This window comes from Cryptotermes secundus, unplaced genomic scaffold (assembly GCF_002891405.2).
Source record: "Cryptotermes secundus unplaced genomic scaffold, Csec_1.0 scaffold839, whole genome shotgun sequence".
NCBI lineage: Eukaryota > Metazoa > Arthropoda > Insecta > Blattodea > Kalotermitidae > Cryptotermes > Cryptotermes secundus.
In genome coordinates this window covers 1-57296 of record NW_019720576.1, presented here as the reverse complement: position 1 = coordinate 57296, position 57296 = coordinate 1, and the positions used below count along the sequence as shown (strand labels likewise).

General features: G+C 41.7%; 3 protein-coding genes across 3 annotated transcripts in view; 1 reads left to right on the top strand and 2 right to left on the bottom strand.

Moving 5' to 3' along the window:
• Positions 1 to 21148, bottom strand: part of LOC111869665 (synaptic vesicle glycoprotein 2B) — a 65258-nt gene extending 44110 nt beyond the window's left edge. Inside the window, exon 1 of the mRNA XM_023861353.2 lies at positions 20688 to 21148. The gene's annotated coding sequence lies outside the window, so the exon portion shown is untranslated. The remainder of the gene's footprint in view (positions 1 to 20687) is intronic.
• An 8622-nt stretch (positions 21149 to 29770) lies between these two features.
• On the bottom strand, positions 29771 to 43871 carry LOC111869670 (E3 ubiquitin-protein ligase RNF113A). Its single transcript, XM_023861365.2, has 7 exons — positions 43656 to 43871; positions 43322 to 43392; positions 40706 to 40906; positions 37169 to 37273; positions 34866 to 34977; positions 33755 to 33944; positions 29771 to 30063 (listed from the first exon to the last, which is right to left on the bottom strand). The coding sequence occupies exons 1-7, from the start codon at positions 43750 to 43752 to the stop codon at positions 29862 to 29864; spliced, it is 978 nt and encodes a 325-aa protein (XP_023717133.1). The 5' UTR covers positions 43753 to 43871; the 3' UTR covers positions 29771 to 29861.
• A 1293-nt stretch (positions 43872 to 45164) lies between these two features.
• On the top strand, positions 45165 to 55951 carry LOC111869661 (origin recognition complex subunit 4; the record flags this gene model as incomplete). The annotated part of the gene is given in 5 exon segments (XM_023861338.2): positions 45165 to 45739; positions 45819 to 45993; positions 49892 to 50043; positions 55123 to 55446; positions 55817 to 55951. Coding segments are annotated over 5 exon segments (987 nt in total), but the record flags the coding sequence as incomplete, so codon positions are not given.
• Positions 55952 to 57296: the final 1345 nt, after the last annotated feature.

Here is a 57296-nt window from a genome sequence, read left to right as displayed (position 1 = left end):
TCAGCTCGTCCAGAAATACCCTGCTTGTGGAGTTCCCTTCGTACTGTTTTGGTGCTGACATTCAGTTCAGCAGTCACTTTTGCAGCTGTAGTCTTCTTATTTTTCGTCACAATCCTATGCAATGTTCGTCTGTCTCGATCATTCAACACACATTTCCGTCCACGCTGGTGTTTATCGGATGCGGTTTTTCCAGTCCTCCTGTATGAGGTCATAATCTTGGATACTGTGCCTCGCGAAACACCAAAACCTTCGCTACCTTGGTTACGGAAGCACCCACCATATGGGCCCCAACAATTTGCCCGCGTTCGAGTTCTCTTAGCTCTGACGTGATGCACTAAAAAGTGCACAGAACACTGTCTCGACAACAAATGAAGCTTGCAACGTATTGCGGAGGTTGCACAGGTAGTGCTATTGCGCAGATAAGACAGCGTCACCTACAAACGTCGCTAAAATAAACACTTCAATTCGGGCATACATCTCACGAGGTGTTTCCATATTTTTGTCCCTCCCCTGTAGTTTCGTTGGGAATACCATTTCTATTGTCACGATTTATTTGGGTTGTGTATGACTTATAAGATGGGTTTGGGGTTGAACGATTGACCTTATACATTCACAACCAGGGACTACAGGCAATACAGCGCTATCGCTGATCTACACACCTTGCAGTTCACCGTTACTAGTCGTATCCCAGCAACGGATTTATCACAGTCTCACTGTAACTTCAAATAACACATAATTCCTATCTTTCCATTTCTTCAGAATCATCTTAAACTGTCATCTCCAGAACTCGACCAATTTCTTGACAACAACTCATTGCTGAGTCTGAGTCTGAGTCACGTTGCAACTGACGGTCAGTCAGTCTGTCTGTCTTGGTGTCGAGCCCCAGCTGGGGCTCATGACCAGATATTTCTTTTGAATGAAAGTTACTGCTTGTCCATGTGTAGCGTCCTCTCTGACGAGAGGTCGGGTCTGTCATTTGTCAGTCAGTCTGAAGTACTAAGTCCACTGTCTGTATTTACACATATTTATAATACACTTCAACTCATTGCTCCCTTGGAACTTCTTGTTATATAGCCTCGGGGCGGACTCCGAGGAAAACACCGTCTTCTATTGTCCCTTATTGTTTTAGGCGTGTGTACTGATCCGTTGCCTAGCAATAGACGTCCTATTGTTGTGCACGTTGGCTCCCGCTGTAATATGTTTACCGAGTCGTTGTCTAGCAATGGGTCTTTACGTCACACCATGATAGGCTATGTGTGTAATAATATTGCAACCCTACAGTCTGCACTCGCATTTGACTCTCCTCAGCCAGTGAAAGATCTTTTTCAGTATCCTCACTTCCCTCTTTCTTTTTTACTTGACGAAGTTGTTACCCAGCATTGTCGAAATTTACACTAATAATGCGCTTCTTCACTGTACTATAACAATCTACAACTGCACGTTGCATTCCTACAGCCAAATGTTGATCTGGGCGCCATCTTGCAGCAGGTTCTTACACTCAAATCAGTGTTGAGATGCTCTCATTATGGGGAAAGCTTTACTGACGTAACATGCATGATTCTTTATGCTTGAGGCACTCGTGGAGTAGCGATCTCGTGCCTGAGCTAACACAAGAGAATCGAAGGATAGGTCTGGGCCCGGAATTACGTGGTGTTTCTAACATGGCCGGAGAACGGTGATTTCCTGTTCAAGGCAATTACAGGCTGGACAGAAGGTAGTAACAGGACTGGAAGGTGAGGGAAGGGGTGTTGTGGACCGGAGATTAAAGTGTGGCTCCATCAACTGACAACAACAACTAAATGAAACAAGTTAATCACATCGGAAATGTCTCACTATATTGTTACTTGCGTGACACGTATTACACGTACTTCTTCGTCAGAATCCTTTCAAGTCTATCCAACGTATTACACGGTTAAGTTTCTAGAATTACTGGGTTGAATCACCCCAAGGTCCATCAGCATTCTCGCTCCTGATAACAAATTTCAGACCTGCCTGAGGCATTGTTCAGAAAACACAAGGTGTTCTTAAACAGATCATTAGACCATCAGTCTACCTGATCTCCCTTGCGGCGAGGGCTTTATATCGTTTTTGCACCTCCATCTACTTCATGAATATGTGGATCTGTACATGCACTCCCCCATACGTCTTCATGACGTAGAGCTTAATTGACTGAGCACAGGGATAGTTACACATTTACCGCCTCCCGGTAAGTAAGAATATGAGGTGACACGTTCCTTGAACGGACCATAAAAGCCCCGTACAAAGGATAATGCACCTAAAACCCGTTCCTCCAAATTGTGGTCCAGCGGTAACAACACGAAACCTGACCCTCCGGCACCAATCAGGCTATAGGACTCCTTATAAGGATCCTCACAACATGTCATCACGGTTTGCAGGCGTTCCTACAATTCCTGTCAGTCGGGTACTGGGACGGTGTCTGAGATAGTCACTTTGGCTCCTTCACGCAGAGGAAGCGGTGTTTTCTATGGCGTTCGTATATATCCACCGCTGGGCAACGGATGTGTTTTCTATGGTTCCGCCTCGAGACTACATAAGTAGTCCAAACTGACTGACTGACCGTCAGTCGCAATGTGACTTTGACTTTGAACAGAAGTCACGAGAACGAGAATGGAGGGTGTCCTCGCCAGTCAAGTAAGAAAGGTTCGGCTGAAGGCTGTTCGTGAGTTGCGGTAAATGAGTGTGATTATGAAAGATTGTACCAGAAAGTGTTAATAAATCCAATCATCCAATCCAAAATCCGTTATTATTGGTCACGAAGCCATGAACTCGCGGCAATGTAAAATTGAATTTGATAAAGTTTAACATTAAGGCGTCTATATTAAACTTTCTCTGGCTAAATTAACTTGGCGCGTTTCGGCTCAGAAAGTCGTTTCTTTATAAGAAGCTCAAGTCAGGGATACCGGTTTCTTTTCGGAACGATTCAACAAGNCACGGTGCCAAATCCCAGAAGACTGCTTTCTTCATAGTCACCGCCGTGAAAGCCTCAAATCTTACGATTCAACAAGATGTTAGTGCATCTGGGTTGTATTCTTTCTTTCTTTCGTCTTTATTTATCTTCGTATTTACTTCCTCTTCCATTTCTTCACTCATTTTTCTCTGTATCTCTCTGTTAAAACATTCTGAAAAATTTATCTCACAGCGTTCAGCTGTTGAATAATTTTGAGGCCTTCCATTTCATTCGCCTTATCCTAAACTTGACATGTACCAGTGTGTATCGTTACAAACCAAAATATATGGACACACGATGCTGGGCGCCGGTCGGCACTTGGAGGTACTAGCAACATGGCGCAGCAAAGGCCATGTCATGACGTCTCATAAGTATTCAAGTATTACAGCACTGAAACAATTGCGAAGCAAAGTCAGTGGTATTGATTAGTCCTTCAGTGTTGACGTGATGCAACACTCACTGCAGGCTCGACACGTCAGCAAGCTGCAATTCCGACATATAGATCCAGTTTTGATATACATTAAGGGTACTGCAAGCCGCGCCATAGCTGAGCGGTCAGTCGTTGGCTTCCCACCGAGGCGGCCCGGGTTCGATCCCGGGTCTGGTAAAGTGGGATTTGTGGTGGACAAAGTGGCGCTGGGGCAGGTTTTCTCCATGTACTTCGGTTTCCCCTGCCAATTTCATTCCACCAATTGCTCCACAATCACCCTCACCTATCATCTGGGGCTGGTACAATAGGCCAGAAGTGGTTGCAGTACAGGGGACTTAGTCCCACCCCACTAGCAATAACAAAAAGGGTACTGCAGTTCAAACAGTAATGTGACAGGATAGAGGGAAGGGGGATGTTGAACATAACTTTTATTCAAGTTAGACTCATTTTTCGGATTTATGTTTCTGCTTTCGGTCAGGATCAGCCCATATACCGGTAATGCATATTTGTTCCACACACAACTGTTGCCACAAACTGCATCTCATATGTTTATACTGCTCTGATAAATCTTAAGGCCGATCGCGGTGGCCGCGAGGTCCTGGGTTCAAATCGCACTCGAGGAATGAATGTCTATGTGCGTTTTGGCTGGAACACACACAGCGACATCGGTCGTACGACGTCCGAACGGTTCATGTCGCATCAAGCAGTAGAATATAAAGTGTAGTCTTAGCAGTCATACGTGACGACATACGGCATCTACCGTACGGCAGTCGGAGAGCAAAGAAATGTATTTGGTCGCTCTAGTGTGAAAAGGAGGTCCTTCATGTTTGGAGAGGTGAAGACTGGTTGTATCTTGTACAGCCTGCACTAGTTGCTGTTTCATTGTAAGAAATCTGATCGTGATGTTGGCATTGTACAATATATAATCATGAGTGCTATCGTGTATTGTGTCTCAAATATACGTTGTAACTTATATCTGTGGTGCACGCTTTATGGTTAGAACTGTAATGCACGTGGGTGTCTGTTTAAACCACGAAAATAGAATTAGATTTACTGCAACGTGTTTAAATTGTAGTTTCTCTGCCAATGTCAGCTTCGGAAGTTGTAAACATTTCTTGGGTTAAAATTTCATCTTGCGGAATCCTTCTAAGGAGGGATTTTTGTGCTGAAAATTTGTATGGGCACTTTGCATAAAATCCATAGAGGAAAACATGAGAAGTCGTGGCTCTCCTTCAGTTCGCATGTTTAAAGTCCGAAGTATTCTCGGATATTAAATAAATCCGCAAATTAGGGGGAAAAAATCTTGGGAAACTGATTTTTTTTTGCACCAAAGAGTGTAAGTTTGATTTGGGGTTCTCACGGGAGCCGGAATAGCTCAGTCGGTATAGTGACAGACTGGAGGACCGGAGTTCTGTTCCTGGTAGGGGAAAGAGATTTATTTCTACTCCACGTTGTCCGGAATGGTTCTGGACCCATCCAGCCCCATATCCAATTTTCACCGTGGACTCTTTCCCTGGAGTTAAAGCGGCTGGAGCGTGAAATGGTTATTCACATCCATCCAGAGCCCAGGTCAAGAATGTTGGGTTATACGTCTACCCTCCCATGTATTTTTATGATGTCGAGCTTAATTCATTGAGCACAGGAACAGATTTGCCTTTTCAGGAAAGGAGGTTCTGACAGCGTTTGCTATGAAGAGTTCTGGCTTGTGGGAAGTAACTCATTGATGATTTTCGCCCGACTACACGGCGTTACGTCCCAGAGGACAGTACTGTGCCTGTAACTCCGAGGTCCGCGGTTCATGCAGCACCTCAAATCGAACATCATTCATTTACTGAAAGTACTGAGCCAACATAAGGTACACATCTCAGTGTCACCTGTAACTGTCGTTTGAAACAATTTCCTGTTAAGCTAAGTATGTAGAAGTCTAATGTGTTGCGTTACAACTACACATTTGCCTATGCAGCAAGTGAATATCAAGGCCGTAGCTCAGGCGGTTAGTTGCCGGCTTCCCATCGCGGCGGCCCAGGTTCGAGCCTAGGTCAAGTCATATGGGATTTGTGGTGGACAAAGTGGCGCTGGAGGAGGTTTTCCCCGAGTACTTCGGTTTTCCCTACCAATGCATACCCACCGACTGCTCCACACTCATCATCATCATCCGGGGCTCGTACAATAGGCCGATTAGTGCCCGATGTACCAGGTGGACTCAGTCCCACCCCAAGAACGTAAAAACGTAAAGGTAAAGTTGTCCCTGTGTTTAACTAATTAAGCACTACGCCTAAAAGCGTATGGGGGGTGGATATATAGATCCACATTTCTTGACCTCGGCACTAGTTGGAGGTGGTCAGCTTCACACCCCGGCAGCTTTATCCCCGGAAAGAGCCCCCGGTACCCAATGGATAGGAAGCTGGGTGGGCCGCAGAGGAACTAAAAAAAGAAAACCCAGGCTAAAGATATGCAGAATCGAAATGAATTCATTTCGAAAACACGTGTACTCCATTGGAATACATGCCTTCCGTTGGACCTGCAATGCAGACAGACTGTCGTCAGGACGCTTGGTCTGCAACGAAGTCCAGACCTTCATTGCTAAGCGCCATTATTAGATCTACAGTTCTGTTTTATTGCGTGTGTCCCATCTGTTCTCTCATACCGCTGTTTATTCATCTGTTTGAACCGTGTGTGTGAACAGATGGCGGTGCTTGCGTAGTGGCATGCATGGTATTGAGCTGTACCCCCGGAAATGCAGAGTCAGAGGAGAGCATGGAACTGGCCCAATTCAGGCATAAAACGAACCTGCAAAGAGGGACAGTAGAGTCAAAGTAACTGCACACTACGGGTATATCGCTCAGCTATTGAGTGCAGGAGAGAGACTGCTGATGTTACAATGCTTGAAGGTATTGTCCCTGTGCTTAACTAGTTAAGCACTACGTCATGAAGGCGTATGGGGGAGTGGATGAATAGGTCCACATTTTCTTGACATCCGCACTTGTTGAAGGTGCGCGGTTAGCTTCACGCTCCGGCCGTTTTACCCGGGGGAACCCCGGTACCAATGGGAATAGGAGGTTAGGTGGACCACAGAACCGGTCGGGACGACTTGGAGAAAAGACAATTCTTGACCCAACCGGGACTCCAACTCCGACCCCTCGGCCGTCCAGCCTGTAGCCAGTCGCTACACCGACAGCGCTATCCCGGCTCTCGAGCAATATTTCCTTTATTCCACCCTAAATGGGCAGAGAGACACGGTATGGCGCACTACACCAATTTTTGTCGAGCTCTGTCTATTTTGATTGAGTTCGAACGAATTCAAGCCATTTGACCTATGGGCTCACACACTGTAATGCAACTTGAAAGCAGAACTGTTATTATATGAGAGCTCTCGTGTGTGTCATTGACCATAATTCATTTTACAGGCCACAAGAAAAGTATAAATGAACTTACATTTCAATAGGCCGCGCCATAGCTCAAGCGGTTAGTCGCTGGCTTCCCAGCGCGGCGGCCCGGGGTCGATCCCGGGTCTAGTAAAGTGGGATTTGTGGTGGACAAAGTGGCCCTGGGGCGGGTTTTCTCAGAATACTTCGATTTCCCCCCCCCCAATCTTCATTCCACCAAATTCTCCACCATAATCACCCAGGGCAGGCTACAATAGGCCAATCAGTGGCAGCCGTGCCGAGCGGACCCAGTTGGACTCCACCCCCCACTAAGCGAATTTAAAAAAAAATTACATTTATATATTTTAAATTCCATCACGGTGTTTGAAGAAACTTTTATCAGCTATACGAGTGGTGTGTTAAGGCATATAACGCTGATTCAAGTTAAAAGCATCTCGGGTGAAGGGTACAATAAAAATCGTCCGTGTACCATTTCGAATTATTTTGTAAATGTTTGCGAAACTCGACAAAAGGCATTTATTTTCTATGAGTGCTGCTCGTGTGTGCCACGTTATGCAGACCGCTTCTGGGGCCCAGCCAGTCTCCTTTCCGATGTATACCAGGAGCTATTTCCCCAAGGTTAGAGCGGCCGGCGTGTGAAGCTGACCACTCGCCTCCAACAAGCACCGAGGTTCAGAGAATGTGGGTCTGTACATCCATTCCTTTATGAAGTAGTGCTTAATTAGTTAAGCACAGAGAGAACTTTAACTTGACCTTCACTACTCTGTGTGCGTCTAATGTTCTGAAACTAGCAGCACCGGTAAAATTACTTGTATCGAATCTATGATTACTTATATGAGTGGTTCTGTGCCAAACAGTTCTCGCAATTCAGTTTGTTTTATAGATTCTGAAGGGTTCTGACGGTGATGGATGTCATACAGAATTACTGGGGTATTGGACTTTTCCCATCGTCCGGAATTTTAGGTACTAGGAAACACGACGTCCCGGAAACTGGATGTGCCTGCGTCTTCAGGTGAGAAAGGAAGACACCTACTCAGTTCTGCCCTTTAGAAAGAGATAATCTCAGTCACTGGACAACTCCTGTCAGATTTACCCAGCTATTTCAACATGTAGGACTAGGCTAGTTCAGTTCTATCCTAGTTCCACGCGCGTGCGTGCTCTATCACAATTTTTAATTTGTGGATTCTTGTTACGCCCGCTGAACTAGCCTAGTCCTACATGCTACTGCGCACACCGTCTCTCTTGATCAACGGATGTTTTCTAATTAATTTAGCAATTGACTGGTTCTTAGGTTGTACAGTGTCGATGCTTCAATAGGCGTGCTTGTATAATGTGGAAGGGGACCGCACAATCACAGAAGTTGCTAAGGATTTGGAAGGAGGTGGTCTTGTCCTATTGCAGTGGCCTCATACCTTGGCATTTGCTTTGAGAGACTCGGGAAATTTGATTTGGTTCTATTATAGTGCTCTATATTCTAAAGTTTATGTTCTAAATTTTGACAGAGTCTTTTTAAACCACACTTGTAAACAAACTAATTATAATAATTTATAAATATTTTAATGTATTCATGCACATCGCTGTAGTTAAAGGCTCAGATTGTACATTCATGGCATGCATGTACGTATTGATATTGACCAAACACATTGTAATAGTAGTTTCCGCCTGTATTGATATAGCCTCCTGAAGATGGTCTCTCAGACCGAAACATGTCAAGGATGAAAGATTAAAATACATTTCAGTCACACTGGACGGAGTTGATACCCTTTTATAATGACTCAGGAAAATTATCAAATATCCTCATTGATCCAGCCGAGATTCGAAGCAACTATCTCATGATATCAAATCCGTACTGTCATGGCTTCACCATCATACAGAGTCCATTCAAATGTAACTAATTCCACGGAACTCAGTTGTTTTTGAGAATCTAGCATTTCGTCAGCTAACCAAGACGCACCCATATTTTTTGGAGCCCGAAGTTTTATTACCATGTTCACAAGAACCCGTCACTAGTCCCTATTCTAAGCCAGATTAATCCAGCTCACAACCTCCCGTCCTATTTTCAAGATCCGTTTTAATATTATAGTTTCACCTACTCTCATGTCTTCCCAGCCGTATTTTTCCTTCAGGGTTTCCTACAAAAATTGACATGAACTTGAACTGTTCGGCCTTGTGCCTAATCTTCTTAGCCACTCGCCACTCGCCAGTTACAAGCCCTGCCACTTCCATCTCCCTTGGCGTGACCGCTCTAATAACATACGGCGAGCAGCACAAATTATGAAGCTGCTCGTATGCAATCTATTCCTTGCAGTGAAGCCCGTAAATGATTCCTCCCTAATGACGATGCAGATGATGGGCCATGTTGTGTCAAGATTAACGAGCAGAGCGGCAGAGCCAATTAATCTCCCACTCTCTTAGCTAGTCTCGTATTAATTGGTACAGTCTGTTACTCATAGCTTTCAAACCTGATACGCAGACACACGGGCAATGCTTTGCGAACAGCTCTTTCAGAAGTGGGATTAACTTCTTGCTTGGCCGCGCCATAGCTCAAGCGGGTAGTCACTGGCTTCCCACCGCGCCGGCCCGGGTTCAAACCCGGGTCTGGTAAAGTGGGATTTGTGGTGGACAAAGTGGCGCTGGGGTAGGTTTCTCCGAGTACTTCGGTTTCCCCTGCCAGTCTTCATTCGACCAAATTCTCCATCATCATAATCACCCGGGGCATGTACAATAGGCCAATCAGAGGTCACCGTGCCGAGTGGACCAAATTGGACTTCACCCCCCCCACTATGCGAACTTCTTGCTTTCATCTGTTTCATCATATTTATGAATGGCACTATTCATCATGCAGCCAGTAAAACAGTAGAGACAGAAACACAAAGTGATCTCTCTGTTTAAGCAATTAAGACGTAAGGCGAATGGAGGTACAGCTCCACCGTTATTGATCTCAGCGCTAGATTGCGGTGAGTGGTCAGCTTCACGGCCCTGTCGCTTTACCTTCAGGGGCAAACCCCTATATACCGATCGGATAGGAGGCCGGGTGGACCTCAGAGCCGGTCCGGATGCTGTGGAGAGGAGGAAAGTCCCTTGCCCCTGCAGGGAATCGAAGTCCGGTCGTCCAACACGTAGCCCGTCGCTATGCCGTCTCCCCGTTTAGAGTGTTACAGGTGAAAATTATATGTAAAAGTCTAGTTGTTACCGTGACTAAGTAGTTCTCCATGCATGTGTACAGGGAAAGCACAATTAAAGCTTCATGCTTTCCTAATCTCAGCCGTAGATGTGGCCGGGTGGAAACATCGCGCTCCGGCCGCTGTAACCCTAGGGTCAGAGCACAGAGTAACAACTGGACAGGGAACTGGGTCGGACCTGATGAAGAGTAGAACATCGGATATTCAGTCTACAGCAGGTCACTTTACAGACTGAGCCAGCTATAACCAATTGCATGGCACAGGACCTCATTCGTAAATTAATAGTTTCATTCTCAATAAATCTCCTCTTTCATCGCATGAGCAGGCCAGTCGAAGTGCACACAAAAGCTCGCCGTTACAACCTCTGCAGTACTGACACAGTCCGTATCTTTACATTTAATTTTCGTAATTTCGTATTAAAATTATTTTCCTGTCTAAATGGAAGTCCTGAAAGTGGACCTTCCCTTCAAAATTTCCCGCTGTTAACATTTTCTACGCATTTTTTAATTCACTCGTCGCGTTGTCACCTTTCCAAAACGCACGTAAAGCAACACTGGAAGAAATTCTATGTTTGTAAACTGTACAGCGTATCCATGGCAACGAAGTGTGTCGTCAGCAAGTTATCAGATAAGCGTCTCTGACGTCACTCCGCTTTTGTCATGAGACGACCAAAAATAGTGCGTCATTGAGCTCTTTTTCAAAGCAGCAATGTTCTTGTCGGTAACTTCGCACTAGCACGGTGTAGCAGTGCGTTACAGATTCGTCAGGACCTTGCAAACAGGGCACTGCTAGAGCATCCTTCTGCTGAAGTTGCCTCGCGCCCCCCCCCCCCCCACGGAAGGGCTACGGCCATCTCGGCACTTCTTACCCCATTTAGCATTCCATCAGTTACAGAGGTTATTCACAATCAAAAATAACGAAAGCTATCCCTGTAAGAGGCCCTGAAGGCCCATAGGGTTGTGAGACGTCGAGGCTCCCACATTTTCTAGACAATCGGCTCACAGATGGTGGTAACGGTGTCAGCCTTACGCGCCGGCCGCACTTCACCCCCCAGGACTCATGGTACTCAGTTCTGTTAGAGGTTGAGTCAACCCCAGGACCATAGTGCGGCTGGAAGGATTAAGTCAACTGAAAATTCAGTGACCTAAAGGGGAATCGAACCCGCAACCCTCCGGCTTGTAGCACAGCGCCTCAACCAACTACATAATATAGAATAACTGGGCAGCGACTTGCGTCGGACATAAACACGACAATGACCTATTTTAAGTTTCCTGTTCATTTAATTGGACCGCCTCTATGGTCAAGTGGTCAGAATTCCTGACTACAGATCCAGAGGTCCCGGGTTCGATTCCCGGCGCCACCAGATTTTCTGAGAAGAAGTGGGTCGGGAACGGGGTCCAACTCAGCCTCGTGAGGATAATTGAGGAGCTACTTGAATGGAAAAGTAGCGGCTCCGGTCTACAAAACCGAAATTAACGGCCATGGGAATCCGTTGCACTGAGTACGCGACATCCTCTATCCGGTAAAGTTGGCACTAACTTCTCCGACAAGCGGCGGTCGCTTGGTCGGTATAGTTCGCTTGCGGACTAAAGCCACGGAGTTCTTTGTTCATTTAATTGTCGGCAGAGCCACGGACCAGGGACAGGTCCCTGCAGCCTCCTATTCGACGAGTGGCGGCCGGGGCGTCAAACTCACCACTCAGCTCCATCTGATACGAATCCTGTGAATGGTGGCGCTATGCATCCGTTTCCCCATACGTCTTCAAGACGTGATGCGTAATTGGTTAAGCACAGGGGCAAATTTATCTTTTCCTTTTCCATGTAATTATTTTGTGTTAAAGGTAAGGTAAAAGGTAAAGTTCCTGTGCTTAACTAATTAATCGGCATGTCATGATGACATGTGGGGGTGGAGGTATAGATCCACATTCTCTTGACCTCGGCACTAGCTGTAAGTGAGTGGTCAGCTTCACGCCCCGGCCGCTTTACACCCGTTACCCATTGGATAGGAGGTTGGGTGGGACCCAGAGCCGGTCTGAACGACGTGGGGAAGAGAAAATTCTTGACTCTACCGGGACTCGAACTCAGACCCGTCGGTCATCCAGTCCGTAGCCAGTCGCTATACCGACTGCGCTATCCCGGCACATTATTATCGTCTGTTTGATTACTTATGTGTTTTATGTAACAGTGCTGTCAGTAGCTGAGGGTGCATATTGTCAAGTGGTGGGGTGATTAGTGAACAGTGCATTGGAAACTGTGGGAGGGAGCGAGGGTTGCCTAACTAGATGTTATCTTACGGGCATGTATCTCGAGGCTGAGCGTATCCGAGAAAACCCTCAGTCAGAATATTCGGTCTCCTGGTCTCTGTTTGAATCCGGCAAGTACCGAATTGTAGCAGAAGTGATAACCGCGATGCTTCGCGTGCTTTATACTTATTTGTTTGCCTGGAGGCACTCAGGATAAACAGAGAAGCCTCAGATTATAATTTACCATATGAAGGCAGAGATTCGAACCCGGTACTGTTCGAAAGTAAGACACAATCAAAATACCTACTCAGCTAACTCCATGTATCAGAGACCTTGAGAAGGCACCAGTTGCTCAATTACTCAAGAATTTTCCAGTATTCTATGGAACTTAATATTTCATTAGCGTTTTCACAAGAGCCCGTCACTGGTGCCTATCCTGAACCAAATTGATCCAGTCCATACCACCCTATCCTGTTTCTCTAAGATCCACTTTAATACTAGCCTCCCACCTATGTCTAGTTCTTTATAATGGCTTTTCCACCAAAACACTATATGCATTCCTTTTCTCTCCCATGAGTGCTAAATGCCCTGCCAATCTCATCTTCCTTAACGTATTCATTATAATTAAATCGGCCAAGAGCCCAAGTTATAAAGCTCCTGTAAGCTGACAGCCCAGAGATCTTAAGGATCCTTGGATTTCTGGTGCCAAGAGATTTCTCTCTATTCCGTAGTGTCCAGATTGGCGCTGGGGCCCTCCCAGCCTCCTATACTCGTACAAGTACCGGGGGCTCTTTCCCAGAGGGTAAAGCGGCCGGGGCGTGAAGGTAACCACTTTCTTCCAGCTAGTGCCGAGGTTAATAATGGTGATGCAATATCCCACCTCCCCCACACGTCTTCATGGCGTGATGCTTAATTAATTTAGCAGCGACAACTTAAAAACGTAAAGCTACCCCTGTAACAGGCCGTGGATGTCTATGGGGTTATGAGAGGTCGAGGCTCCCACAGTTTCTAGACAGTTGGCTCACAGATGGCAGTAAGGTTGTCAGGCTTACGCGCCGGCCCCCTTTTACCTCCAGGAAGATTTCTGGTACTGTTGGAGGCTAAGTCGACCCCAGGGCCATAGTGCGGCTGGAAAGACTAGGTCAACTGAAAAATTTCCACCTCATTGGGACTCGAACCCGCGACTTTCCGGCTTGTAGCATAGTGCCTCAACCAACTACGCTACCGCGTGCCCCCCCTGGTGTTCCAGACGCACTATGGCCGTGGCGTGGGCTCAGCCTCTTAACAGAAAGAAGCACCAGGAATCTTCCTGCAGGTAAATCACGATTTCGCTAAATATGTAAGCTATCGCCATTGTTTTCGTCAATGGTTCAGACTGCAATGCCGACTGAAGCATAGGTACCTCTATCACTGCAGTCTGGCAGACCTTCATGTAACTTGAACCACAAATTTCTGTTACGGACAGACTGAGGGCATCCGAGCAAACCTACACATAAAGTTACGGAGTATACGAAAACACTTTCACACTCCGATAACATCGCTTGGGAGACCAAGGCATAGATTAGAGGATAATATTAAAATAACTACACTGAAGTGAAGAGTATGTGTCAACCGGATTCGTCTCTCATTGAAGAAAGTTCAGTAATGGTCAAAATTATGAGAATGGCAATGATGTTCCGGTATATTTATGGCTTTGGCTAGGCCGTATTGAACGGTGGTCTGATATTGAATTAAAAATTGGAAGAAAATGGACATAAAGTGTCTTAAAGTACTGTTGTAGTAATAATCTGTAGGATCTGAGAAAAACCATGGAAGTTCTCGGGTAGCTGGTCACCATGCCAGTAATCGAAACCAGGACGTCTGAGATATGAATAAAAAATACCGACCTCTAAAGCAGGCCTATTGTTCAGCATGATAGGATCACAGACTTCATCAACTGGCGTGTCTCGAGAAAAGGCACTGAAATTAGTCGCCGGCATGCGTACTGAATTTTCAAAGTCAAAGTCACGTTGCGATGACTGCCCGTAAGTCAGTCTCGATTCCTGAAATGAAACCTATTTGTAAAATTGGATATTATTTTGTATCGTTTGCTGAAGTATTTCTTCTTATCCCATTTTTTTTTTTTTAATTTTGCAAAGATATTTTAGATATTCTTTTTCAATGTATATGAGTTACATCACTGGGCAGAACTCATTCAGGAGTCAGGTGTATATTTACTGCAGATTCTGTACAATGAACGTGTGGGCAGGGAAACAGTTTTGCAAATAGATATGTCATCATAAGAAACATGTCAGCCATCATTCATAAAAATATTTCTCTCTGAAACTTTCGACAGAAGAGTGAATTTTTCTTTCGATTACAAGGACAATTTTTTTTAATTCGCATAGTGGGGGGTGGGGGGGTGGAGTCCAGGTGGGTCCACTCGACACGTCGGCCACTGAATGATCTATTGTACCTGCACCGGGTGATTATGGTGATGGAGAATACAAATACAGATTCTTACTTATAAAACCTATTCCAAATTGCGGACGAATCTTCAAGAATTTTTAAATTTTTCTTGGGCAGGTGAACAGATCTGACTGGGTCTGACCATCACTTTTTCTCTCTCTCTCACACACACTCGCACACTCACACCCTCACACACACCTTCCCCTTCTGAGGAGAGGGGGCCGGTATTGACGTCCCTCTTACAACACTACCTTATGTAGTTTCGAAAACGAGTCCCGTGGTGCTCTCTGGTGTCGTTGCCGGTAACGAGTAACCTCCCCCGGGCCCCCTCAAGTAATGGCTTCCAGCATCGGATCAATAACACGGCATATGTTAGTCATCTGTTCCTAAACTCTCGTATGATTTGATCAATTCTACATTTATATAGGCGGCCAATTACAGTATCATTTGGTAAAGACACGAAGAAAAAAGGGCAACTGAAACAAGAATCAATATTAAAAATTTCGGACGAAGTAAGAGCCAATAAATGTAATTTTAAACAGTTCATAACTCCTCTGTCCTTGATTTCACAAGTTAAACAATTTATTGGCAGTAAGGGTCTCCAAATCATCTTCACGCCGTTTATTAGTACTTCCCCTTCATTGCTTTTCCCCCTTTGAATTCCATGATTTAACGCAATCTTCGGTTACTTGTCGTTACCTGTTCTACCTGCATGGTATCCCCATGTCTTCCCCTATGTACTAACTGGCCTTAAATATCTCACATGTTCCAGTCCATATTCTCTCTCCATATAGGTCATACAGGATCCTGAGACTCTCATCTGTACCGCATGTCCATGTCTCTGTACCGTACTTTACCAGTGACTTAACAGATATGTTATGTAATTTCACATGTGTAATTCTGCGCTTTATTTCATGAAGGCGTTTGTCAATTGGGGCACGCGGTAGCGTAGTTGGGTGAGGCACTATGCTACAAGCCGGAAGGTCGCGGGTTCAAGTTCCGATGAGGTCATTGGACTTTTTTCAATTGACCTAATCCTTCCAGTCGCAGTATGGCTCTGGGGTCGACTCAGACTCTAACGGAAATGAGTACCAGGAATATTCTTGGGGGTAAAGGGAGGCCGGCGTGTAGGGCTGACAACCTTGCCGCCATCTATGAGCCGATTGTCTAGAAAATGTGGGACCATCAATATTTCACAACGCTATGGGCCTCCACGGCCTGTTAGAGGGATACCTCTACTTACTTACTTTACACTAGGTATTTGTCAATTAATCCAATTAGGCCTATTAGTTTAAATGTTTGCATTTTATTCTTCAAATATTTTTTTTGGAGGCATCATCCCAACTCTACCAGACAGAGTTGAGTAAAACCCCAATACAGGAATTAAAATACCGAAGTGAACAAGAAACGTATATATGAATTACGCAGCTGGGCATAACGCATTCACGAGCTAATACTTTTTGAACATATACATTTACTGCAGATTCTGCAGATTCTGCAGATTATGTATATTGTGCGATTTTTTTTTTGCCATCTGGTTTTACTAATTTTCTCAGTAATTAAATTCGCCTAACCTACTTACGCTTTTCGTTTACTAACGGGAAAAATCTTAGACACTACGTCCTCTATGCCTTTACAGAGCAGTGCTTTCGTTTCATTCTTTCGAGAACGGACATTCTTGCTGTGTATTCCATAAAACACCTCCAAAGTTAACAATCGTGATGCCTGTTCCACAAAACAGTTGTCGTTCTTTTAAACATCGCGTTGTTGGCATGACTGAATGGTTCTTAAGGCCTGTCCACATTACTCGTGCTCGTGCGTCAGAAGCTTACTGCTGCCGGAGCTGACGCAGTGGACGCCCAAACTGGTTTGCATACAAAGCCTTCGCACTTCTTCACAACGGATATCAGCTCCAGATTGATTTTCCGGCAGCAGTAAGCTTCTGATGCACGAGCACGAGTAATGTGGACGGGCCTTTATGATGTTTAACGATGCTGTTCCAACAACATAACTTACGCGTTGGAAGATGAGCACTATATACAGATTTGGACGGCAGTGGTTACTGCAAGGCATTATCCCTGCAGTCGGTTGAGGGGATTAGGGAACCACAGGAAATTCATGCAGGATAAATTGATTGGATGGCTGGATTTATTTGTCCTTCTGTACAATTACAACCAATTATAATCAATGGCTCCAGTCTTTACTGGACTACGATTGTCTTCTCTTCCACTGTGACGAATGCCGAACGAATCACTGTTACACATTGAATTCTCTTACGTCAAAGCCAAGGACAAAGTCACATTGCGTCTGACGGTCAGTCAGTAAGTCTTGGTCTCGAACCCCACTGTTTGACCGTTACGGTGTTGTTTCTGTGGGACGCCTTCTCTGACGAGAGGACGGGTCTGTCTTTTGTATATGCTGCTGGTCCTTGCCAGCGCAGTCTTTCTCGGGTTCGAGTCCTTGGGATTCGCGACCATATTTTACTGTCTCAGACTTGAGACTTCCATTTTCGTCGCCTCCTACGACTCGCAGGGTCACGGTGGAGGTATTCGACCCCATCTCCACACGACCCTTTTAATTTCCAGGCGACCCGAATATAGGTCACCACCTCGGATAGTTCGTTGTCAAGGGAATGTGTGTTTTGGGAACCGTTGCCTAGCAAATGGACTTCCGTTTTTGTTCTTTGCTATTCCAACTTTCAGGCGGTTTTTACCGAACCTTCGCCTAGCAAATGGTCATATTCCTCACAACGCTTATGCGTTGCTTGAATTACCGGTCACTAGGTTCCAGCTGACAAGTCATTTTATTTTCTAGCTCTCTTTAACACAGAAAAGGAGCCAATATCAAAATCCAATGTCCAGTGCAACACTTGAAATAATCTGTGAACACATTAATGTTTTCAAGATAGTCAACCAAGATCCCCACACCGAGCAGGCTAGCGTAGCGGTAACGTTCTAGACTTCTATTCGGGAGGCTCAATTCTCGGCCGAGACCCTTGCTATTCTGAGTGAAACTGCTCGTGGTTTACCTCGATCTCTCCAGCCCCAAACAGTGTCTCGAGTAAGCCACAACTATTTTCTTCCAAATCCTTTCTAATTCATGCATCAGTCTCACCATTTGAACACGAGATGTGACAGAATTGTAACTCCACAATTAATAAAACGTTTATTCTATATCCGTCCTGGCCAACAAAGTTAGTTTCGTTTCAACTTTGCCTCTCTTCTCACTATGCTATACGCCGGAAGGCCGCAGGTTAGATTCCCTGTGAGGTCATTGGATTTTTCAACTGACCTCATCCTTGCAGCCGCACTATGGCCCTGAAGTCGACTGAGGCTCTAACAGAAATGAGTACCAGGAATCTTCCTGGGGACAAAGGGCGGCCGGCGCGTAAGGCTGACAACTTCATCGCCATCTGTGATACAGTAGTCTAAAAAATGCGGAAGTCTTTCCGTCTCACAATCCTATGGGCCTCCATGGATCTTTGCCTCTCTTCTTGGCAAATCAGCTATTGCCGACAGTGTTGGCGGCAGCGCGCTGAGATATTGGAATTTCATTGCAGCTTTTGCAGCTGGATATGGGGTCTGTTGCTGTTTACCCACAGAATGCGAAATTGCGAGCGTGTTGTAATGCGCCTGAGTTTAAGGTACAGTTGTACTCGGTCTGACCCGGCTCGTAAGGAACTGTCGGTTCAGCTTCTCAGTTCTGATGTTCATTTAGAAGTTCCTGTCCAGGTTCTCGTAGGATTTAGTTTTCTGTTTCTGCTTGGTTCAAACCCCTCTGTTAAGTAAACAAAGCTAAAACTGACAGTTCCGGGTTTTTGAAAAAAGTATGCTCAGCTCTGGAGTCACATTGGATGCTGTAAAGCCGTGTGTCTGCACCACTTGGCGCTTGGGCTTAATCGCGTTTAAATTGCTAATTATCTGCCTTATCGATCTATCATATGCCGTAGCCCTTCGGAAACTCGTGGCGAGGAGCCCAGAGCCACTGCCTGTCTCATCACGTGACTCGTCACTGTTATCGCTTCTAACTTCTATAACGATCTGTCACGTGTAATGGGAACATTACAGAGTTCTGGGCTCTGATGCTATGCAGTTAGGTAGAAGTTTACCGCTGTTTCGGGGGAACGTACTAACTTCATCTTCAGGGTTGAAGATTAAGACAAGCAAGTGAGAAGCAAGCAACAAGCAAAGTGAGTCAGTAACCAGATCACACAGCGTCACATCTCAGAAGATAGAACATTTCGCAATCAGTGACATGACCTCAAATCTAACATGAACATAAGCAGTTTATGTAGGCCAGTTCATATATACATATGCGTAGACCTATGTACCTATATATACTCTGAGGCTAATGCGTGGAGCTGCACTCCACTCCCTCATATGTCTTCATGGCATAGATATTAAAGCCAGCGCTGTGATGTTGACCACAGGGTCTCATTCCTGCTACCCGACCAACTTCTCAGCTGTGGGAGATTGTAAGATGAAACAACAATGTTGCTTTTCCGTCAGTGTATGTGTGTGTTTCTGCCAGTTCTGATGTTATGTTTTCATTTAAAAAACTACGGTTTCGGAACTATACATTAGTTTTAACATGCATATGGCTTATATGAACTTAATTATATACTGTGGAGTATAGACCCGTTGCTAAGCGGTGACTGTAAACAGCGCCCGTTGCTGGGTAAAGCCCGCAACACTCACGCACGCATCAGTAGATCAATTGGGTTATGCAACCCGTTTCTTAGCAATGGCTCGGTAAATACGTTCCCACTGAAACGAACATGCACACAACAACAGAAACACTGTGTTTTCTATGTGGTCCGCGTCGAGGAGTTACCTTGAAGACAAATAAATTGACCTAATATCTATATTCCTCTTCTATAGCCTGCGAGTGATCTCAGGAATTGCACTTCAGAGGATTCGATCTGTTAAATACCAATTATCTGATTAATTAATTAGTCATTTTCCGACGACTGCTTCTGTCCGTATAGTTTCGGATGCATCAGTCAATAATCCTATTCGATATTACATAAATTTTCAGTCAAAGAAATCTATCTACCTACCTATCTAATCTTCTCTATCTACCTAATCTAATCTATCTATATATCTATGGGTCTACAGCCTTTGTTGGGCCCTGGCCGCGTTTCAGCTCCTTAATCCTATACACAATCAGTACGACTCCTTGGACGGGGGATCAGCCCGCTGCAAGGCCGCTACCTGCACACAGGACAGCACATACAGAATAAACGCACACAGACATCCATGCCTCGAGTAGGATTCGAACCTACGACCCCAGTGTTTTCGAGCGGACGAAGACTCTTCGTGCCTTTGACTGCGCAGTTACTGATCGGCAGTCATGAAAATACTTTATTAAAAAACCGACCAATCAGTTCGTAGCCTTTCTAATTAATCACATGCAGTCATACTGTCATAAATACCGTAGGTCTATAGTCTGTGCACTAATACTCGTAAAAGGACGCGTCATAGCTCAAGTGGTTAGTCGCTGGCTTCCCACCGAGGCGGCCCGGGTTCGATCCCGGGTCTGGTCAAGTGGAATTTGTGGTGGACAAAGTGGCGCTGGGGCAAGTTCTCTCCGAATACTTCGGTTTCCCCTGCCAATCTTCATTCCACCAATTGCTCCACAATCACCCTCACGTATCACATGGGGCTGGTACAATAGGCCAGAAGTGGCCGCAGTACAAGGGACCCCACTAGCAATAAAACAAAAACAAAAAAAAATTAAATTCTGTGTTGTCATGTCCATCCCAAGAGATTTTTCTCTTCTCCCCTGAGTCCAAACCGACTCTGAAGCCTACCAAGCTCCTCTAAAATGGGTACCGAAAGCTCTCCTCCCAGGGAGAGCGGTGGTGACCACTCACCTCCATCTACTGCCGAGGTCAAGAATTGTAGAGCTATACCTCCACACTCCACACTTCTTCATGGCGTGGTGATTAATTAATTAAGCGCACGGACAACTTTACCTACTTAACTTAACATTAAGTACAAATAACACTTTATTTCCTTCAGGCACTTACCTGGCCCTTTAAGGAGCAAATCTAACGCTGTCTGTCTAGAACTTCCTTTAGCACGGCCTCCCGGAAGTCTGCTAGATGCCTCACCGGCCAGCAGATCTGGTTTTCACACAGAGAGCAACAATGTAGCTGTTTTCTATTGTTTATAATGGCAAGTGCTACATCTAGCGGTGACACCAGATACCATTCACGCGATTCATTAATATAAAATTTCCTTACATCACTGAATTTCAGCTATTATAAATTCCAGCATTCATTGTTCTAAGACAGCAATACGTTTATTTGTGGAATTAACATCTAAACACTGTGAAGTTTAGGTGACTTTGAGGTGTTCTTGACCGAACTGTTGCTAGCAGTACCCATGCTTGTATTTCCAGCAGGCTACTGTCACTGATGAGTTGCCCTAACGCCACCAAGCGTGGAGAGTGATCCTGCCGCGTGGAGCAGATCCTTCCTCGCTTGCGGCCCGGTCCATTCCAAACATTGATCGCTAGCAAGGCCCCCTACACAGCCAGTACGCAGCAGATATAACGTGGGGCGCAATTCAGGTTGCTGCTTTAGTTTAGTCTCATTTAAACATGTGTGTCTCGTAACACCAGGTTTTCTTACGGGATAGGCCCCTTCTCTTCTTCAATCCTACGTTACATTAATGCTTCCTTTACTTACGCCTTCATTCACACACAGAATACTCTCCAACACTCGTCTTCTCTAAAACACAGACTCACCTACATTTAAACAGAAGCTATTATTAACATTAATCATCAATAATTAATTCTTTTCTTAAAATTTACGTTCGTCCGTCAGCCTTCAGTTCCAATTTCCACCTGCATCAACACATGTCAGTAACACCATCCACTTGAGTTACACGTGGGCTTTCTTCACACGTACGAGAAATATCCCACCCTGTTTTTCTAAGATCCAATTTAATATTATCCTCTCACCTATGTTTAGGTCTTCCAAATATTCTCTTTGCTTCTGATTTTCACATCAGAACCCTACGAGAATTCCTGGTATCCCCATGCGTGCAACATGCCCTGCCAATCCCATCCTCCTTTACTTCATTCTAATTATACTTGGCCATGAGTAAAAGTTGTGAAGCTCCTCACGATGTTATTTTATCCGACCTCCTGTCACTTCATCCCTCGTATTGTCCTCTACACCCTGTTCTCAAAAAGCCTCAGCCTAAGGGTGAAGAGACAAAGTTTCACAAACAAAGAAAAGTAAATATTTTTTAAAGTTTGATTTTCATGACTAATAAGCTCATTCTGGGGTTCAAGATTGTCAGATATAACCATAGTTACAGGGAAAGTGGAACATTCTTAGTTTCAAACGAATGTTAATAGGTAGACTACCCAGCAGCGCGTGGTGTCTGTTAATCTGCTCGTTCCCTCTGGGAGGAAGCGAGGGCTTCTCTGGTTGTGCTATGTAAGAGGGTGACAGGCGATCATATTTTTCCTTGCAGGCAGGAATGCAAGCTCATCTAGAAGAGTATGCAGTATATAGATCATTTTACCTCTTCCATTCATTAAGCCAGATTAAAAAATTTGAATTCTAAAGGACTGGTTGGCACTAACAAGAAATCGAGAGTGCGGTAAACTAGACTGTGCTGGAATTTGCTCACTGACGTTAGCAAATCATACACACCTCAGACAGATAGCTTGATTCTAATAATAAAACAGATTTAGACAAAGCGAGCAAAAGACCTGCCAGGATCTTAGGAGTAAACTATAATTTAGGGAAAGAATGAAAATTATGTATGCTGGCTAGTCAGATGTTGTGTTGACAATTGCTAAAATAAAGCCAGTTGGTTATATTGCCCGAATATCTAATTATGGCTGCACGGCATGGAGACAAATAAGATCAATGAACCCAGACAACCGGCCTAGAGCTTTAATTATTCCATTGTGCTCATTTCCTTGGGTTTATACACTGAATTATTTAAACGAGAGATCAAGGGGAAGTAATTAGAAATTAAACGAAATTGGAATTAAATTTAATGTTCTTAAATTTGGAATGAGGGACGCATGTGTAATATAATTTAAACGAGTGAATAAACAGATGACATTCGTAAGTACAAGTGGACGACAACAAAGCGATAGCTACTACAAACTTCCAATTTGTGTTCCAACATTTTACAGCTTCAGCACGCTGTCCTTATTATACTACATGGATATATCCTTTAAGAAGGAATTTTAAGAATTCTAGCGATAGGAAATGCCCCTTGCCCGCGCCGACGTGTGTGCCCAAAAGTTCGCTGACTCATTTGACTATTATCTGGCGCTATGTAGAAACAATTAATTTGGGGGTTAAAGTGAAAGAAACAAAAGATCTTTCGTTGACGACAGTAAAAAGATTTGACCGAACTTTTTCGTGATGGTTGAACGGCTTTCGTTTCGGAGCCTGTTCGTAATAGGCTAAAACACATCTCCATTATTTTGTATTCTCTGCATTTGCCTTATGGCGTAATTTCTTTGCCTCACAACAGCCCTAATTTTCTGGAAATAAGTTCTTGTTGGGACACATGCTTCTGTCGCTCCTTGTATTGCCATAGTCAGATTTTCCTTAATTTCATGCAGATCGTGATTTCTTACAACTTGAATTTTACTGTCTACTGTTTTGTCTAATTTTGGGTTCACGATCTGTCTGATCTGCTATGTCTGCTAAGTTAAGGTGCCCGATTGGGCCATGGTCCGCATACCCGGCGTTGATAGTCTGAAGTGAAACACCTTTTGACCTGAAGAGTATGCCTAAAAACATAAGATGTACTTTCGGTAGAGCTGTGTCTGATATTAGACAGCCCTTGTGGTCAGAGTTTCTGCCTACAGATCCAGAGGTCCCGGGTTCGATTCCAGGCCCTACCACATTTTCTGAGAAGTAGTGGGTCTGGAACGAGGTCCACTCACCCTCGTGAGGATAACTGAGGAGCTATTTCAAGGAAATGGCGGCTCTGATCTAAAAACCGAGATTAACGGCAGTGGGGATCCGTTGTGCTGACCACGTGACACGCTCTATAGGCAAAAGTTGGCACTAACTTCACCGACAAGCGGCGTTCGCTTGCGAACCACAGGCCACGGAGTTTTTTTCTTGTATCTGATATTTCGAATTCGAAAAGGAACGTGTTGACTCCGAAGAACGGCTTCTGTACAGAGTGAACCACATAACACTGTTGTCTGGAATAACTCCTTTATTATCCATCTCAACAGGAAATGCTTCAGATAAAATTTGCGCGGTTTCTCGTGGGACACATGATGTATAAAAAAGATTATTTTCATCATAAGTCTTTAACGAGATATGAATATCAATGTTTTTTAAATGGAACTTGAATTTTTTCACTCCGATGAAAGTTGTAGAACAGATCAACATGAACCCAACGACCACAGATCGAGTGACATTCCTATGAACCGTTTGTGATTCGTAGCTACTCAATTACTATGAATAACCGCTACGCTTACTGCTTCGCCAAATTGGGAAAGCTTAGTCGGGAAGCACAGATTGCTCCTGTAATCTGAGTCATCTGAATGGCACTCAATTTATTGTCCTTGGATTCACACTGATCTGCTCTCCAACTTTTGTGGGAGTGTAAAAAATCAAGTTATATTTGTCAAAAAAAAAAAAATTAAACTGATGTTGATATCTCGTTCAAATTTTGAAAAATAAACATAATTTGTTTCATGTATGATAGGTCCCATTTGAAATCACATAAATTCTGTCTGAAGCACTTCCTGGTTAATAAAGGAGATAGGAGGTGATGTGCTAAGTGGTTAATCCTGCGTGGTTATTTTGTTATACTATGCCAAAAATTATCGATTGGCTACTTGATTAATTCTGTAGAAATTCCAGTTACAATTCTTGGCATTTTAGATCACCTGCCAAGAAGACTTTGACGTCAGTGTCTAAAAATGCACACAGGCCATTTTCTTGTAATGTTTTCAGTGGTCTATATGCTATTAATATCACTGTATGCAGTTCTAACTGCTGTTGCTCTCACAGAATTGAGCACAGGTAGTATTTGGTGGCTTTTGGCATGATTATGAACCACTACAGGTCTGCCTCCTCTTTTCCCATTAGAATCTACTTTTAAATACAAATGTATGAATAGTAAGGAGCTGGTCCTAGTGTATTCGGTACAGTGACTGGCTATGGGCTGGATGACTAAGGGGTCGGAGTTCAAGTCCTGGTAGGGTCAAGAATTTTCTCTTCTCCCCATCATCCAGACCAGCTCTGGGGCTCACCCAGCCTATCCAATGGGTACCGGGGGCTCTTACCTGTAGGTAATATGGCAGGTGCATGAAGCTGACCACTGACCACTCACCTCCAGCTAGTGCTGAGGTCAAGAAATGTGGATCTATACATCTGCTCCCCCATATGCCTTCATGGCTTAATGTTTAATTAGTTAACACAGGGACTTACCTTTATGAATGAATATTATGGGTTCTTTTCAGAAATTAGCAGTTCTGGAATATTTTTTTAGTTTCAAAAATAGGGTCATAGTAGCTGCTTATGTAATTTTACACCTTATACATTCTACATGAGACTTGTTCAGATCTTTATATTACATACATCATTCATTAATTCCAGACATGGACATGTTACATAGTGAATGAAACATTCATTGGTTCTGGCCATCTCTGAACATATGAGGCAAAACCCTTGATTAATTGAACATGGCAGCCAGTGGTAGGCCAGAGGCTAAAGCACCTAAGCAAATGTGCAGTGCAGAAATACGTTATCAACACCAGCAGATTTCTCTTCTCCACTCTGTCGTTGAGAATATGTATTGATACTCATAATCTGACTTTGGTACCCAATATGAAAGGTGTACTTGTCACTTCTCATATATCATCTCATTCTAATTTGTGGAACGTGGTGCAAATGCCAGGATTAGATCAAAGGTTGGCTTCCAATCTGTGTGAAGTCATGAATCAGTAGGCTATATCTGAAATGATTTTAATATTTGACATCCATAAGATTTACTTTATTGACGATAAACTTTATATCACTGTTATCATCACAGACGAATCCAATAGCAACTGTACATACTGCCATATGCCCACAGTTATCTTTAAGTGAACAGTCTTGAAACCAAACTTACTTCACTTTCAGCACCAGAATAACTTAATACTTATCTCAGAGTGAACATGTTTGGAAAGGAAATACAGGTTAACATTCATAAAACAAAAAGGCAGACATGAATTTTATTTGCCAACATCTACTACACAGAAACAGCTCTTGGCAGCAGTGAAAAAGTAAATTAGTCACTCATTCATTCACTTCACAAAATTATTCAAATATCAAACTCTTAAATTATTTGGTTGTGGATCCAGAAGTCTGTGAATTCCCACAGATATCTAATTTGCTTTAATTCTCGTAGTGTGAAAATCCTCAAAACCGAGTTCTTAAATCCATTCTGAGTCTAAAATTTGCATAGGCTGGACACATGACTTTTCTTACAGAGTGTCAGTTTCCCAGCCATGACTTAACAGTAGCCATGCTCTTTAGAACAGAGACCCCTGTGCTCCACTGCAAATGTTAATGGTTGTCCCCATTGTAGTCATCAGTTGGCTTTCCCTTTCACCTTAACTAGAAAGCAGTCATTACAGTCCCTTTCAGCACCAGTACACCGAGCTTCCATAGATACAGCCTCACTATGGAAGTGAGCTTTCATGCTAAGTGCAATATAAATATTTATTAAAATTTTATTTATCATAAAGAAACAATAATTTACTTGATACAACTGAAGCCGGGATAGCATAGTCAGTAGTGACTAGCTACAGGTTGGAGTTTGAGTCCTGGTAGGGTCAAGAATTTTCTCCATGTTGTCCAGATCAACTCCGGGGTCCACCAAACCTCCTATTCAACGGGTACTGGGGGGCTCTTTCCCTGGGGGTAAAGCAGTCAGGGCGTGAAGCTAACACTCATCTCCAGCATGGCAAAGGTGAATAAAATGTGGATCTATACATCCACTCCCTCATATATCTTTATGGTGTTAATTAGTTAAGTACAGTGACAACTTTGCCTATTTTTCTTACCTTTATATTTAAATTCCACTAATATTTCACAATCCACTTAAGCACAAGAGATCACTGTAGGTCGTGGTGCAAGGGCCAAGAAGGCCCACCCTTATACATTCAACATCCCATTTTATGACTTGCAGCATGTGGATGGATGTTTACATCAGCTAGAGCTGAAACTGACCAAAGCAGATTTGTTTAGACAAAGAACATGGTTACAATCCTTGCCATTTTTTCGCCCAAACTAACATGCTGCTTATTTTTCCATGACCTTTAGATAGCCACCATGAATGAATACATCATTTCCTGTCACAGTTTGTTCGCAAAAGAACCCTAAAAAGAAATTTGTCACAGAAGAGTATACCTCTGCAAATAGTTATTGCACATGATTCCAGCAGCCTGAAGTCAAATGAGGGGAAATTACTTCCCGGATTCATGCACAATTAATGTCATTAACTGACTTGTTTCATTGTTGACTCAAGCCTATCATCTAAAGAAAAAGAAAAAATGAAAGACAAATGCTTGCCTCCAATAAATTATAAGCAAAGCGCTTCATAATTTTCACTTTCCTAGTAATATTTCTAGGGTGATTAAATTAAGAAGGTTCAGCTGGGCAGATATATTATGTGTAGAAAATATGATAACTCTATAAATAATTTTTGTTAAATCACTTGAGACATGGGTGTAGAATTATTATGGTGGGGGAGGGGGGGAAGAATGAGGGTGAGGAATGGAATTAACTGGCTCATGACAGGCCCAAAATGTGAACACAGTGGAAAATTATTAGGCTGATCCATAAGAGCAGGATCCTTCTTGAACAGCTGGAGCAGCTGTACCATGAAGTTATTTCACACAAAAAATGGTACAACCAAAATTAAAACCATGAGCTATATTTCTCTACACTGTACTGTGATATGTTACAAATTATTGGAAACTATGAGGAAGATCCACCTTTGGGCTAATTGGCACTTTGTAATGAAACATACAATTTTTATAAATATTGCCGTATCTGCTGACAGCCAGCACAGACAGCTGTTGCTTAAGAACAGCTCTGTAAACACATCCATTGCTAGGCAGTGGCTTGGCCGAGCTTACACAACACCAGAAGAACTGCTGAAGTTGTATTTTCAACACGGTCCACTGCAATGGCCACATAACACTGTAACGAGGTGACTGCAAGAAGAGGTATTCTCTGTGGGGTCCATCCCAAGGCTATATTTGCAGAACTGAAACCTGTGGCCGAGTTTGGAGGCAGGCAATCCAAGACAGTCCCATCTGTGGAAGTCCTGGGCCCTGGCTAGGAGACCTGTGGCAGAGCAGTAGTCTCAAGTCTGCGAATAGGAAATGCAGCCCTTGAGCTGTAAGGTCACGAGGAACAGCACTTCTTAGAAGGCTGTAACCAGGCAACACCTAGCTGAGTCATGAGACAGGTGCCAGCCAGCAAGGACCAGAGCCAAGGAACACCAGTTTGACCTTGGGTTTGAAACCAAAACAAACCTGTAAGATCATGTCAGTGGTTCATTCCTTAGCTCTGAACAATGAAATCGTTTATCATGGTAATGGTTTCAATACTATTTACGTTTAGATATGACTGTTTATGACCTAGTCAGCCAAATACAGTGCAGCTTTGTTTCGAAAACTGATGAGGAAATATTCATCGGTGCTTGCATATGAGTGCTTCCAGAGCCTTCAAGGAAGTGTGACGCATTCAAGGATTGGTTTTCAGTGATGAATTGTCAATTAGGAAGTCAGTGTCAGATTGTCTAATAATTCTTTATCAGTTGAAAAGTCAGTGCCAGACTGTCATAATTTCTTTGTATATCATTTTTATTTTGTGTCTTGGAAGAGGTATAAACCCAGTGAGTAAAAGGCATCTTTGCCACTGCGACTTTCAGTATCAGCATTCTGTTTGACTAGTATTATAATTACTTTGCATCACTATTTTGCGAGTATTACTAATAGGTGAGTGTGTCGCTTTGTCAATCAACATAATTTATTCGATTTTGCTAGAAACACCCCTCCCCCAAGATGAATATCACGGTCAGTAGCGTTTCTCATGGGGAGGCCAAGGTTATCTGGGGCCCATCTCAGTCGAATGGAGGTGAAACATTCACAACACTGGCCAACTAAAGGGAAACAAAGACATCGTGTGTTTTGCTAAATAAGAAAAGAAGCATGCTCTTCTATTGTAAAAAGGGTGATGTCACTCTGTGTGAGGTGGACTGCTTTGAGAAGTGCTACACGCGTCAGAGTGTATCATAAACTGTGAAGTGATGCAGTTCAAACTCGTGTACAGTCGGAACAAAACATTATTGCATATAGTGTGATTATATTTACAATATCACCATGATTCAAGTTTGAAGAAAAAACAATGGGTAAGTCCTTTGGAATTTCATAATTTCATGGTGTATAACGCGACAAATAACTTCACGCCGTATTTGATATAGCGAATTTTATTTCACATTCGCACTTGCAATCACCCAAATTACAATCTGACAATTACTGCCATCGGCAGTATCACAAATATTACACTGTAAATGCTGGTAACTCGTAACTCGCGAACTGATTCGGAACTAACTCGGAGGTAGCTCGAGGACTAACTATGAATAGCCTTCGCTGCTCCTTATGTAGCCTCGTTCGGACAATACAGAAAACGGACACATAACAGGCACCACTGTTGTCTGGTGCCGTCGTGCTAGTAACGCTGTGTACCGCTGTTACCACCATCGTCTCTCGCAACCACTCTTTACCTGCGCTGCCTAGCAACCGCGGTATCCCTTGGTGACGTCTCCACTATTGACTCGCGTTGCATAGCTACCAGGATGCTGGGACTCAGCTAACTTCAGCTCCGCTCGGCTCACTTCGGCTGGCGGGNTCGGGGTGGGGGGGGGGGGGTGTCATCCATAGCTCAACATGTCACAATATATAATAAAGATTATATTTTGCATCTCATGACAAAATAATCACAGTTAATTTTCATTTGTAAAAATTACTCTTTTGTGTACATGTAGAAAATTTGACTGTCTTTCAGGTTGTTTTTAGTTCATATTTCTATGTTACATAGAACGGAAAATATGCATTTTTTTTTCTGAAAGTCTGCAATGTTAATTAATTAGGGCAATTTAAATACCGGCCGCAGCAGGCTCTCAACAATTTAAAAGTCAGGTTAATCAGATTCTGAGCCACCAGAAGAAGCCATCTGGTCAACAATGTCCAATTTAGTGACAGTGGATCCGTCCCCTTTCATCTTAGAGATAATGTTTTTGGCTGGATTAAACACTCCATGTGTCTGATTATTGCAGATGTAGCAGCGAGTCGATTTCTTATAATGCGCTAGTGCACATTTCTCACAGAAGTAGTGCTGGCACCTGTAACACATCACACAATTATCACTGTTACTGCAGTGCCATACCTAATTTAGATTTGCAAAAGCACTGTAAATAAATACTTTGCAGATGTTTTCATTGGCTCTGACAGTCACTTATTACAGATACAAATCTACTGTTGTTGTGGAACTACCACCGTAGATATTACATTGCACAGAACACAAGTTTATTTTCCTTTGTATATCATTCACCATACCAAAAATTCTTTCATATAAAGGCTGTATATCGTAATGATATATCATACTCCATTCATTACTGTTTTGTATGACAGGCCATCCTTGAGAAAGCTAATATAGAGTGACTTTAGCTTTATGTAAAATTACATCATAACTGAAGAACTCTATCTTCTGGATTAAAATGCCATGTAGGTCATTGAAAGTCAACCCACAAATGCGAGAACCCCAATCCTACACACAGCATAACTGAAGACCAGTACACAGACATACCAATATTACATGTGCTCAAAAATTTTTACTGTAGACACCCATTTGAGCTGGGTCATGCACACAGACACAATTCCCTAGTATGCAGCTACTTTATGCACTTTGTGCAAAGAAAACATTACAATTAACAATTCAGTTGATGAAAGAGTTTGAGGATTACAAACTTGTAAATGAAATATGTAAATACAGGGTGGGGCGCAGAAACTTCCTCTTTTTGAAGGCGAATAAAAGAAAAATTATTGCTGATAGACAAAATTTATGTTTAGCTAATGAAAGAACATACTTTAAAGTTTTAAATCATGTAGTTTTAAACAAAATATCTTGAAGGTGGTGACCCCGGTTCTCTATGCACTGATGCAACCGTTTTCTGAAGTTCCCCTCTGCACATTTCAACATGTGCACCGGAATTTGGGCTGCTTCCTGCCGAATAACATTCTTCAGCTGAAGCAGGTTTGTGGGGTGATGTTTAAAAACCTCTGCCTTGAGGTATCCCCATTAAAAAAATCACAGGGCATTAGATCAAGTGAGTGTGCTGCCCACGGGATGTCACCTCAAAGTGAGATGAGCTGTCTGGGGAACTTTGCCCTTGAAACTGTCATCGAAGCTCGGGCTGTGTGGGCCGTGGCACCATCCTGTTGGAACCAGACACTTCCTAGATGCAGTTCTTCAAGAGCTGGTTCGGAAAAGTTTTTAATCATGTCCACATACCGCTGTGAATTGATAGTTGTTGTTGTTGTTATTGGAGAGGGTGGGTTTCCCCATGCACTTAGACCAGATATTGGTCCATTGTGCATCCCCCTGTGATATTCTACCAGTCTCTATTCCCTACCGGTACTGGTGCGTCCCATCAGTCCCGACTCAGCCAGCGAGTTCGGCCTCTACTGGCTCAGCGGTATCTCGATGCTTCCCCCATCTACCAGAGGCGTTAGAGACTACTGTTGGGTGGGAAATGTCCTGAATTTCGCTCAGAGGTCCCCTTGGGATATGAGGTTCTTTTACGTGCCGTAAAGCTATGACATGGGACCCACGGCTTAAAGTCCCTGCTGGAGGACTTGTTCCCTGAATTTTTCCACCCTTAAAAATTCCACGACCTTCGCCGGGTTTGAACCCGTGTACCTTGAGTCACTAGGTGCGAACATTACCCTTAGACTACGGAGGCCACTTGAATTGATAGTAACTGCATGATTGTCTTCTTCAAAAAAATAAGGGCCAATAACTACAACTCTGGACAACGCACACCATACTGTCACCTTATCACTGTGAAGTGGCCTCTAATGGAGCTCTCTGGGATTGTTACCACTCCATTAGCGCATATTTTGCTTGCTGACATATCCAGATAGGTGAAAATGTACCTCATCACTAAAGAAAACAAGTGCAGCAGGGGGTACAGTTTCCAATAACGTTTCGCACGCCGTTATTCGGTTCTGGAAATCACGTGGTGATAATTCTTGCACAACAACCATCTTATAGGGATGGAAATGAAGATGTTCATGAAGAATTCGGCGCATTCAATGACTGGATATGTCTAGGGCGACTGCATGTTTGCGAGCGGAGTGTCTTGGAGATCTCAAAATCGACTGTCGAACTGCCTCCACATTTTCTGGCATCGTAATGGTCCATTGTTGTCTTGATGGTTTTTTGATCACACTCCCAGTTGTCGTAAAGTTCTATACCCACAAAACAATCGATTTCTGGTCGGGAACCGGACCTCTGGGCTTAATTCCGAAGTGAGGACGGAACGCACGCTGCACCGCCACGTAGGAATGGTTATTCGAAAAATAGGCTTCAACAGCAAATGCACACTGCGCACTTTACCACCTCATGTTTCCTATTGAGGGGTATTAGAGAGAAACTTCTGTGACTGCTGCATTTGCCGAGCCTATCCTCACGTTTCTGCGACCTCCCCTCCCTTCACAATGCGTCTTCACAAAAAGGCAGTTTCTGCACCCCACCCTGTATAACCTCTGATGTTCTGCAACAGACATGCAAAATTTAGTCTCACTGAAGTTGTTTGCATGCTTCACATGAAGATACATGGGAGATTGGAGGTAAGTCTTCATTCATTCTCACCCTTGGAACTAGATGAAGGTGAATGATCAGCTTCATGCCCCATCCACTTTATCCTCAAAGGTAGCTTGACTGAATTAGAAAACTTTTCCTAGTACCACACAGCACCTACTTATGAAAGTGAAAGTGCAAAGGCTGAAAAATGAACATGTTCCCATCTCCAATTAATTGTTTAAATTATGCTGCTAGCAATTTATGCCACGTTCCGTGTTTCCTTCTATATTTCCCACTGGTTGTGAGTGAAGAAAAGCTTCACTGTTTCCACAAATAAGTGATCTTTCAACTATACGAATGTTATTTATTACCTCAAAATTCATCTGAATCAGTCACTCACTCTCAGCTGTCAAACACGCCTAATTCTGATGTGAAGAACAATGTTTAGCTGCATTCAGTTCTAGTTAATTTACATTCTATGAATTGCACTATGAAATTACTGGAAAATACATGAAAATCTAATTTTAATGGTCTTTGCAAATGTGCTTAAAGTGACTGCAATAGGAGAGGGATATTATGGCTGGCTGGCAATCCAATCATAAGTTTAATTTCTGAAAGTATATGACAGATTTCAGTGAAATCTGATACTGGGAATCCACACTATAAGATAGTGGAAAACCTTTAATTTGACTGATACTGGTCCAACATAACCCCTACTTTACATAAAGCTCAGTGACAATTTTCTGAAATGTAATATCATATGAAAAGACTAGTACTGAGAACCTCTAGAGCTCATTAAGACCTACAATTTCAATTTGAAACAATTCCTGACCTGGTCAAAATTTAATGAAAAGTAAAGGTATCCCTGTAACAGGCCATGGAGGCCCATAAGCTTGTGAAATGTTGAGGTTCCCACATTTTCTAGACAATCGGCTCATAAATGGCAGTAAGGTTGTCCTGGAAGGATTAGATCAATTCAAAAAAATCCAATGACCACATCGGGATTCGATCCCGAGACCTTCTGGCTTGTAGAACAGTGCCTCTACCGCATGACCCAGAAATTTAATGAAATAAAAGGAAAAATATATTTTTGACTGTTCTGTCATATCTGTACTGTTATCCACTCTTCAACAATCAATGAACATAGCGTTCAATACAGGATGTAAAATTTCGAGCAGTTCACTCTCGCAGCATCAAAGGTACCACAGAACACACAATGTGCAACTCACTTTGTCACAATAGGGTCCTTGAAAGTATTCCGGCAGATGAAGCACTTGAAAGGGAGATCATCACTATCTGAATCAACTTCATATTGGTGTGGATCATTGTCTGTCTCACCATACGTTCCTTCTTGCATTTCCCGTTCCAACTGCCACCCAAACTTGTAGTCAGAACGGTCATGCAAGAACTTACAGCTATCTGTTTATAATAAGAGGACAACTAGTCATTAAAATTTACCAACACTCAGAACTAATGAATTTTATTTTGTATTTATCAGAATAAAGTAAAAGGTAAAAAGGTAAAGCGATCCTTGTAACAGACTGTGGAGGCCCACTGGGTTGTGAGACACTGAGACTCTCATATTTTCAAGACAATCTGCTCACATATGGCAATGAGGTTGTCAGCCTTACATGCTGACTGCCCTTAACACCCCAGGAAGACTCCTGGTACTCATTTCTGTTAGAGGATGAGTTGATCCCAGGGCCATAGTGTGGCTGGAAGGATTAAGTCAAATGAAAGAAATCCACCTTATTGGGACTTGAACCTGCGACCTTCCAGCTTGTAGCTCAGTGCCTCAACCAACTACACTACTGCATGCCCTTATCAGAATGAAGTAGCATGTTTAACACAATCAGTGCTCAGAGAGTTAAAAAAAGCCAAGATTCAACTGAGAAAAATATTATAACACTATAATTGAGTCTGTTATTACTGTTATTAGCCCTTATATAAACATTAAAATTAATTAAATTCGCTTAGTGGGGGGTGGAGTCCAACTGGGTCCACTCAGCACGGTGGCCACTGATTGGCCTATTGTAGCCTGCCCTGGGAGATTATGATGAAGAATTTGGTGGAATGAAGATTGGCAGGGGAAACCGAAGTACTCAGAGAAAACCCGCCCTAGCACCACTTTGTCTACCAAAAATCCCACTTGACCAGACCTGGGATCGAACCTGGGCCACAGCGGTGAGTATATAAACATTAACTTTAATAACTAATTTGCATTTAAGTCTTCTGGACTGCTTAATGCCAGATATTAGATGAGAGACAAATTATTTGTGCAAGAAAGAGACCAAGTTTCTCTTGTGGAGAAAAATGTATGATCAGTGTTTTCAATCTCACCTCCAAACCCACAGAAACCAGTTTCCTTGTAATCCTTACAAATGTCAGGTTGGTAGTCCCACCGCACAGTAGTTCGAAGGTTGGCTGGCGCCCGGATAGGGCCTTTCCGAACCTGCACATAAAGGCAACAAGGATCTTAAGAAAATCCAAAGACAGTTATGATAACACAGAATATCAGTACATCTATAACTGAGTAATTCACATTAAGTTTCAATATAAGTAAAAGTGTCTAAAATTCACTGAAAGATGGAAATATGAATTTCATGTAATTATCTGAACAAAGCAAACACATATAGTGGAACTGGAAATTCAATGCTTGATGGGCTGGTTGACTAACTGGATGACTGGGTGGTTGCTGCTCTGTGTTTCTGAAAATGAACTTTTCTGGAAACACTCTGATCAGGAGTATAGGAAGGAAGTAAATCCAAACAGTAAAAATGATTGAAATCAATGATGAAACAACAAAGCAGTTGACTACTGAGATACGGAACCACAGAGCTGACAGACAAGTTATTCTACAGCCCCCTGCAGCTTCTCTGCACTCAAAAGAATACATTTTACGTCATTATCTTCAATATGACAATTTAAGTTTAACTTTTCCATTTCATAAAGAATGAGATACACAAGTTTTATAAAGAACAAGTCTGTCAAATTTAGTGGGTACATCAATTGAATGAATGTATGTAAAATTACCATGGGTCCAATTCATAAAGTGTAAACATCAAGGAATTTAGAAGTTGCAGGAGTTTTAATCAAAAATTCACTATAACTTCAATATAAAAGTGCATAAGTGTTATTTAATAATGAAACATGTTACAGAACTGATCAGTTTTTTTTTGCAAATTGAATGTACTTGTACATTTGAGCACAGTGTCACCAATCTCTTCAATTTCACTAATACACAGCACATGTGTGTGCGCATGTGTGCTTACACTTGTGTCCCCACATTTATTAGAGTATACCAGAACTTACAGATCTACACTGCTGTCCAAAAAGTATCTGACTTTATTTTTTTCCACTGTAAGTAATGGCCAAAGGGGTGATGAAATGGAGCGTAGTGGTAGAAGGGACTTTCATGCGCATGCGGGATTTTTTGCTGACTCGCAACACCACCGGATGCGTCTGTGGCTGCCAGATAGCGAAGTGGTGTAACGTGTGTTCACTGCATTCTCGTTTCGCTCAAGATGACAAAACGCTTGGAGCAACAATACTACATCAAGCTTTCTCAGAAACTTGGGGATACCCAACCAGAAACAATCTGCAAAATTCAGCAGGCTTTCAGTAATGATGCAATGGGGGGTCACTCAAATTAAAGAGTGGTTCAACCACTTTAAAGATGGCCATATGTCGGCAGACAGTGAGCATCATTCAGGGTGACTGTCAATGAGCCAAAATGCTGATGTCATTGAAAAAGTGTGGACATTGATCATGGAGGACTGTCGTTTGACCATCTGGGAAGTTGGTGATGAGGTTGGGATCAGCAGAGGTTCTGCAAACACAATTTTAACTGAGGATTTGGGTATGCAAAGAGTGGCAAAAAATTTGTGCCCAAGCTGCTTTCGCCGGAGCAGCAACAACTCCACCTTGAGGTCGCGCAGGACATGCTGGAGTGCACCAACAGGGAGCTTGATTTCCTGAAGACTGTGATCACTGATGAATGGATATGACCCAGAAACCAAGGTCCAGGCATCCAAATGGAAGCATCCAACATACCCAAGGTCCAAAAAAGCACGACAGGTTCGGAGCAATGTGAAGGTGATAGTTTTTTTTTATTACTAGGGTGTTTTGCATCATGAGTATGCACCACTAGGCCAAACTGTCAATAAGGAGTACTACCAAGAAGTCCTCCGCCATCTTCGTGATGCAGTTCAGCGCAAGAGACCGGAGCTGTGGGATGTATGCAACTGGCAGCTGCATCATGACACCGCCCTAGCTCATTCATCACACCTGATCCAGGGTTTCCTGGCCAAGCACGGCATTCCGCAAGTTCGCCAGGCTCCTTGCGATTTCTGGCTGTTCCCGAGATTGAAGACACCACTAAAAGGCTCCCATTTTGACAGCTGCAAGGACATCATACAGAACACAATGGCACAGCTCCACACCATCCAAAAGAAACCTTCCAGAATTGCTTCCAGCAATGGAAGGACCGCTGGGCTAAGTGTGTGGAGTCACAAGGGGTCTACTTAGAAGGGGATTAGGTAATGTAACCACCAAGATACAGAAGTCTGTTTTCCCAGCCCAAGGTCAGATACTTTTTGGACAGAGTAGTATAAGTTTAACAGATAACTGGAGGATCACACTACCATTCCACTGGAAGCATTTCCCTGTGCAGTGTCCCGTTTCTCAAAGTACTGGGCATAGTTGTTCATCCCACGGTACACTTTGTCATCTTCTTTTCCCTTCAGCTCCTATAGAGAGACAATATATGAAAGTGTGATCAGAATACTGGCATGGCAGTGAACTCAGACATGTACAAGAGACAAAAAAAACTGTTAATCTTGCAATGAATTTACTCCCTATAGCTAACACTGGTAGCAGCCAATGTAGGCTCAATGTCACTAATTCTAAAGCCCTTCGTTACACAGGACCCTCAGCCCATCCCATCCACTTCACATCCATACAACCAATCTCTTCAAGGTGCACCTTAAAGTACTCGTCCCAAATCCTTTGTCATCCATGTGGATGTTCTCCAACCAGAATTTTGCATGCATTCCTCAGCTCCTCTGTCAGTCACATGCCAAGTCCACTGTAACTTCCTGCTATAACAAAAAACAACTGGCATACCAAACCCCAAAAATAACAAAAAGAAAAACAAGCAAATATCCAAACAATATTATGTGACTTGTATGAATCATTATGTTCTTCATAATGCGACTTCTGAATTACGCATTATGTACTGAACTTATCAGCACTGTTATTCAATCATTTTCTCATTTCTCTGATGTCTTTGTTACAAAACTGGGTTGTAATGATATTTGTTCACTTCTGTTCGTCATTTATTTGAATTATGGAACACCACACGGGCATGTTCATCTTTCCCTTACTCCTCATCATACCAACATACTAATTTATCACTGCCCCCTAAAGAGAATAATAGCTCTGAACAGGTAGCACATTATCAAACCTCTGGTCTTTGAACTGGAGGCTTCATCCCTGGCACTACTTTGCCATTCAAGTAGCTCCTCAGTTATCCTCATGAGGCTGAGTAGACCCTGATCCAGACCCACTACTTCTCAGAAAATCTAGTAGTGCTGGGAATCGAACCCGGGAGCTCTGGCTCTGTAGAACGTTTAAAAATTAGTTTATATATCTCCAAAACAAATATCTGTATGAGGCATACCACTCAACTATAGGGTAGTGAATTTTGTGAAGAGAACTAGAAGATTTAAGTTCAGTCTCTGGAGCTTGTTTGCATATACCAGTGTTCCGCAACCTTTTCCTACTTGCGGCACATGATGAAGTAAGTATCCATGACTCAACACGGCACACCAAAATGTTATTCCCCTCAAAAACGCATGATATCAGACAATTAATATAAATACGTAACGTGATCAACTTATTACTATATTATTATTTTATTATCATTAAACAGAAATCGACTCGTGCATTTATTAACAATTAATGAACTTTAATTCACTGTAGAGTGTAGAAAATACACTTCTATTACTATTAAAGTAAATGCAGTAATTCTACTCATGCCTTCAATGTGATATTTGCGCCTGTGTAGCTGCACACAGGCGACTGATCCGTGGTGGAATCGTTGACAATGCAAGTCTCATTTCTTCATCGATGGATTTGAGCCACTCCCTCTTTGATGTCTTAATTTCAGTTAATGTCGAGAAGCCCAGTTCACACAAATATGTAGTTGAAAATGGCAATAACACATTAACTGCCATCTTGGAGATAGCCGGGTATCCACTCCTTATTGCCAACCAAAACATATCCAAAGGCACTTCGAGAAGTTTTAGTTTCAATGTTCTGTCTGCTTTTAAATCTGCGAGTTCCTCTCGTATATTAATCAGATGATGTTCTGAATTCACAACAAATGGATCACAAACCCAGTCAAAATCTTGTACACTCTCTCCAAAATACTTATTGAATTTCTGCTGCAGCATTTCTAAATGTTCTTTAATTGTGTCCATCACCACTTTATTGCCGTCAGCAAGTGGCCATACAGTCGGGGACATCTCAAACGACCCATCTGTAATTCTCTAACTAGCAACCAAAATTTGCGAACTACTTCAGAGCACAGCTGTGATAGAACAAAAACAACTGTAAAACGCAGGATCTCTACTCTTCAAACGGAAGAAGTGACACTATACCGACTTATTTTTGAAATATTTATAATTTTAAATGAAGTCCAACAATCGGTGGGTGCATCGTTACGGGAAGAAAGTCATAAAGTTGAAGAAGCTCGAACTTCTAACAAACAGGGGCAAATACAAAACAGCGTTATAAAAGACAGGAAAACCCATGCTAATCCCTGCAGTTTTAGGGAAAAGCACGTACACAGAACATATGGCAAGCATATCAGAGAAGCTGCGTAGATGCGAGAATAATAAAAATTAATCAATAATGAGAACTATGATATAAAAAAAACTGTGAGTAAATAATTTACATTTAATTTCTTAGAATACAATATTAATGTAAATAAAAAATCACAGCATGTAATAAAGAATAAACAAGCATCATCTTATTTAATCAGTGCAGTGGCTGAGAATAAAATACAAGCATATGAAACTTGGTAACTGGGATAAAAATAAAACGAATAAAATTTGACAATTAATTTCTTACAATAGGTAAAAGTTCACGTAACACCTTTCACCTTGTGATGGCACACCGGTTGCGGAACACTGGCATATACGAGTATATTAATCATGATACCTTACTATGTGTATGCCTTCACTTTATGATACCATAAGCCCACATAATGGACACTGCGGCTATGGTAACATCAAACATGCTGGATCCTCTGGATATTTGTAATTCCACCAGGGGAGCCCATGTTGAAATTTACTGAAAGTTATATACTCAGAAAAAACTTTGATAGTTTGCCTTTGTAGTGGTGTAACCCATAAATGTGTATGATAAAAGCTTTCTGAGAAATAATTATTTTATTTTGGATACCTTTCATCTGGAAACCCTGTATATGCCAGGTACCTATGATCCACATTAATGCTAGATAAAGACATGGCTCTGTCACTGAGCCATACAGACACACTTTTGTTTTTCTTTTCCCTGCTCTTTTCCATTAAATAATTCCACCCAATGTGACTGAATGTTCCATCTCACATAAATTCCAGGAAGCACAGTTCAGAACAAAGTTAAATGAGTCTTGTCTACAGGGTGCTTAGTGCACATTAGATTACTGAGTTTCTCAACTTTGTCCACTAATAAGTATTCTAAATGAACTCAATATTTTAGAAACTGGATCCTCAGGTGAAAAGGTGGAGAGGCAAATACTCAAATTGGGCCAATTATTAAGAGCTAAGGAAAATCACTGGACCAATAAGACACAAACAGATCCAATTTCGATAACACTGTGTTCTTTCCAGATATTACTCGTAGACGATGGATAAAATCCAGAAACTGAGAAATCCTAAGAATCAGATGTACAGAAAACAGTAATGACCACATTTTTCCTTTCAGTTTCTGACTTCCATTTAGTAGCGGTAATATTACATTTTTTTTTATTTCTATACTGTTGGAACCAGAGAACTCTTCAAATCAGGACTTGCAGTAACAAATTTGGGGTTTGCCATGTGAATACATATAAACAACATGCTTGTAGACATGACTAGATAAATGCTTCATCATATAAAATTTCAATCACTTCATACCTTATTAATCCTCAAGGCATTCTCAAATATAGCTTGTGCATCCTTCTCTGCTTCTGTCTCAATCTGCAGCACTGCTGTTGCTCCCATGTCAGATGGCCCTTCCCTGCCCGTAGTTCGTTTAGACTTGTAAGAGACCATCACATCGTCATCACTGCTGCCACTTGCACTCTCCACTGCTTTAGTCTTCCTCACTGTGTTTGTCTGCACAAAACGGTACTCCAAGGTTTGAGCAGGCACATAACATTTGGGGTTGACACATCATAGGCCTTTTAAAGCCTGGCAACTTTTCCTAAACAGCTTATGTATTCTCAAAATTTTGCACACAGACAGATATCCTACAGCTTATGAGAATGGTCATCACAAATCCAAATTCTTGGCTGGGCTGTAAGTGGGTGATAACATTGAATTCATCCAGTATATTTTATGCTCATTTTCATTATTTCACCAGTTTCATTGCCTTTAATTTTCACTGAAAATTTCAGAGAAATTTACTCCCTGAATATTCAGGGGAGAATTACCCTGGAGGAGGAAGCAATATATTACACTGAAATGTCACTGAACACACACTCTCCACAATTACTGTGACAAGGACACCAAATCCACATTCTGGGTTTTCCTTTGTCCTGTTATTCAATTGCCAACTAGTGTGTTAAACAGCATTGTGTTGAGAAACATGTAGGCTGGAAAAATGTGTCTAAAGTGATGTTATTCTCAAGAACAAACATTTCTCTGGTTTTCCAAAGGCAGACAGGAAGAAATGGGATGAGGAGCAATGCTCAGTACTTCCAAATCTGTGATGCAATATCTAATTTTGTATATACAGCGAGTGCCCTCAGATGGTTCTAGAACTGTTAACTTTGCCCTGTGATGAGTCTGGATTTTGAATGAATTTTATCAGTTGTGAGTTGGCTTAGGCTGTCGATTAGGCCAGTGAAGATCAATTCTGGGCAGATGGTGGATTCATAAGTCTTCAGAGACGGAGCCTGTGCCACTGTGATCTAGGAACTAGGTCAATGACAAAATTTACAGGCCTCCTTGACATATCAGTAACTACCACAAGTCACTGTCAGTTTCTAACTTACCAATCAGTGAATTCACATTCATAAGGGAACTTATCCCTTTATGGTGATTATCATTTGCAGTGGATGGATCAAAGTCCCATCTGTGGGAAGAATGACCATAACCCATAAACAAAAAATGGAAAATAAAACTGACAGTAAAAATAAAACAATAATCATGTAACTAAAATAAAATTATGAATAAATAAACCTTATACTGCTTTCATCTGGCTGACATATTCACATGGGTAACTCAGGCTACTTCTTTATAGGTTAGGTTAGAATTGGCATACTACACTATCTGCTTGCCCATTCGGGAATTCTCAATTAGGTTTGGGGCAGAATATGGTCATCTTCAGTTAACACCATGTAGTTTAGATATACCCCAATGTTTCAGAGGAACATATAGCCACTACCTTCTAAGGTAACGACTAAGCCACACAAGAAACAAGCAGCATACAAACCCTACCATTTTCTTCTTGCTTGGCTACCAGTCATTGAAGCATCTGTGGCTAGTGAAGGGTATCACTACCAACAGAACTGCTGGAAGACTTGACAGGACTATAAGGAAGTACAATGTAGTCAACAGTCTGAGTGAAACAGTGGAAGATGTGGTTGGAAATTAATGGGACTTCTTCCCATGGCCCCAGTACAGTAAACAGATGTCACCTTATGCTATGCCATCATGCTTTTGTATATTTATCCTTCTTTAAATAATTCATAAATTTAAAAATATTTTTTAGGGTGTGAGCCTCAGGCGATCTAGTAGTCTTCTCAGATATTACTCATCTTGCGGTGATCTTCAGATCACAAAGATAGAGCCCAAAGTGTTTAACGATTTGGCTTACTCAAGAGCCATTCCTCATACCAGAACAAGAGTGGACTGTATCTGCTATGGTTTGCTTTCAATATCTGGTAATGTCCTAACTGAAAATATGTATAAATGTTGCTGTCACTAAACAATGAGCCAGTGAAAAGAGTTAACTACCTGTTTGCAATAAAGCACTAGGCAAACCACATATTTCAGAATCTTAAGGAGAATCAAGGGCCTCCACAGCAGTTCAGTGCTAATGTGGATCCTGCATTCTGCGAGGGGTGTACTGGCAAAATGTTGAATAAACTCACTACCCTCACCATAGAGGCAAAGTGACTACCCATAACATATGAAGATATTATGCTAGATTCTGGATTTGAAGCTCTCACAGTGGTGATTATAACGAGTATGGTCATATGGATTGGAACACTGTGTAGTAGAGAAAAAGCCTAACATTTCAGAGGAACGTCTAACCTGCATCTGCTGGTTTCTTGCTTGGATTAATGCCCGGCCCAGAAGATGGAGGGGATATGTTCCTCAAAGCCGTTGTGCTCTCTCTGACCTCCGCAGCTTCTCATCCCACAAAATAGTACTGTTTATATTCACCAATGACAGAACCTCAAATCCAAGACTGCGTTAATTTTACATTGGCGTATTTCGCCTCGCATATGCATATCCTCGAAGTTCTTGGTTCCGTTAGGTTATATTACACTAGGCTGTGCAGTCAATCGATCATAAAATTACCTTCTGTACTAAAGGATTATCTTTAGCTCTTCTATCCTTCTTCATAACCATGGTTTCGTCCTCACTGCTTGCTGTAACATGTTTATTAACACTGAATTAATTTCGTCGTTTATTTACATGTAGCAAATTCCATGGATTCAAGGTTGGTCAAAACTGGCAACTGGATGTAGATTTCATGAATGAAATCGATTTTGTTGCAAAAAGGACTTAAATCATTTACATCTACCTAAGCTGCTACGAATTTACTAAAGGTTAAAATGCAACATCCATTCTTCTGATATTGCCACAATATCATACAATATATCGCAAACAGGGAAATTCACCATATACGTACGGTTTTCTTCGCTCCCTTTCCGTTTTCTGGTGGACAACTGACTTCTTTTAGCCCTTTTTTTAAAAACAAAACTGCATGTAACTTTTTCCTCTTCCATGTTGTTTTAGTTTTTAGACTGCAGAATTGCTTCACAATCGGATTGCCTGGTAATATAGCCACCAGGATTTCTTTTTCCATTCTGCCATCTACTTCCCTCGCTCAGGCATCTGCTGTAGTTACAACCGATAGCTCAGTCGATAAGAAGATGAACTACTACCGTACTAGCCTAAAACGCGTGCCTACGTGCACTAGGACCGCCGAATTCCAAGTTCACAAAATAGTGTCACGTGTTGGGTGTGTCACGCGACAAATTATCTCACGTAGGTCAAGGATGTAGCGAATATTTACTCTCCTTCGCTTTTACGCTTATACAATCCAGTATCTCAAATGCTGTTCAACTATCGCTTGGCGAATGCTGGGCTCCAGTTCCCTTCAACGGCGACTGTCTCAAGACTTCAACTTATACTGAATGTTATATTTTAGCGTCCTGTTGCACTGATTTAAGTCCATGATTTATTTAATCGTCTTGCAGTGCATACATTCATTTATCTCCTTCTTTCCCTCGCACTACATGTTTCGGCATAATGAACATGGCATGCAATGAACTGGTTTGACGTGGACAAGTAAGCACCTGAAGATGGCATTATTATGCCGAAACATGTAGTGCGAGGGAAAGAAGGAGATAAATGAATGTATGCACTGCAAGACGGATTAAATAAATCATAGACTTATACTGAATACTCAATACTGGCTGAATAGTGTTCCTGCTCCTTATATAGGCTCGGCACAGACCACATATTTGTTTATTTCGTCTCTATAGATCATTGTTACATGATATAGGACAAGCCAGTTACTGTACATTGGCTGATTACAATAAGAGAATAAAGTTACAATACTTACAATTGTTTACAATAGATTACAATAGTTAAGAGTTCGTATAGTGTGAGGTGGAATCCATATTAGGTCCCCTCGGCACGTCGTCTTCCATATGTCCTATTGTACCTGTACTGGTGATAATGCTTATGAAGAATTTGATGGAATGAGGATTGGCAGGGAAAACCCAAGTACTCGGGGAAAACCTGCCCCAGCGCCACTTTGTCCATCACAAATCCCACTTGGCTAGACCGCAGCGGTGGGAAGCCAGCGACTAACCGCTTAAGCTATAGATAAATAGAGAACACATTGCTGCTCGGCAATAGATATCAAACCAAAATCCAAATTAACCATCCGGAAGAGAATAAGCAATAACTTCTAAATTATCTGTAGCCCTTGCCATCAAGCACAGATGAACGTAGGTAAATCCCAAAGAAAAACAAAATCAAATTTCAGACACCTATTTTGTTCGGGATTCTGTGGTTGGTTCAGACCGTTCAGACAAATGTGATAGGTATACTCGTATTGTGATTGGTACGGTTGACAGACCAATGTGAACGCAGGAATAGATGGCAGCAGAGATCATTGCAAAATTGGTCTTGCCCTTTCAATTTTACATTTGCAAGGAATTGATTTTGCTGACATCTTTTGACTACATTGTGAATAAACACCCGCCTTTGTCGCGCATTTACAATAAAGAAATGTGGAAGTTGAGAACGTTGAGAACGTTGAGAAGTAGAGAAGCATGCATAGTAGAATAGTAGAAGCTCGTCTGAGTGATCAGTGATAGGAAGATTAGAGAAACATCCTTCCGGTCTGAATGATTTTAGTGGTAATTGTGGTAAAGTCATTCGTGAATAAATTGGCTGATATTTGAAATTGTCATATTATAAGATACGAAATTCGGAGCTTGTATTCGAGTCTTGTGCACACTTTCGTGTAACTATGCATTTTGTAGTAGGTGATAAATAATGGGAAGACTATTAAGTGTAGAGGATGGACTTGTTCTGTGTAGGAGCACCATTAAGAAAAAATTGTTATTGCCGGAAAGTGTATTCCGGGGTCATGAGAAAGAGAAAATTCATCTGTCAGAACTTTTGCGAAGAACTGTTGAGATGGGAGAGAGTAATTCTGCCCTTTTAATAGGGCCTAGAGGGTGTGGAAAAACAACTGTAAGTTAGCAGTGTTTATATTACAATTATAGGTTTCTTGGAAGCTTAATTCTCTTCTGAAATATTTGTTTCTCTTCAGCTCTTGAATAGTGTTTTAAGTGAACTAAAGAATGGAAAGTCATTCCACAAACAAGCTTTGGTTGTGGAGTTGAATGGACTGATGCACACAGATGATAGACTCGCCTTGAAAGATGCCACCAGACAAATGCAGCTTGAAACTACTGTAGGCAACAAAGTGTTTGGGTCATTTGCAGGTTAGTTCTGTTGAGAACCCTACCTCAATTCAATTCAATTCAATTCAATTCAGTTAATGGTTGGTTTAAGTCACCAGTTCGTTTATCAGAATTGTTTAGCACATTTAATTTTGATAGCTGTTCTGTAGGAGATGGCTGGATATCTTGTGTCACTATTGCAAAAATTTAACATTTTTATATTTGTCAGTACATAGAAGGCAACAGACTATGGTCAAAATCGTTGATTTGTAATGGATAATGTTGGACTATGACTGTTTAGATGCCGGTCACGGTAGCCGAGCGGTCTAAGGCGTGCACTGTCTTCGCTCGCTCGGAAGCCGGGATCGTGGGTTCGAATCCCACTCAGGGCATGGATGTTTGTGTGCGTTTTTCTATGTTTGTCTACAGGTAGAGGCCTTGCAACGAGCTGATCACTTGCCCAAGGAGTCCTACCATATGTGTAAGATCTAGTAAACCAAAGTGAAACGGGAGAGTTTCATGGTGGTAGGCCTAGGCCCAAATTGAGGCTGTAGCGCCACAAAAAAAAAAGACTGTTTAGATACTTAAAATATGTTACACATAAGATTTTAACCCACTTCCCTAGTTTTATAAGGACAGCTAGACACATGGTATCAGGTTCATTCATGTTTATTCCCACAGTATCTTTTTAACCAATGGAAGATGGAACTTGGTAGAACAAAATGCCACAAGAAGTGACAGAATTTTGTACTTTATAATTTTCTTTCATTAGTTACAGCAGCACAAAATGTGTTAAGTCCTAGAAGGTAGAAATCGTCACAGACATTGCTGTGACAACCTCAGATCTCACACAGAAAGAAGGACATTGATGTTTGTATTGGTGTTTGTTTTCAGAAGAAGGACCTTCCAGATGTTTTGTGATGTGTGCTGAATATCTAGATGCTTAAATTTCCAGTAACATTCTGGTGTGACAATTAAGAAATCTCTATACCAAGAAGAAGTTCTGTTGTCCTCATTAAATAGCCACAGGATTAGAAGCAACAAAGAAGTGCTTCAGAAAGCTTAATATGGGGGCAGAAATAACACAGTACAGTAGTAAACGTGTTTCAGTGAAGCCTCAAAAGTCGGAAATTTGAACGTTGTTTTCTCTATGTTGGCCAGATATGAGTTAAACTATAGGTGGCCAGTGTAAGTTTCACTGTATTAAACTGATCAGCTCAAGGGGAGTTAGATGGGCAGGGTATATAACATGCTCTTTTTTGTGGGTTATTTAATGATGTTTTCAGTATCAAAACTATATATCGGAAAGGACGAATGACAAACTGGAAAGGATTTGGAAGGAAGTGGTCACAGCCTGAATACAGCACTATCCCACCATTTACCTAAAGGGACTGAGGAAAACTGCAAAAGTCAGATTAGCCAGTGACCTTGCCAAGATTCAAACCAAGCATTTCTTGAATAATAGTCTAGAGCATTACTCCCATACCAATCTATTATGTAGATATGCTAAATGCATACAGAGTTTTCAACAGGAAACCTGATGGAAAGAGACTGCTTAGAAGATCTGGGAATAGGTATGAGAATAATATTAATTCGGGTCTTCATGTAATTGGGTGAGGGTGTGGGCTGCATTCATTTTGCTCAGGATGTGGAGCAGTAACAGGCTCTTGGGAAATGGTAATGAATCTCCATGTTCTGTAAGGAATGGTAGCAAGTTGGCTGTTAGTGTCACAAGTGAAACTCAACTGAATGGCATTTGTTAGCAATAAAGTGAAGCGCAGTTTTGTCAGTGTAATCACATACAGTGTGTTCAGTTAAGAAGGAAACTAAACAACACCGTTGACCTGACCCAACATTCCTCACAGATTGCTGCCATAACTGCTGATAGCAGAATGGGTCATTAGCACTGATAAACATGCACCGTTACAGTTACAGCAGCAAAATTGTGCCTGGTCAGCAGTGTTGCAAAGTTTTCTCCTTGATTTTGACACTGATTACTCAACATAGTTTACCAGATGAATTTTAAATTCAAAAACCATCTCTGATTAAATGTGTATTTTTAAACCCAAAAACCATAGGCTCTGCCCAGAGGCATTGCTCTAATAGGACAAATGTCCACCATGCTAACATTTTCGTTACTTTTATATGATCAGATGTGCTCTTATCCACAAGTTTACAGTAGTTCTGTTTTCTAACTTGATTGTACCAGAAAAAGGAGAGGATGTGGAAGGAAATTTAAATTTATTTTAACGTCTTATGTGTACTGGTCTCCTATGAAGAGAATGCAGGGCAAATAGTGGTCATAGCTGGTCTATCTTAACCACTCTACTCTACAGTTAGGGACATGTGAGCTTCAGTGTAACAGCAGCAATGGTGTTCTCAGCTTACACAGTACACACAGGCAGGTCTTCATCATTCCCTTGCCTTCTCGTTGTTGGAGGGTAATATCTAATATTCCACTTAAAAAAGTAAAGCTATCCCTGTAACAGGCCATGAAGGCCCATAGGGTTGTGAGACGTTGAGGGTTCCACATTATCTAGACAATTGGCTCAAAGATGGCGGTAAGGTTGTCAGCCTTATGCACCAGCCACACTTTACTCCCCAGGAAACTTGTTTAATTAATTCCTGGTAATCATTTCTGTTAGAGGCTGAGTCGACCGCAGGGCCATAGTGCAGCTGGAAGGATTAGGTCAATTCAAAAAATCCAGTGACCTGATCGGGACTTTAACCCGCAACCTTCTGGCTTGTAGCATAGTGCCTCAACCAACTACACTACTGCGTAAAGTAAAGCTATCCCTGTAACAGGCCATGAAGGCCCATAGGGTTGTGAGACGTTAAGGGTCCCACGCTATCTAGACAATCAGCTCAGAGATGGCGGTAAGGTTGTCAGCCTTAAGTGCCGGCCATGCTCTACTCCCCAGGAAAATTATTTATTTAATTCTGGGTACTCATTTCTGTTAGAGGCTGAGTGAACCCCAGGGCCATAGTGCTGCCGGAAGGATTAGGTCAATTGAAAAAATCCATTGACCTCATCGGTATTTGAACCTGCGACCTTCAGACTTGTAGCATAATGCCTTAACCACTATGCTACCGCGTGCCCCACACTACTGTGTACCCCAGTATTCCACTTACCTTCCTTTTAACCTGCTGGTAAAATCAAGGTAGTAAAGATTATGCAATTTTTCAGATCCCAGGAATAAATGAGTCTGTCATTCCATATGTTTGCACACTGAAATATAGTTCAGTATCTCGCAAAATACTGAATCAAAGTCTCTGTGTGTATTGGCATGCATGAACCATAATCATATGTTTTTGACACTTAATTTTGCTTTGTATTTACTATATAATTTTTTAAATAAATGACAAGTAATAGACAGTGAGCTGGGATGGCGCAGTCAGTATAGCAACTGGCTATGGGCTGGAATGCCAAGAGGTCGGAGTTCAAGTCCCGGTAGGGTCAAGAATTTTCTCTTCTCCATGTTTAGTCTGGCTCTGGGGTCCACCCAACCTCCTACCAATTGGTACCAGGGGCACTTTCCCTGGATGTAAAGCGGCCAGGGTGTGAAGCTGACCACTCACCTCCAGCTAGTTCCAAGGTCAAGAAAATGTGGATCTATATATCCATTCCCCCATATGCCTTCATGGTGTGGTGCCTAATTATTTAAGCACAGGGACAACTTTACCTTTTACAAGTAATAGACAATGGTAAGAAATTTGTATCCTGAAAAAGTCCAGTATGTATCAGTAAAAATAAAGATTAGGTAGTAGCAATTTAACAAGGAAACAGCAGCACGGATCAGTGGTATGACAAAGTAGAACTGAAGTAGACCCACTGCTATTGCCACATTGTTAAATGTGCAAAAACTCGTGAGAATTGAAAGTGACTTCTCATATTTAAAGAAAGACACTTCTCTGTCTTATTAATGTTATTAATTTTCAGAAAATTTGACATACCTGCTGCAGTGCCTCAGGTCTGGTAACAAGGACACATGCAAGTCCATAATATTCATTCTGGATGAGTTTGATCTGTTTTGCACCCACCACAACCAGACACTTCTCTACAACCTGTTTAATGTGGCTCAGTCTGCTCAGGTGAGAATAAGACCATAAAAATCACACAGTAGTGTGATCCATGGCATCCGGATTGACTCTAAGATCCACCCAACTTCCTGTGTAATGGGTACTGTAGCTCTTTGCCCAGGAGTAAAGCAGCCTGGTTGTGAAGTGGACCACTCAAGTCCATGAAGTGTTGAGGTTAGGGATGTGTATCTTCACTTTCTTATGCAACTTAATATCCTGATATAGAATTAAACACAGCAACAAGCTTTACTTTACAGAGTTTGTAGTTGTTTAAATGGTCTCCATAAAGAAATGTTATGTTATGTGCCCTAATGGTTCCTTAGTTATACCCATAAAATCGGAAGACAAATAGAAGGCTCACGTGGCACCCGTGTTGTTTTACATTTCATAAAGGTATGGCACGAAAAGGAAATTGTAAATTTCTTTTTGGCAGTTTTTACTGCACAAAATTTAAACCCCTACAGTAAGAAGTGCTTGTGTTTCTTCAACTTCAGACATTCTCATGGCAGGCATTCTGGTACTACTGAGTGTAGGAAGGTAAAGGGTACAGGAGTGGAACGGTATCTAGTGACATGATGTTCATAAAAATGAGCGGAAACATGGACCTAGACAAACGTTCTTCTGAGTTATGACACTATGTAACCTTTACAAGGGAACATAGCCTCTGAACCCAGAAGCCCATTTTGCTGCTGTGCTGCAGATCTATAAGTTCTGTTTGAGGTGTCTTACAAAATTTTGTATTATTGATATCATCTTTTTCCACATGTGTTGTGATGGTATGGCCATCTGCTGACCTAAAAGATATAATTTCACTGGATTTGATTATCAGTTCTCACTCTCACATGTGAGGACCAGAATGGATGCATCTTATCATTTTAAATGTCTTTTTCATTGTCTTCTGTCTCATAGTGTTTCATGTAATCTCATATATATTTGATCTTTGTCAATTTTAAGTTAATATTTTTTCACAAAATAAGTCAAAACCAACTAATAATAACTAAAGCAGACAAAGGGGAACACATTAGTCATATTATACAAAAATGACTACACTAACAAAATCAAAGAGTCCATTTCTAAAAGCAACTTCACGAAATTACCACACGACATTACAAGTAAACAACAACAAAATATACACAGTAGTTTGAATAAATGCTACAAAGTAATAAATACAAATAACAAATGGAAGTACGTACTTCAATATGAATCCTGGAGCCCCCCTAAATACACGGCTTGATAAAACTGCACAAACAAGACAGACCCCCTACAACTGATAGTTAATTGGAAAGAAAGTCCTGGATACAAAATAGGTAAATACACAAATACATTATTGAACAGGGTACTAACATGCCATACTCATTTAACGTCCAGAACTCTCATAGCTTTGCACAATCCCTTTTAAAAGCCGAGATAGATGAGAATACAAAGCTTTGCTCATTTGACATAGCAAATATGTACACAAATATCCCAACTTCAGAACTTTTAAATATAATTAGAAACATCCTGAACTGCGATTACTTTGAATTGAATTGAATTGAAGAGCAAAGAAGAGAAAGATGAATTGGTAAATTTAGTAAACATGATTCTCGAACAAAATTATTTTCAATTTAACAACCAGTTTTTCAAACAAAATGAAGGTCTTGCAATGGGAGCTCCTCGTCTGCCATATTAGCAGAAACATTCATACTCGACCTTGAGCATACCATAATTTACCAGATCCTCAATAAACACCAAATCATAGACTACTACCGATATGTTGACATATTGGTTGTATACAATGAACTACACAAGAATATTGAAAACGCCCTAATAGAGCTCAATAATGTACATCCAAAAATAAAATTCACAATGGAAAAGGAAACACACCATAGGATCAATTACTTTGATATGACAATTACCAAGGAGTACAACAAATTAACTTTCAACATATATCGTAAGCCCACCCAAATGAACGTAAAAGATCTGCAATATACTATCTATTAAATTGTATGAACACATATCCCCTCACCCAAGAATAAAGGTCAAAAAGGGACAATCATAAACAAGATGCTAAAGGATAACAGGTACCAACAACTTTCCACAAATTTTCAACACCAAATGAAAGTGCCATAAATTCTACACAAACACTGCTAAATACTCTAAAAGAAAAAAACTAAATGGGCCACCTTCACATATTTCAGACCTGAAACTAGAACCATCGTTAACGTATTCCGAAATACTAATCTTAAAATTGCTCTTAAGACAACCTATACAATCCAACACCATTTAAAACTTAAAGGAACACCAGGAGATATATACAACCAGAGTGGTATATACCAGCGACAGTGCAGTGAATGTCCTCTCAAATATATCGGACAGACATGACGCACATTCAGAGCTCACTACAGAGAGCATATAAAGGCTATTAAGACTAATAAACAACACTCTAAATTTGCACTACCCATTTTGGATACAGGACATACATTTAACACGATGGACCAGACCTTGGAAGTATTACACATAGAAAAGAAGGGACCCAAACTCAACACTTTAGATAGGTTTTATATATATGACTTAACGAAGAAGGGCCCGCAGTTGAACAATACGTTCACAGATATATATAGTATATAGTCCCATATTTGATATTCTAGTAAAAAAAACAATTCAAATCGCTCCACCCCTTCCCATTTTCTCCAACCACTCACAGTATCCTCCTTTCCTCCACTTCTCTCCAATCGCCCCTTCGCAAACATGCCCACACATGCAGATATCCCACAAGCAAATACTTCAGACCATACCTCTACATTATAGTGACAGCATCCAGGCAGGGGCAGCCCGCACCCATACCATTCATAAGTACAACCTAATATATGTAAGTACATTACTATATAATTCCAACAACATGGTTAATAACATTACACTTACAAGTTGCACTTTGTAATAATAATTAGATTGTTACAGATCGCTTACTGTATATTGAGCTTAAGCTCTATAAGACATTACCAAGGTCATGGCTACATGACCCATCCTATCGAGAAAATTCTGTTATGCGGGTCCCCCACGCTGTTAGTCGCTTCTTCTGGCTTAAAACCAGGCCTACACATAGCAGTCGCAGAGTGTTACCAATGAAACACTATTTTAATTTTCATGTCTGAGTCTTTGTTCTCTTATTTTAATGTTTTAATTTCTTATTACTTTTGTAATTTTAAATACAATTTTTATCTAAGGGTTTTAGCTTCAAATTTTGCCCAAGATTTGTTATACATTCACATTTGAATTTAATATCGAGATACAATAAGGATCCTTATTCGATGAATAAAATGACAATTGATTGCAACCCAACAACTCAGACTGGTGCATTGTATGCCTGATGATGACCCGTGAAAGGGTCAAAACATGTCGCGTCTCTAATAAACATAATAAAAGCAAATGTTGATGCAGTAGTGTCTTCTTTGTTTTGAATATTGATTGTTGTTGTGTAGATGGTATATCCTATACTTTATATAACTTAAGAAAAGGTAAAGCTATCCCTGTAACAGGCTGTGGAGGCCTATAGGGTTGTGAGACGTAGAGGATCCCACATTTTCTAGATACTTGGTTCACAGATGGTGAGGTTGTCAGCCTTATGTGCCAGCAGTCCCTTACCCCCAGGAAGATTTCTGGTATTCATTTCTGATAGAGACTGAGTCAACCCCAGCACCATAGTGTGGCTGGAAGCATTAAGTTAATTGAAAAAATTTATTGGCCTCATCAGGGATTGAACCCACAACCTTCCAGGTTGTAGCATAGAGTCTCGACCAACTATGCTATCTCTTGCCCCCTCTCACTATGATCTGCAATTTATTTTCATTATAAGATAGTAGTTTTCTATGTTGTAATATTATGTAATCTTCACAAGACTATGCAGCATTTTAACCCAATTAAGTTTTCACTTCTGTGAAACCTCAAATCTATAACTCTTTGTTTGAGATATTTTTCAGTACCATGAATATTTAATAAAATATAAAAAAAATAATTTCTGACTCGTAACGATGTGATATCTTAAGTGTGATCAGCGTTGAAGCAGAATATCAAAGACAATGAATTATGCAAAATTACATGTCCCCCCGCCTTTAATTTTACTTGTGGTTTCCCTTGTGACAATGGAGCCGTGTTGTATGGGAGAAGTAGGTTGTGGTGTTCTGAATTGGATTGAACTTGCTAGAGTAAGAGAGAATAGGAAGCTCTGCTGGTGAACAGTTAGATCCTATAACAGTTCTTGTTCAGATGAATGTTGTATGCACAAAGAAGATCCTTTACAGTGGAGTTGGTTGAGAAACATGGGTTTTAAATTTCTACATAACAGTATCCTACATCCCAGCAAATTATAGAATATTGTATTTCTGCAGATAGAATTAGGAGTCAGTATCATTTTCCTGTGGCATTCAGTTTTTTACTAAATTTAGAAATTTAACACTCTGTTTGTGCCAGCACTATTCCCTTCGATACTGGGTTCAGTTAGCATTATACTTCTAAGAATACTGCAGCAAATCTTGTTCCTGATACAGCTTAACAATATCACATATTTTATTACAATAATTTGTCAGGTGTCCCCATCTGAATATGTTGGAGTTCAACAGAGAAAACAAGAAACTTCTAACAAAAAAACAGCCAAATTTTCTGGTTTAAAAAAGGTTGTTTATTCTTTGTCTTCCCCCATATGTTAATTTTTTTTTCTCCTCTTCAGCTGTCATACACAGAAGCTATGTGACCATACAGTGCAGTTTACAAAGAAAGTAGGTAGTTAATAGTTTATTGTGTATTTGTCACTCAGTGGGTTGGGTTAGAGTGCTGAGGTCTCTTCATGTGCCACTGTTACTGATCCCAGAGCTGTAAACTCTAAAAAAAGATTTTTCATGCATCAGATTCCCAAACTATCTCCTCCCATCAGGATCATGCATGGAAATATTACATGAAAATTTTGTTTCCCAAGGTCATTTGAAGTTATCTTTTGTCAATTTTGTACAGTTATGAGCTGGTTATTTTTCCAGAGGGTTTTGTTCTGTATGTGCGAGGTATTGACAGTCGCAGTCAATACAGTTGTATTGACAGTTATGTTTTCATATTTCATCCCAGGCTGTCATTTGTGTAGTGGGTCTGACATGCCGATTGGATGTGATGGAATTGCTGGAGAAACGTGTGAAGTCACGCTTCTCGCACCGCCAGATATTTCTCTTTCCTGGCAGTGGGCAGAAGGAAGAGAGCAATTTTGAGACACGCATGACACTGCTAAAGAGTCTTTTGTTGCTTTCGGAAGATGATATTCCTGTTGCGGGTTCTGTGTTTGTGCACTGCTGGAACAGTCAGGTGGAAAACTTATGTATGGAAGAGGCTGTTCAGAATGTGATGAGGACAATATTGAACCTGGACAACAGTGAGAGGACTTTAAGGTCGTTTCTGGTGAGCAGAAAATGTAAATAATTATGATTTGATTAGACCTGTTCATGTGTAACTGATTCTTGTGTTTATACTCTTCAGCTAGGACAAGGGTTTAAATGTCAACAAAACACAAGAAATTTTATAATTATTCATCTCATGATTCGAGTCTGCATCATCAACTTCACTATCTGTATGCATGCAGTAATCACTCTTTAGCAATATGATCCAACACAGGAAATGCAAAAGATGTCTTGTGCATTAAGTATATTTTTGTTTGTGAATTTATTTGTGCTACTAGGTATGTTAGCAAAGGCTTTATGCTAGCAATATTGAATGTGTTTTAGGATCTCTTGACAAGACTTCATAATAATTTTAGTTCCTTAACTGCCAGGTGGTGGTTGTATCACGTCTGAGCCATGCACATGCTTCACTGACTGCAGAGGATTTCTTAGAAGTGCACAAGTCGTGGACAAGGGATGCTAAAGTTGCCATGATTGGTGGGTTATCTGTACTTGAGTTATGTTTGGTAAGTGACACTTATGGCCTCCTGCTGGTCTGCTACCTAAATGTGATAGGGAGATTTGCATGTCCTGCTCATCTGGAGAGCTGTGCCAGTGGGAGCATAAGTTCTTGGTAGGTTACCCATGCTAGACAGGTCAAAGGGTAGGGGCCAGTTGAAAGGTAGCCCCTAGTTCCACAGGTTGGGAATTGGGCATTAGGCTGACAACCTTGTAAAATTATATGTGTCAAGAAACCTATCATTGGATGCCAGATGAGAGAAGAATGGGCAACTGTTGTAAAAGGAGGCTAAGTTTGATAGAGGATAATAGAGTCAAGGAGTAAGTGACACAGTCTGTAGTGGCCCAGAAAAGGGGTCACTACAAGTTTCATATTTCACTGAAATATGTATTATATGTTATTCATCAACTTTTGTACTACAAACTCAGCTTAGTCTGTATAATGACAGATTATGGGCTGGACAGCCAGGTTTTGATTCCCAGCAGGGGCAAAAGATTTTTCACACTCTACAGCATCCAGATTGGCTCTGGGTCCCACCCACCATCCTATCCAATGGGTGCAATGGGCCTCTTTCCCCAGGGGTAAAGCACATGGTGCTGACTGCTCACCTCCATCCAGTGCTGAGGTCAAGAATGGTGGAGCTATACATCCACTCCCCCATATGACTTCATGGCATAGTGCTTAATTAGTTAGGCACAGGGTCAGCTTTACCTTACAAAATCCAGGTTGGCTCTGGGGACCCACCCACCCTCCTATCCAGTGAATAATGGGGCCTCTTTCCACAGTGTAAAGCACCTGGTGCTCACTGCTCACCTTCATCTAGTGCCAAGGTTTAGAATGGTGGAACTGTACCTCCACTCTTCCCATACATCTTCATGGTGTGGTGCTTATTTGTTTAATTATTTAAGCATTGGACAACTTTATCATTACCTTACCGTAGAATAGCAGCTTCTTTACTTCATCTGGTCACAAAACTAAGGCCAATAAATGACCTCTTATGGTCCTGGAATTGTAAAATATCATAATTTGGTTTAACCTTCATGTATAGTGTGAATTGTTTCAAATAAAATTCTTTGAGGATGGGTGGTTGGCGGGGGTGAGATTCATATTTCATGTTATATTGTAATCTTTTGTATGATAAACCATTTTAAGGAATACCACTAAGTTTCTCTTTCAAATGCATGTAAAATAGGAGTTACAGTAGACCAATATTAACCAAAATTATGTGTACGACGTCTTATCAGAAAGTTCCCAGACTGTTATTGTTGTAACTGCCTTGAAAGGGGGGAGTGCAGGGTCACAATTCTGCAAGCCTATTGCATCAGTCTGCCATGTAACACTGCTGTGAACAC

Bases quoted from the DNA above. Each gene is read 5' to 3' on its own strand.
- LOC111869670 (XM_023861365.2), bottom strand. From the start codon at position 43,752: ATGGAAGAGGAAAAAGTTACATGCAGTTTTGTTTTTAAAAAAAGGGCT. The intron at 37,274-40,705 runs GTATGAAGTGAT...GTCTCTCTATAG, and splicing joins ATGCCTTGAGGATTAATAAG to GAGCTGAAGGGAAAAGAAGA. The intron at 30,064-33,754 runs GTGAGTTGCACA...GATGTGTTACAG, and splicing joins AAGGACCCTATTGTGACAAA to GTGCCAGCACTACTTCTGTG.